This window comes from Aristolochia californica, unplaced genomic scaffold (genome assembly GCF_029961685.1).
Source record: "Aristolochia californica isolate CCGP_79_NKW_82.1479 unplaced genomic scaffold, dmAriCali1.0.hap1 SCAF_7, whole genome shotgun sequence".
Taxonomy (NCBI): domain Eukaryota; kingdom Viridiplantae; phylum Streptophyta; class Magnoliopsida; order Piperales; family Aristolochiaceae; genus Aristolochia; species Aristolochia californica.
Window position 1 is genome coordinate 32,096,462 of NW_027182268.1, and position 72,089 is coordinate 32,168,550.

A 72,089-nucleotide genomic window follows, 5' to 3' on the forward strand; every position below is an offset into this window, starting at 1 on the left:
ATGTATTAAAAAACTTATAGATTAATAGTATATTAGATAGATTTTATTATTAGACTAATATTATATTAAATAGTGCGTATTGAATACTATAGATTCATAATATATATTGAATATCAATTCTGATTATTACATATCAATAAAAATTCAAATTAGTTTAAATTATTTATACCTCAATAATAATGTATGCATCTTACTCCATTACGTCTTATGATATTATTTATATTGATTATTCAAATGTATATATTACATATTATTTAGAAGTAACAATATTTACAAATATTTAATATTAACTAAGTATCAAGTGGTATTATTCTGTGCATGTTCAGGGCATAAGAAGGTTGTTTTGAAAAAAGTTCTAGTGGAGGTACACATTGGTTTATGATAAAATCATATCGAGTTTTTGGTTTTTCCTAAGGGACCCTAATCTAGGTTTTCCGCTAATTCAAATAGCACTAACGTGTTAAATGGGTGCCTCTTCAATATTTTCTTATTCTTATGCACTTTTCAAAAAAAAAAATTATTAGTATATGAAACTAATGAAGTGAATTAACTTTTAATGAGTGGCTCATTCAAACTGTGAACAAAGTGTATCTCCAATATTCTTTCAAAACAGCTTCTTTGTGCATGAAACTAATGAAGTGAATCAAAGTTCAATATTTTTTTTAGATTTTTTAGATTTTTACCCCCATATCTGATTGTAACTTATGTCCAACAAGTATGAGACTCGATAAGCCAATACATCACTCTTACCGATCGACACTTATCAGATTTTGGCTTTTTGATATGTCCACCGCTAACTCTAACAAATGAGATCATCTTTATATCTTAACAATAGTATGCTCGTAATATTCTAGAGGCTTTCAAAATGCCAAGATGGTAATCCATCCATTTGCATACCCATAGTCAATTATCTATTCTATTCGGTAGCTACTTGTTCTAACATTATGTACAATGTTGGGATGGTCAATAAGTTCATGGAGAAGCCACATCAATCACACTTGCAAAATGCTAAATGTATACCAAGATAATGATTGTGTTAGTGATAGTAGAGGGAAGGAGGAGGATAGTAAGAGTACCTTCAGTTATAACTTTAGTTTGTGCTTAGGATTCTTTTCTTGGTCCTCGAGGAAGTAGTAAGTAGTTCGGACTCAGCCAAATGCTTATAGAGTTGCACCACAAGCAGCCAAAAACCCAATGTTTTATGAGAAAAACAAGATCAGTCACATAGATATCAAATATCATTATAGAAGATGACTAATACTCAAGAGTTTTAGAGTATGATGGCATTGGTTTAATGGAGGACAATGGAGATAGTTCATTGGTTATAAATAATTGGAATTGGTTTTGATCGATCAGATAATAGAAAACTAGAGTATGCCTTGTATATCTGAAGATCTGTATGACTCCTCCGCTTGTTCTTTGAGCCTATGTTTGGAACACATAAAGATGAGAGAAAAGAAAAAAAAAAACAGAAAGAGAAAACAACAGAAAGAAAATAGGTTTATTTTTTCTTGTTTTGATGCTTATAGAAAATGAGAGAGAAAGCAGAAAGAGAAATATAATTTTTATTGTTTAGATACACGTGGAAAATAAAAAAGAAAAAAATAGTAATATTTTATAATTTTATTCATTATGATTTTTCCCCAAATTCCATTTGTGAGAGAAAAATTAATAATAAAAAAATATTTTTCTCTCCCAATTTCATTTTTGTGAGTTAACAGGTCTTGAGGGTGGTTAGCCAGATAAAGATTACATCCATTAAAGTAGTATCTGGGATAAAGAAGAGCCATGAGAGTCTGAAACTCATCTCCTTTCTTACCAGCCTTCCTCCTTCCTCTAACCATCCACTCACCATCTCCTTCTGCAGCAGTTCCACAGTAGTTATCTCATCTCAGACTTTTCCTCCAATTTGTCCGCTCAGCAGATTCCACCTCTCTCCCATCTACAACAACTTAAATCTAATTTTTATTAATTTATTCGAAACCATTAATTTCTTCCCCATCGACGCCACTCGAGGTCACACACTTTCTCTCCCACACCGCCTTCTTACTTAACTCTCAACCTAAACTTACACATCGTCACTCTCCCTCCACTTTAAAAACCTGCGCCATGCTCCTCAAATCTCCATAATCACCAATGGCGCAAGAAGACCACATTTTCCGCAGCCATTACCCGGCCGTCCCGGTGCCGAACCTCACTTTGCCGGAATTCGTCCTCCAAGACGCCGACCGGTACGCCGACAAGGTCGCCATAATTGAACCTGTTACTGGCAAGGCTTTCACCTACGGGGAAGTCGTAAGAGACACTGCCAGGTTCGCCAATGCGCTGAGAAGTACCGTGCGCCTGAAGAAAGGCGGAGTCGTGGTTGTTGTCCTGCCGAATGTCGCCGAGTATCCAGTGATCGCGCTCGGAATTATGGCCGCCGGGGGGATATTTTCCGGCGCGAACCCTTTGGCTCATCCGTCGGAGATACGGAAGCAGGTGGAGGATGCCGAAGCAGCCGCGATCGTCACCAGCGGTTGCGTCTACGGCAAGGTCTGCTTCTTCAATTTTCAATTTTTACATTTTACCGACAGTAAAAAGAAAAAAAGTAAAATAAGTAATTTGGCAGGTGAGCGGCCTCGGGCCGGAGCTGCCGATCATCGTAATCGGTGAAGAGCGAGTGGAGGGCGCGATGCACTGGGACGATCTTCTATCGACGGAGGAAGCGAGTGGGGCCGCGGTGGCCAGCCAGGATGACTTGTGCGCGCTACCGTACTCTTCGGGCACGACGGGGGCGTCGAAGGGAGTGATGCTGACGCACAGGAACCTGGTGGCGAACCTCTGTTCGACGCTGTTCGCCGTGGAGGAGGAGATAGTGAGCCAGGTGACGACGCTCGGCCTGATGCCCTTCTTCCACATCTACGGCACCGTCGGAATCTGCTGCGCCACCCTCAGGAACAAAGGGAAGGTGGTGGTGATGGGGAGGTTCGAGCTCCGTACGTTCTTGAGCGCGCTCATCGCCCACGAGGTCAACTTCGCTCCCATCGTCCCTCCTATCATGCTCGCCTTGGTGAAGAACCCCATCGTGCAGGAATTCGACGTGAGTAGGCTCAAGCTCAACGCTGTCATGACTGCCGCCGCGCCTCTCGCGCCGGAGCTCCTCTCCGCTTTTGAGGAAAAGTTCCCCGGCGTTCAAGTCCAAGAGGTGCTCGATCTCTACGCTCTCTGAAATTTGTTTCTTCCTTCCATTTTCTCTCTTTTTTTATAGCGCGACAATGACATGGTGATTTCAGGCGTACGGATTGACGGAACACAGCTGCATCACTCTCACACATGGAGATCCGAAGAGGGAACATGGGATAAGCAAGAGAAACTCGGTTGGGTTCATACTACCCAATCTGGAGGTTAAATTCGTAGATCCGGAGACTGGAAAATCTCTTCCCAAGAACACCCCCGGCGAAGTCTGTGTCAGAAGCCAATCTGTTATGAAAGGTCCTGCAGAATTATGGAGATAACTGTTGTAATTTTAGTTCCTCGATTCTACTCCATCACTGCAAACTGCCTCGAAGAGAGTGACAGTGTTATCTAGTCAATTGAAACTGATTCGGCGCAGCGCGGTTGCAGGTTACTACAGAAAGAACGAAGAAACAGAACGAACAATCGATCCCGAGGGGTGGCTTCATACTGGAGACATTGGCTATATTGATGAGGACGGCGACATCTTTATCGTCGACAGGATCAAGGAATTGATCAAGTACAAAGGCTTCCAGGTAAACCTTACTTGTTTGTTTCTTATTTCGTCAATGTCAGTAGCTCATTCGCCATTACGAAGTCCTAAACTCTCTTACTTACAGGTTGCTCCGGCGGAATTAGAAGCCATTCTTCTCACCCATCCTTCCGTTGACGACGTCGCTGTTGTCCCGTACGTCCTTCTCCTTCCTTAATCCATCGTCGAACACTTAAATGATGGAAAACTTCCATTTCTTTATCATCTAGAATGTTGTCCTGAACCTTGTCCCTGTTATCGACAGATTACCTGATCAAGAAGCTGGAGAGGTCCCTGCAGCCTGCGTAGTTATGAACCCAAATGCAACGGAGACTGAAGAAGACATCATGAACTACGTCGCCTCCAATGTAGCCACATATAAGAGGGTCAGAGTCGTGCAGTTTGTTGACACGATTCCGAAGTCTCATTCTGGTAAAATCATGAGAAGGCTGCTCAGAGACAGCTTGGTTAAAAGACTCGGCCACCACTCACAGAACGGTGGCAGTAGCCTCCCTCACTGATTGGGTAATGAGCTTGGTCCCTACCTGAATCATCGCCTCCCATGGACGTGTTGGGCTGATAGCTACAGTAGCGTAGAGGAAAATAAAGACATGTTTATGCAACACTTTCCAGTTCCAGAAAATTATACATTTCCATATGCTTCAGAATGAACAATCAAAATTCTGTTCACCTAAAGATCGACCAACTTGCAATTAAAAAAGATTAATATATCTGTCAAGCACAGTCGCCGGAAACGGAGACCCATGATATATCTTCCTGACCTTTCGAGGTCGTTTCTGAGAAGTTCAGAGAATTCCTCGTGCTTGATCGAGAAACCCAATACCTTAGTCTTTAGTTTTTCTTGATCTGAAGCTCTGAACAGCTGTTCTGGGTTTAGTTTATTACTGACAAGAAGGCTTAGTTTTTTCTTGATCTGAAGCTCTGAACAGCTGTTCTGGGTTTAGTTTATTACTGACAAGAAGGCTTAGCTCTGGATTGCACACTTTGGTTTACATAAATCGGTTATTCTCGTTTCAGTGAGATCTCTAACGTAAGACATGTCGAGGAGAATCAGGCAATCCTTGTTTGATCTGTAATGATTGTCGTCTTTTGTTTTCTCCCTCGTGCTGCAAGTGGTTGACTCGTTAGCTAATGGCCATATATCTGTTCGAAATTACTGATTTATTATCAAGGCTAACCCGGTTGCCCAATCTGTTGCATCATCTAACGTAAATCGTCTGAGCTTCAGTTGATGCTTTATAGTTTCTATTGTTTACATTGTTGATGACGGAGTCCGGCCGCCATGAACGGTGCTGTGAACGATGAAGCCAGAGAAAATGGCAAAAATGAAATTTGAAAAGAATTTTGGAATTTTAATAGACCCTCAATTCTTTAAGATTTATACATCTATAACAATCAAAATGACTTCGACACTATAAAATAAATACTAAATAAAATATAAAAATTATTTAAAAAATAACTTTAATAAATATATAGTTGTATTTAATACACACTGGTCCCCCTCTCTTAATGAATAGAATAATGTCTTATTTTCCAAAACAAAGGAATAATAACTGATGAGAAAATGAAAAGGCACCCTGAGATTTCATGTCTAGTAGGGGTGGGGATTCTCCACTTCAATTAGGGTGTCCAAAGTGAACACTCCAACCCCACCACTTTTTTAAGGGGGTCTCAAAGGCACACGCAATTTATCTAATTCCTTATTTAAGGGTAATTAACATCTTTTAATATGTCAAAATTACAGTTAGAAAGTATATTATTTGGTTCACATGAAAAATAGAATTAAACAAAACTTTTAAAATATAATATATATATATATATATATAGTCGTGATAAAATTATTAAAGATTTAATAGAATAACTTTAAAACAATATAAATTTTTTAAAATATTAAGTATATTTGAAACTGGTAAAAGGTGTTTAATTATCTATTTATTTACCAAATTATTCATTAAAAACTAGGTAAATAGATAAGTAAAATAAAAAATATAAATATATGTAATTATGATAAATATTATATACAAAGTGTTATAAAATTTTCTTTATTTTTATTCAAACAATTTAGATAATAAAATTAATGGGTACAAAATAAATTTACTTTATTTATTTGATGTTATTTAAAAAAAGAGGAATGGGGTAAAATTGTCATAAAATTAAAGTTATGGGTTATCTTGGTCCTTGAGGAAAGATCGTTTACATAAGTGGGCTGCATTTGTAATTCAGACAAAAGTGGAGACGCATTAGTATAGCCCCACCTTATTTTTGCTCCTCGACAAGATGTTTCTGCGTGCCTGCTCCAATTCACGTGAAGATGTCCCACCTCACTTACTCGGCTTCAGAATCTCGGAAATGGCTTTTTCGCAAATAACCGCCGCACGTGGACCATTTTTCCGCCATATTGCCTTTCGCGGTTCCGCCCGGTCGCGCCCGTAAAGAAGTGCAACGGAAAACAGCACTTCCGCTGGGTGTGGAGAAGCAGGATTCGGCGTCGGAAAATTGATCCACTGCCCTCCCAGTCCCATTTATTACCGCCTGTGCCATCACTGTCAACTGTTTGTTGATTCGAGAAGGTGAATCTGTTCTAAAGATTTACAAAGCGCAAAGATGTGTACAGGTTACAATCAATTAGAGTAGTACGGAAGTTATTTATGCACTAAGATCATGGCGTGAGTTTGAAATTTTTGCGAATTATTGCTCAGACTGGGGATCTTTTGATCCCGCATTACCTTGTATTTGAAAAGGGAATGGGTTTTCTCGGAAAATTTCAAGGGTGGTGAAGCAATTCTCCGGGTACTCTACGAGAAACGGGAGCTCGCTGAGTCGTATTCTTACCAGTTTCGATTATTAAGGTGTTATCCTTGCTTTTTTCTTAATTCTTACCATTTTTATCTTTTTTGTTTCTGCTGATAATTGGGAAGCTCGTGGGATCGGAACATTCCAGATGAATTCCTGTTTCTAAGTGATTGAATGATCGAGAATTGATAAGAAACTGGAGGAAAAACGGACAGTGAATTGATCATTCTGTTTTTTTTTTTTGTTTTTTTTGTCTGTCTGGTTGATTTCTGGATCAAGGTTCCAACTTGCCAGGGTTTGAGGGTAGTATTGCAATTATCGAGGAAAAGAGATGCTCTGATTTGGATAAACCAATCTCTTGTGGAGTGATATAAATTGTCTCCGAGCTTCTTTTATGTCGTTCCGGCCGCCTCGCGTTGAAAAAAGGCTTTCTTTAGTGTCAGTTACTACCTGTCACACTCGAAACACACAGATAAGATAAGGCTCTGCACTGATCGTTCTTTTTCAGGGCCGTAAGTTCGGCTCGGGAGTTGGGAGCTCAAAGCCCTAGGAACCGTTTACCCGGAATTCTCTCAATGCGGAAATTTTCTTTTTCCTACGGCGGAAATTTATAGATGGCAGATGATTTTCTCTAAAACATTTAACCTAGCTGTGTCCGGTTGAATTCCCAAGGAAACTCGTTCGAGGTTTCAGTCTCTGTAAAGCCTGTAATTTATCTGTGAAGAGACCTAAAGAAGAGGCTCGAACATGTTGGTCCATTGCTCTTTCTTGTTTCGCACCTACAGAAAATGCACCGAGCAAGGGTCTTTATATTGCACGTAGACGCAGGTAAATCTGCTGAGAACTTCGAACGCAGAAATTTTTACTTTTCCATTTTTTCTGTGGAAATTCTAGCATTGACTTATTTTGTTTCTTCTTTGGCAAAGACAGCTGTAAGAAATACATCTGTTTCTGTGACAAACTCAAATCGTGGGTCCCCTTTTAAACTCGTTCAGTTCAAGCGTCATTGTCCTCGTGCACAGCTGTATCGTAAATTTCATTCCCTTCTCATTTTCATTCGATGATTAGTTGTTAGAGTTGATCGGCAAACAGTTGATTATGGTTTGATGTTATGCAGGGTAAAGGTCCGTGTCATTTTGCACAAAGAGAGAAGTTTTTGATTTTTTTATAAATTTTCTGGTTTGAAGAGGAAGAGGCTTCCTCTTATTTGGGATGGCGGTTGTCGATGGTGCTGCCTTTTATATAGTAGCAATCCAACTATCGTGGATTAGCCGATTGGTTGATGCTTTAGATCAAGAATGATAGCATTCATTGGTGAAAGTCCCTCGGATGGTCATGCGTTTCTTAGTGGTTGGTAATTTTAGTAGAATCTTCAATTATGTTTCCGTATATGCCTGAGAAAGACAGTAAAAGAAAGAGTTTCAGGTGTTTAGGATCAGGTAAATAAAACATCTTTTGATAACGAGCCTTTGTGAGAGCATTGAACAGGTCGCTGAGGTGATTTAGTTCCTCTCTCAAGAAGCTCGGAAACCCTAAACACCTGTTGAAGCTTCCGGTACTTTGTGAGCGTTAGAAGTGATTCCGCAGCTGCCACTTTCTATAATAAAAGGTGTCTTCAGAGGCTAAAAGGAGATTCTTTGGGCTAAAAAGGGGACTGAATTCAGTTATCTTGCGTTACATTTTCAGGACCAAGTCGACGGGTTGGGATGGAGAATGGTCTGGTATCGTTGAAGGAACTCAACTTCTTTGAAGCGCGGTAGAAGTGGGAACTGTCGTTATAGCCGGAACGGTTTTGGATGCATCAATACAGAAACTTTTTGACTGCTATGACTAGCAAAAGCATCATCATCTGGCGGAGTTCGTATAATTTGGTTGCTGCCTGGAAACTGTGAGTCATTAGGCTTGTCAAGAGCTTTCCGCTTCCTCTGTCTGAGGACACTGTCTCAGCTGAAATGGCAAGGAGGAGAAAAAGCCACTGTTAGCTTTTAGATATTTTGCCTGGTCCTTTCAATTTCTGGATGCCGGATTTCGAACTGGAGGAGAGGGAGGCTGAAATTATGAAGGATACAATGGGTTGAGTGATATGCTTTCCATTCCTGGTTCTTCTACTTGTGGTCATTAGTGTTTATCAGTTTGTTGTTCGAGTTCGACTCGCACTTCCTACGGCTTCTGCCCAGAAGCCTTCTGAGGCAAACATCTTCTAGCAAACTTACTTTTTGAGAGGAGATACAGAAGGGTTTTGCAGGTAATGATATATGTCTATTGGATGTGATGCCCCTATCAACGTTATGGAGGTAAGTCTGACTCGTCATAGTGATATTCTCCCTTTGTAGATATTGACCTGCTTAGTAAATCAACTGAACATTTTGTACCAAAATATATATCTTGATCCTCCTTTTAAATGGTTTTGGGTTTATGCTTTCAGGAGCTTCATCTCGAAATTCCATCTGATTTCTGAATTATCTTGCCAGACTTCTACCATATCTCATCTTTCTTGGTTTTAGGTTTAACAACTTTGTAGCTCCTTCCAGGTCTTGTGAAGACTGCTCTGTTTGTAAGCGATGGTGAAGATTGCTGCTTGAATTTCTATCCCGCCTTTTCTGGAATGGAGTGGAACTCAAAGACCCCATTGTGGGATTGGGACAATGTTGTGGTCCTCAGTGGTAAAGTTGGTGACATCCCCAAGCAGATACAACCGACAGATTGGGCAATCGAAGGAGACGGGGGTATTGATTGCACTTCTGGCTATTCATCTGGTGGTGGTGGTGGTCATTGTGGTTCAGAATTAGGTAATGGTTCTTTGTCCAAGAGCTCCATCTCACTCTCTTCCTATTCATCGTAAAATCCTGTGGGCAAAGTATCTGAATTCAATTTCCCAACTTTTGATGGTTTTCCAGAAGATCTTGGCAACAAGAAACATTCTGCACAGGTTGAAGACACAGGAGCGTCTCCTGATCTGGTAGCATCAGTTTGCCCTGGGGAGCCACTGATTGGTTTAAAGCTTGGCAAGAGGACTTACTTTGAAGATGTATGTGTTGGAAACACCACTAAGCATTCGTCGGTTTCCGTGACTCCCCCACCTGCCACTAATTCTGTCAAGAAAACTAAAGCATCGTGTCAGAGCATGCAGAGCCCCTGCTGCCAGGTGGAGGGCTGTAGTGCTGACCTCTGTGCAGCTAAAGATTACCATCGCCGGCATCGAGTTTGTGAAATCCATTCAAAATGTCCGAAGGTTGTTGTTGCTGGGCTGGAGCGTAGGTTTTGTCAACAGTGTAGTAGGTAAAATTTTGTGGAAGTTGAAATTTTGGCTCTGCATTTTTTTCTGTAATTGCATTTATCTTTTTGGAACAGGTTTTTAATTTTTTTAAACTACAGTTAGATTGTCTTATTGTCCTCCTCATGCACTCCTAGAAAAGAGAAAGGAAGGCATGCATCTTGTTAGGTGCAGTTAAGTGATTACATTTATGTCTTTGGGATTTTAATGACACTTGTAGCAATTGTGAACCATAGAAATGTTTCCTTGCTAAAAACTGCTATCTGCTAATGCAATTACTTTTTATTTTATTTGCTTCAAGTATGTCAATGTAACATTCACTTTTATTTGAAGGTTTCATGATTTATCTGAGTTTGATGAGAAAAAGCGGAGCTGTCGCAGACGTCTTTCTGACCATAATGCACGTCGCCGCAGACCACAACCAGACACAATATCTTTCAATTCAGCAAGGCTATCTTCATCATTATATGGTATTTTTCTTTCTTTTTTTGCCAGTTCTGCTTTACTCCTTTTCTTTTACGGTAATTTTTTGCTTTTCTTCATTATATTTGTTAACCTCTACAATGAGGAACCCTGTTCTGTACTCCTCCATAAGAAAAAAAAAATCTTTTGCCTAGAATAACTGGTATTGATATGAATTGTGCTTTGTGCTCCTACCTCAAAAATTATAAAAAATTTATACATTCTTCGTACAAGAACCCTAGTTTTCTTTGAAGGGTGATAATGTTTGTAACCGCCATATGGAGTCTTGAATTCTTAGGAGCTGCTTAATATTGATAGATATTTGTCTTGTCTACTTGATATTGACACATGCTCTTGTCTCACTCCTGTAGCATTTAATTCCTCCCACATGGATTGATAGTTAGGAGCTTAGGGGGGAAAATCATCTTTATGATTGAAGAGATTATGAGGGAAGGGATGTGTTTGGCTCAAACCCTAATTTAATTTGTTTAATTTGTTAGAAAATGTCCAGGGGTAGTTTGGTTATTTCACTACTTCAGTGGAGTTATTTCTATATGTAATCTTGTTCTATGTATTGAATTATGTCTTTGGTTTAATTTTCATGTACATAGGATACATAGATTGGGAGATATAAGGAGAAAAAGCATTAGTGTGTAAGGGTATTTTTGTAAATTTTCAAACCGTTTTAATTAAATAGAGCTAGGGGTCGCACAACTAGCCGTCTTTGGAGCTTCTCTCAAATCTCTCCTCTCTCTCCTCTTCTTCTTCTCTCTTTTCTCTTCTACCAACCCCTTAAACCCTAGTTTTTACATGGTATCAGAGCAATAGATCACATCTGGGATCATCTTCTTATAGTTTTCCATCAGTTTTGAAGAGGAAGAAGGATTCATCAAGCTCTTCGGTTACTAGTTGGTAAAAGTTCAAATTTTTCCTCTTTTTCTCTGCCATAACCTTAGGGTTACTGGTTTATGTTGATCACTAAGTGATCTCCTATGATTTAATTGCCCTAAGTGGATTTCTCTTGAAGACTTTTTGGGATGTACGTCACCCATCTGTGGTACTATGCCTATGTCATTCTTTAATAGGCTGATGTCAGCCTTAATTGAGGGATAATCTATATTATTCTCTTGGAAATTTTGAAGTTTTATGTAGTGGTTTGAAGTATTGAAATGTGCACATTAGTGAAGGTGGGGCCCACACTAGTGGAATATTTGAAAAAAAAATTCAAAGGGTTATTTGGTTATTTTGTGACTCTTTATATACAATATGGTTGATTCAGGATAAGTATACACTCCATCTAGAGAAAATATAAGATACGATTGAAAGGACACAATTGTGATTACATCTGAGAAACTGATTGAGTCTAATTATCTTAATTGGGCTAAATCTTTCAAGATGTATCTAAAGGCTAGAAAGAAGACAAAATTTGTTAGAGATGATCCTCTAGTCCGTACAAATGATAACTAGGAAGCAGAGGATTGCCAGGTTATGACCTAGATTGTCAATAACATTTATTCCACATTGAGCAATCAAGTGATGAATTGTGAGACAACAAAGGTCATGCTGTCCTTAGAGTCTTTGTATGCTCAAGACAGTAAACTTTCTCGAGTTTATGAGCTATACACTAATTTCTTGGGCTGAAAAGAGGAAATAAAATGTCATAGAATATTACAGTGCATTTCTGGGTATATGGCAGGAGATCGATGTGTATCATCCATTTACTACGGATGAAAGAGAATTGAGGAAACACCAAAATCAGTTGCTGGTGGCCAAATTTCTTGATGCATTGGGTGCTGAATTTGATGGGATAAAACCCCAAAGTATTAGCCTCTGACGAGATTCTTTCTCTCTCTACTACTTTCAATCGAATTATGAGGGTTGAGAAGACAGTTGTTCCCAAAGCAAGTAAAGATGGCAAAATAATGAAAGCTACGACTCTTAATACTTTAGACACTATATCAGCCTCCATAGACTTATCTATAGGTCGCCCAGGTACTAGCAGACGAAGAGGTAGAGAGGGATCTGGTGAAGGTAGAGGTCGTGGTGATTGTAAGTCAAAAAGAAAATGTGTTCACTGAGGACGGAGTAACCACTACTCTGACAAATGTTGGATTAAGTTTGGGAAACCGGCATGGGCTAACTCCACTGTCCATGATGGCGGGAGTGGTACTTCAGACACTACTACTTCTGTTACACTGGGAGCTCAAGATGAGATGCAAAAGTTGATACAGTAGCAGCAACAGATTGCACAATGTATGGCTCAAATCTCTATTGCCTCATCTTCTACATCTGTGGCGCATGTTCCTATTCTTGTTCCTACTTTTACCAGTGCTAGCTTAGGTATATTAGCTTTTCATGTACACTAGTCACCGTCTTGGGTTCTTAATTCAGGTGCCATCGGGCATATGTCAGGTATGTTGTCATTGTTTTCTTATTATAAGAGTCCTTGTATATAAAGCATGTCAATCTAGCTGATGGGTCTACTTCTTCAGTTCAAGGAGTAGGTATTGTCACTCCAACATCATTCTTGTCTCCTTAGTCAACACTACTTGTCCCCAAGTTTCCTTTGAATTTATTATCTCTCTGTCAGTTAGCCAAATCTAATGAATTGTTCTCTCACATTTTATCTTACTCATTGTGTATTTCAAGATCTCGTGACGAGGAAAACGATTGGTTCTGCTCATGAGAGAGACAAACTATAATATCCAGACATTACACTCAGCAGATTCTCCTCTACAATGATACGTGCCATTAGGTCATCCGTTGGCAATAAAACTGATTCAAGTCTTCCTAGAATTTCCTTCCAGTCTTTCTTTTTAATATGAGTCATGTCAACTGGGCAAACATCACTAAAGTTCGTTTTCAGTCTCTCCTCAAGTCTAGTCATCTTTTCGAGATTGTATACTCTGACATCTGGGGTCCTTATCCTATGACTAGTCAACTTTGTCATAGGTACTTTATTTCATTTATTAATGATTTTAGTAGTTGCACTTGGATTTACTTCTTAAAGGAAAAATGTGATGCCTTTGACGTATTCAAACTTTTTTATAACGAAATAAAGAATTGGTTTGTTACCTCACTCCATGTTTTGCGTACTGATAATGGCCTCGAGTTCATGAATCACAACTTTCATCTTTTTGTCAAAGCCAAGGGATAATTCATCAAACATTTTGTGTCTTTACTCAATAAAATGGAGTAGCTGAGTGTAAGAATCATCATTTGCTTGAAGATGCTAGGACAATGATGATCCATATGAATGTGCCTAAATCCTATTGGGATGATGTTGTACTTACTGCTTGTTTTTTTATTAATAGGATGCTTTCATCTGTTCTTGAAGGTAAAATTCCTATTCAGGCTCTTTTACCATCAGTCCTTCCATTTTTTGCTTCTCCTTGTGTATTTGGTTGTGTTTGTTTTGCACAAGTATTGGGATCTTCCAGGGATTAATTCTCCTCGAGTTTTTTTTTTTTTTTTTTGAAAGGGTGATGTTTTTATTGCAACAAACAAAGATGCATTAGGGGAGACCTTCCATTACTATGAGAGATTGAAGGGAGGTCCCAAGTTTAGCACAAGAGTTAGCACTAGGATGAGATGTCTAAAATGTCCAGGAAGGTGTCTCAATGATGCCAAGGTGGGGATGAGGGGGAAGAGCACCAACCAATCACCACCTTGGAGTATCCCTCGATGATGAGGGGGATGTTGAGACAGTCATGATAAATGTGAAGGTTGTGGAGGGCAGAAAGTTCAATAGTGGTAGAGTCAGTAATACCTAGAGGTCCAGAGTAAGAGGTGAGAGGAGTATCGTCAGAGTCCCAAAATACTCCGTTGAAACCCATCAGTCTCGGGTTGCCAAGAGTGTTGTCATCAAAATTAAGTTTACCAACATGTGACCACGGGGGGACAAGTTGGAGTGGACATGTGGGCAGCTGCGTGCCAATTAGTGCACAAGGGGACATTCTTCATGCAATCAAATTCTTTTTTGGTGTGCAACCAGGTGGAGATGAGACCGGTAGCATAGCAAATGGCCTCGTCCAAAGTATTGTATTTACCATTGAATCTTCTATTATTTCTCTCTCTCCATATGCATCAAGGGATGAGAGCAGTACAAGCTAAGAGAAGAAGTCTACCCAATTTCTGGAGGCAGATCCCAAAGGAGAAGTGACATATCTTGTCTAAGTCTTGGGGGACACAAAGGTGGAGGCCCACTTTGTTGAAGAGGGAAGTCCAAATCTGTCAGGCAAAGGTACAATGGAGAAGAAGGTGACTCATGGTTTCATCTTCCATATTACATAATGGGCGAAACGGGCAAGTGGCAGAGTGCCCCGTCTCTAGAGGTTGTCAGTAGTGAGGATTTTATTGAGGCAGACGTTCTAGTGGAAAAACTTGATTTTATAGGGGGCCATGAGACGCCAAGACACCACAGCCGGGTGAGGAACAAAGGGCCAAGTCCAGCCCTGCCTATGCCTATAGGCAGAAGCCACATAGAAGTATCCGTTGGTGTCAGGAAGCTAGATCAGCTTATCCCTTACATGGGACTGGATCTTGAGTGTCAAAGCTAACAACCAAGTCACATGCAGCAAGGGCTTTGTCATCTGAGAGTCCCCTTCTTAGATGGAGACTCCACGACCTATTCTCCCATGCTTCTGTCATAGTTAAGTCCCAACAAGTCGTGAGCGGCAAGATGGTCTAAAAGGAGTTGGCCAAGGGGCCACATTGCCAATCAGTCCAAAAATTCAAACTACAGTTGTCGCCAAGAAAAAAAAAGATAGCGGATCCAAAAGGATATGAACTTTTAGGGTATTCTCGAACACAGAAAGGATATAATTTTTTTTGTCCATCCACCAGGAAAACATTTGTATATGCAGATGTTACATTTTTTGAGAATGTTCCCATCTTGGAGTCTACCTCTACATCCTTGGTTCCTATTGTACCTTCAGGCCCTGTATAATTATTTTTATACTAATTGATGACTACATTTGACCTTCACGAGGTGTCATTGTTGAGAAACCTTTGCAAGTGTATTGGCGTAGAAAAAAAGCTTCATCTCAAGTTCCAGATTCCTCTCTTACACTAGGCCATGACTTTGAATCGTATAAGGATCTTGAGGTTAGTGATTTACACCTTCTTATTCCACTCAGGAAGAGCATTAGAAAAGGTACATGATATCCCTATTATCTGATTTGCCATGTCCATCTCTATTTGCACTATGTCTTCTATAGTGTGACGTGGGACGAAAACGTAACGAGGCATGAATTTAATTATCGTATGTAAAATGAGAGAATGTTGTATCCGGATGTCATATCGGAATGAGAAATAGGAGAATTGAGAAGAATAATTTAGAAGAAGATGAAGATTAGAGAAGAAAGAGGAATAATGGGAAGAAGAAGAAGAAGAAAGGGTAGGGAGAGGGAGAGACCCAAAACAGAGAGGTTTCAAAAATTCATTATCAAAGCCGCCTTCAACATCCTGTTGTAGCCTTTAAATAACTAAAAATAGATAAGATCAATATTGGATCAAATCTAGTAAAATAAAAAAAGATAAACTAAAATTAGAATTGAAATTTAAAATTCAAAATAGATAAGATCACTATCTGATCAAATCCAATAAGATCAGGAAAGATAAAACAAAATAATTTTAACCATAATTGGTGGGTCCACTGGGGCCCAATGGGCATATTGGCGTCCCCACCACAATGCAGGAAGCTCTTTTTTCTCCCCAGTAGAAGTAAACTATGAATGTTGAGATGGAGGCATTGGTAGATCGAGGTACTTGGCAATTGTGTAATTTACCTTCAGGGGCAATAGTTGTTGGTTATAGATGGGTGTATACGGTGAAATACAATGCCGATGGATTTGTTGAGAGGTACAAAGCTTGTTTAGTAGCTAAATAGTACACCTAAACATATATACCCTCAACTTTCATAAAACATGTTCTGAGCCCATAGTAGGCTAACAGGTTAAACTTCACCTTGACTTGAGCCTACAACCTAACAGGTCTTGCTTAAAAAGGAACAGCTGCCTAGTGATGCAGCTTGAATTCTTCAGCCGCTATTTCAATCTGAGATGTCTGCTACTCTCTCTCTCTCTCTCTCTCTCTCTCTCTCATTCTCATGATTCATTAGGACATAATGTACTTGCAACATCATATGATCTTTGGGCAGTTGCATTTCTCTTGTATTGTGGATTGTTTTAATTAAAATATTTGATGCTATTTTATGTTTACGTTGTCTTTTTTTCTTTCTTTGTCTCTGTTGGCTCATTGGTCCAGAAGATAGCAGGCAGGGAATAAATTTTTCATTAAATAGGAGCCTTTTTCATGGGAGGTCTACTGCAGATCATTTATGGGAAGGCACATGTAATTTCAAACTTGCACAAACAAAAGGATTGCAGACTAGAATCACAAAAGTCGGTGTTGAGGGGCAGATGCTTTTGCCTGATGAGCAGTTGCCAAACACCACTTCTTTCCTTTGCAATGACTTTGACAGGCTTTTGCCGTTCAAGTGCAACACCGCTGAAGTGCTCGGTCAAGGTAGTATGTCTGATCTCTATTTATCCTGAGGTCATCTTGAACTTCAGCTTCTTTTGAAGACAATGAGAAGGGGGAATTTAATACAGAAACTGGGAGCAAACAAGTTCTGCATAAAGAACTTCTGTAACTTTTTAAATTGTTAACTATGCTTTTTCATTTACACTGACTCGGGGCTTTTGAAGGACATTAATGTTTGGCTGGATCTATTTTAACTGAAAACCAGTTTCATCTAACTATTCTGAAGAAGAGTCCATTGACTGAAAAGACCATCAAAATTGTTTGTTACGAAGGTTTCCTCCCAGCACAAGGTTCTACTTAGCAGTAAGACCTGGTTCAAGAGAGTACTATCCACTTAGTCCAGTCATAATGTTTCTTATGTGAATCGTCTCGTACCTTCTTGTTAAGAGAAGTGGCAATAATTAATCAAAACAATATAAGAGAGAAAATCTAACAAAGCAGAGTTACAAGTGAAAAAAGCTCCTCGATAGAGTGAAGGAAGAACCATGGAGACAGGAGAACAAAAATCATGATCTTGTTACAAGGTGACTGTCTAAATACTCCAACCTAAGCAAACGTGCATGCAAATATGATTCTGACTCTCATCAAGAGACTTGCTGACAAGTCTTCTAGATTGCTGCAAGCCTCCAATAGGACGTCTGTTGAATCCATGTACTTGTTGCTAAAGAGTTAAACAATTTCTGACAATCCTGATTGGCTGGGATTAACTGCTACTTAGTCTTTCTAATGCTTCTGAGTCCTGCATCTTCTTTTTAAGCTATGTTTATTTTTCTTAAAATATGTTTTTCAAAGCCTTATTTTGATACTGTAGAAATAACAATTTTCTTGCAATATCTGCTTGACAATGCTTATAATTGAGTTATCACATGAATTTTGGTTAGATTTTCTACTGTCCTCCAGCTTCAGCAACATTGAAGAATGAATGCATTAACATGTCATTGACACGGACTCCACGTATTGCAATTTTATGAGTTCCATCATTTAGCATGCATCCTATATTATTAAACTGTTCAATCTCTGACCTTTGTCCCTGTATCTTTGTTATGCACAGTTTCTTGTGTGAACGCTGATGGTTTTTAGGATCTTATCGGTTGGCTTGGCCATCAGTTATGATAATTGCAAGTTCACTTTTCTTATGCGTAACATTGCCCCAATGGTGATTTTGTCTTTTTGCATAGATTGTTTATGCCCTAAAATAAGATTTTTGAATCACATATTGTGACCTCTACCTGATAAAAAGACGGTATTAATATAATTTCTTGTTTTTTCAAATATTGCTTTTGCATGTGCACTCAATGCTATCCTCCTAATTAGATTGAATGCGAAGTGCTCACTGGAAAACCCTTGTGGTCATTGGGCCAAATGCTGAATTCTCCATTCCATTATTAGATCTAAATGCTTATCAAAAAGATCTAACTGCTTCTGTAAATTTTTATCTTTCACGTTCAAAGACCAAATTTTATCTTATGATATACAGTTATGAGATGCCAAATTGATTAGACATAAGGGTGTAACAAGAGATGTTTGAAACTTCCCTTAGGAAAACAGAGAAAAACAATCAAGCAAAGATATGTGTGATTCCGTTGCTGAGCTCCATGAATTTTTTCATTGCAGTCCAACCTACCTCCAGTTACCCATTGACTTTACTGCCCTTTATTGACTTCCATGAGTTGAAGCCACTGTCAACATGATCATTTTCAAAGTCACTTGTGCCATGTATTTATTAGCTGATGTAGTTTCACAATACCTGCTTTGCTTTTACATTACATTGGTCTCTGACATAAAAATAATAGTAGGAACTCTTTAATTAGTGTAGAAAGTGGGTACAGATGTCAGGCAGGCCTTTTTTTGTTCTGTATGACTTTACATCAGTTTGTTTTTCCATGTTATACTTGTAAACTATTTTTTGAGTGCTAAATATTCTGCATCTGTTCAAACAAATTGGAAGCTTTTACTAAGTCAACCTATCAATTGCAGCTGTTACAACTTAAAAACCATCTGCGTTTTCGTTTCTGCCCTGATGCTACTTCAACTGCAGGTCTGGAAGCATCTGTGGTAGCTTCGAACTTGGATGCAACACCAGACGTTCGGCGTGCTCTCTCTCTTCTGTCAACTAATAACTGGGCCTTGGCTGATTCACAACATGTTTCCCTGGACCAGCTTATGCAAACAAGCTCAGCGCAGCCAGCCATGCATGCAGGCCATCAAGGTTTGCTGCTTGCTAGCTCTGATGTTTGGCAGGCTGAACAGCCTACTGCTGAGTCCCATGTCCCTCCTTTGGCCTTGCACGGCAACAGTAATCAGTTTCAACAATTTCAGCTGTTCAAAGCTCCGTATGAGTCTGCCTACTTCAGCAACCCTAATGTGTCCTGATTGCTATAATCAGGTGAAACTTTGGTATTCACAGAAAGCTGCTTTCTCAAGGTTAGTGGGTCTTTATTTTCTGCAGAACATTAGGTACAACAAATGACAAAATTTGTGTTAGGAACATACGTTTTTTATATATTATACTATACAAATAAAATGGTTTCAAAAAGACATCCCGGGAAACTCTAGGCATCCTTTGCATTTTTCAAGTGTACATGCAGTGTGAAACAACTCTTTGTCCTTGTTGCAATCCCTGGCAAATTTTCTTAAAAGGCCTACAGATGTGTCTTTCGAGGCTTTTCAGAAATCCTAAATTTGTTTAATAGGTACTGGAGTTATATGTATTCATTTGCATATGCTGGTATGTGGAGTAGGGTGAGACAATTAAGCTTGTAGAATGTATGTGGGTTTGTGTGCATTCCTTAATTTGGCAATAACTGGTTTTCATTAATCTTCTTCCAGGATTTCTTTGTTCTTGGGTAAAAGCGGGAGACTGGTGAGAGGTTTCATGACTTGGTTGTTCGAAGAGCATGTTATACGGTACCTTAGTTTCTCTTAGAGAATGTTGCTTCCTGACTGTTTGTTAACTGGCACCAAATAGGTAGACGCTACAAGCCTGCTTTTTTGGTAAACGACATGCAGCTTGATTACAGTTAGCTGGATTGTTTTATGGTAACCTGTATTTAATATTTTATCTATCTACCGTATTATATAGAACATTGAAACGAGTAATTGAGTAGATAAAAGTGAAATTACTTTACACCTCTAATTGGGCTGGTTGAGTTATTAGGTAGCCTAACCTCTTTTCGTTCTTTTTAATAAATAATAAATAGATAATATGTTAAAAGTACTTTTTATTCTTGACATCCTTTTGACTCTGGATGACCCAAATGTGTGGATCCGTTGGCAATGCTAGTATGACACATGTTATATAAATCAGCAAGCTCTAATTTGGAGAGGTAATTGGGTCTCACATGGGATTTTGGATTTTGGATTTTCTTCTGACCAGTTAGGTCATCTGATTTGGAACATATTGGGGCTTTGACCCACACGAAGGACAGGTTCGTTGAACGTGAATCAAACGATTGTTTTGGTCGATGTTTCATCGCTAATAATTGTCGAGGTTTAAAAATAGAAAAATAGCTCATCTATGTGAACTAAACATACAGATGCAATATTTAAGAAATTCAGATCTAATCACTATAAATATTATTAAAATTGCAACCTATATCAGAACGAATCATTAATCCAGAACTGTATAGTTTCGACAATATAAAAATCTCCTGACGAGTACACGTGCTTAGGTTTACAATAATACTAAACAAGCGTATTTACTTTCGAGTTTCAGAGGTATAACAAATTTACTGTTTCAGAAAGGAAATATATTGGCTTGCTGGAATTCAAGATGCTTTGAAGAACCAAATCCCATCAGAAGCACTGGTTCAGCCTAAACATTTCTCATATTCAAGTCCACATTGTTGTCCGTTGTCCGTTGTCCGTTACCAATTACTAGGGGGTGTTAGTCCACAATGAAGTGGAATGAATTCCCCCGCATTACTTAGGTCATCACAAATAAGGCGTTAGTGTAAAAAGACTTGAATTGAAGTAAGATTACACCCTTTCATCTGCTTAGGCAAAAACGGAGGAAAGTTGATTCCTACATTTTTTCTTCACCCCCCTGAAAGAAAAAATTTCTCCTCATTCGCTATTCTCCTCTTCCTCTCCCTCGGCCTTCATCTCCAGATGATTTTTTTCGCCCCATCTTCTTCTTCTCGTCTTCGTTCTCTCTGCACTTTTTGCTTTCTCTGCTTTCTCTGCTTTCTCTCGTCCTCTCTCGTCTTCGCTCTCTTTACTCCCTTTGTTTTCTCTACTTTCTCTCGTCATCGCTTGATTTTTTTTCGCCCCATCTTCTTCTTCTCTTCTACGCATCTCCTCTTCGTTTCTCTCTCGGCCTCACTCTTCCTTTTCCCTCTCTCGTCTCCCTCTCTCTTTTCCCTCTCGGCCTCCCTCTCTTCTCACTCGCGGCCTCCCTCTCCCTTCTCGTTCTTGCTCTTCTCTTTCCTCCTCCCCCGATTTCCTTCGATTTAACCTATTCTGGTTTCAATATCCTTCGATTTCCTTCGATTTCCTTCGATCTTCTTCGATTTTCGACAATTAGGCGTGGATTTCTTCGATTGGGCTTAGATTTCCCCATTCGGCGGTGGTTTTCCCCAAATTTCAGAAGGTAAACCGAAACCCTAATTTTTTTTCAACTAATTTAGTGTTGTATTTGATTTAATTTTAATTTCTGTGCGTAATTTATCTTGATTGTGGCCTAATTGTGGGATTTAGGGTTAGGGTTTATGGGATTTATGGTTCAATTTTGTCTTGATAGGGTTTAATTTTGGGATTAGTGTTGGGGTTTGGGACTTTTAGGGTTTTAAGGTCTAGGGTTTAGTTTTTAGGTCTGGAATTAGGGTTTATGTTTTTTTTAAAAAAAAACATAGGGTTCTCGGTTTTTGGGGTGATAGTGTTTTAAGTTCTTAGGGTTTAGTGTTTGGGGCTTTTAGGGGTTTTAAGGTCTAGGGTTTATGGTTTGGGGCTTTTAGGGGTTTTAGGGTTTAGGGTTTGGGACTTTTAGGGGTTTTAAGGACTAGCGTTTAGGCTTTGGGTCTAGGGGTTTTAAGGACTAGGGTTTAGGGTTTAGGGTTTATTTTAATTTGTAGGTTTCTCGGTTAGGGTATAGGATTTAGGGGGTTTAGTCCAGTTCAAACAAGGCTGATGATGTACGGTTCGTAGTGCCTACGAAGTCATATGGGGCTCTACCAAGGGTGTTCGGTGAATTTGGACTTGATGAGTTAGTTTTTGTATTGTTCTAGTAATCTACAATGAAAGTAGTTCAAATAATTTTGAAATGTTTTAGAATGTTGTTGAATATGTTTGAAGTGTTATGAAATATTTTTGCCATGTGGTGAGGAGATTTTGGAGTTATAAATATCCACCACATGGTCCAATTCAAACAAGGCTGAGTCGCCTACACGGGCATCCATTAACTAACGAAACCCGACCCCCATCAATGACGATGTACAGTTCGTAGTGACTGCGAAGTCATATGGGGCTCTACTAGGGGTGTTCGGTGAATTTGGACTTGATGAGTTAGTTTTTTGCATTGTTCTAGTAATCTACAATGAAATTAGTTTGATTAATTTTGAAATATTTTAGAATGTTGTTGAATATGTTTGAAGTGCTATGGAATGTTTTTGCCATGTGGTGAGGAGATTTTGGAGTTATAAATATCCACCACATGGTCCAATTCAAACAAGGTTGAGTCGCCTACATGGGTGTCCATTAGCCAACGAAACCCGACCCCCATCAATGACGATGTACGGTTCATAGTGACTGCGAAGTCATATGGGGCTCTACCAGGGGTGTTTGGTGAATTTGGACTTGATGAGTTAGTTCTTGCATTGTTCTAGTCATCTGCAATGAAATTAGTTAGATTAATTTTGAAATGTTTTAAAATATTGTTGAATATGTTAGAAGTGCTATGGAATGTTTTTGCCATGTGGTGAGTAGATTTTGGTATTATAAATATCCACCACATGGTATTTTGTTATTTGTTTGTTGTGTTTGTGTGTGTCCCTAGTTACTACCACGGGTAATGGTTGTCTGATAAAAAAAAATTCCATGAGGACCATCTCGGATTTAGATTATAAATGGCTGGAAGAAGACAACAAACTCCTCGATCATATGACATTTGGACCTTCGATGATGACAGCAAAATGCTCGATCTCTTGGTTGAGCAAGTCAATATGGGGAACAGGATGCCCAATGGGATTTGGAAGCATGAAGTATATTTGGACTGTGACAATAGGTTCAATGAAGACACGACTAATAAAAAAGTTGTTAAGCAGCTCAAGAATCGAACAAGATCATGGAAGAAAACTTACCAAGCAGTAACAAGCTGTCTCGACACTAGTGGGTTCGGTTGGGATGCAACCACACATCGAGTTACTGCATGTCATTCTGTATGGCAAGACTATATCAAGGTCAGTAAATTATGATTGACTTTAAAATATTTTGTATGTTTTCCGCATTACTAGAACTCTATTCCAAGTCGTCTAAATGATGTTTTATCCTTGTAGGAGCATAAAGAAGTTGAAAAATATAAACAACAAGGCTGCCCTCTTTATGACAAATTGGCTTTGGTAGTGGGAAACTCAATAGCCATGGGGAGACCAAGTCAAAATGACGAAGACATGTGCAATGATGTCTAACATGAGGAAGAAAATTCACGTTTGGACATGCTCGAGGATGTCGATTTAGGTAGAGATACTCCTTCGCCATTCTTTACAGAAAATGAGTCGGCACCTGATCAGTCTCCAAGTACTAACCCGTCAACTTCAAGTCGTCGTAGAAAGAGACTGCAAATGGCCACCGATGATAGTATTATGTTCGTTCATACAATGACAAGAATTGTCACCCTATGGCAATCTTTACAACCTAAAGATGATAAAACCGTCGGAGAGAATTGGTATGAAACCCTTACAGAAATCCCGGACCTGTCGGTAGAGATGAAGTTCCGCGCTCCTCTATTGTTAGATACACCAATGAAGAAGGACATGTTTACGAAGCTGCCAGTGGAAGAGCGACTTAATTGGCTTAAATATTGTGCTGGTGAAATGTAGTCAATAGAGTTAAGTACTATGTATTTTGGGACGATTGTTTTGAAGTTTAATAATGTTTTTTTAATTATGACTTTATAAGACATATCATTGATAGATTATGAATATTATTATGGTTAAGATTTGGGTTTTCATGATTGTTGTGTTCTTATTGTGTGGATGAATATTGTAGGTGTATGATTGGAGATGGTTTTATATAGGTGTGATTGAAAATAGGTTATGATTGAAGATAAGGGTATGTTTTTGTGTTTATGACATTTAGGAAGAAACAAGAATTATTGTTGTAGTCGTCATTGTGGTTGTGGTGATTGTATTTGCAGGTTTCCATGGAAGACAAAAATAGGAATACAAGAATAATTTTATTGATGTCTTATATACATAATGGGAAGATACTATCTCAACTATAGGTATAGACATGCATTACATCCTCGTGGGATTGGTGGTCCGATTTATTTGCAAAAGGCATTAGCGAAATCACCTGTTAAATTTTGAAAAGTTTACAAGATGAATCAAATTGTGTTTAAAAAAATGGCAGAGATACTTGATAGTAAAGGATTTTTATCACCTACAAAGACCATCTCAGTGAAAGAACAACTTGCATATTTTCTCCCAACTGTTGGTCAAGGACAAGCGTATAGTGTCATAGCAGAGATGTTTGATAGATCAAATTGGACTATAAGTAGGTATTTTAATAAGGTGTTGAATGCTATTATCAAACTTCGGCCTGATTACATCAAACGGCCTTCGGATCGGACTCACTCGAAGATTTTAAACAATCCAATGTTTAATCCGTATTTTAAGGTAACAACATTTGGCATCTAATGAATAATTTTAGATTAATATTTAGAGTTACTTGTATTAATTGAAATGATATAATTAGGATTGTATTGGGGCTATTGATGGAACTCATATCAAAGCAAACATCCCACTTGAAGAACAACAAAGGTTCTGGAACAGAAAGGGCTATCTTTCCCAAAATGTGATGGCAGCATGTACATTTGATATGCAATTCACTTATGTACTTGTTGGATAGGAGGGATCAACAGCTGATTCCCGTGTATTGAAGGATGCATTGACTCGCCAAAATAGAATCTGTGTACCTGAAGGTAAATAATATATCTTTATGTAGTAATTTTGTTTTATTTTATCTTCAATTATCTTATGTGGAAAATATTTTGTATTGTAAGTAAATATTATCTAGTCGATGCTGGTTATGCAAATATGATAAAGAGTTATTCAACCGAAGGCACTCATCTTTGAGGAATACTATTGAACAAACTTTTGGTGCTTTAAAAGCTCGATTCTAAACGTTGAAAGTCGCTCCTCCGTTTTCTTATAAGATCCAAATGAAAATTGTAATAGTTTGTTGCATATTATACAATTATATACATAAAGAGGATTACAATGATATGTTTGAATTGGAAGATGATGATTCCGATGATGAGGTAGGTGGAGGAGGTGATGAGGTCCGATTAGCAGGTGAAAATTTGGATGAAGATAGCGATCATCTTGGGGATGAAGGCAACCTATCAACAACAATGCAGATGCGTCGTGCATTAGAATCCACTAGAGTTGTACAATTTCGAGATGCCATAGCAACTAGCATGTGGAGTGATTATTAGTGGTTGTACTTTATTGCATTTGAACATGTATCTTGTCGTTCGTATCTACTAAACTAGTAAATTGATAATGTTAAACGCACAAACTCATTGTTAAAAATAATTTACTCTAATTATATTCGCTGTTGTCATTTTATACCTTTTTGTTACGTGTTTTAATTTTATTTATTAAGTATTTTTCTACTATATATTATGTTATTACAAAATAATTTATTTATTAATTATATTCATTTATGTTATTTTTAACTGTTTTATGTACTTTAAATAATTTATTCTAGTCACACGTAATTAGTATATTAATTTATAATAAACTATAATCATTAATTGGTTTAATTATGCAATTGCTATAATTAATTAAAAAATTAGGTTTATTTATTATATTCCCTTATGTTATTTTTAAATTTTTTTATTAATTTTATATAATTTATTCATGTCACACATAATTATTGTTTTAATTTATAATAAACTATAATCATTAATTGGTTTAATTATCCAATTATTATAATTAATTAAACCATTAGGTTTATTTATTATATTCCCTTATATTATTTAATAATTTTTTTATTAATTTTATATAATTTATTGTAGTCACGTAATTATTGTTTTAATTTATAATCAATTATAATCATAAAAAATTACTCATTCTCTTCTTTATTTAGAAAATGACACTGGAATCTGTTTTCCTACCACTTAAACTGGCCTAGACTAACACCCAAACATGAGTTAAAGTGGAAACAATTCATTTCACTTCAATTCAATTTTTCACTTCATTGTGAACTAACCCTAAATGGAAACGGTATAAGCTTCTGGGTATCCAATTAACATTTCTCAAAAAAACAAAAAAAAAATACTACATGCCCAATATATTCTCACCTCCTGTGCAAAAGTTTTGTGAGGTTTAAAAAGTGATCAAGTTCTTAATTAATACCTTTATGTTAAATAGCTCTCACATAACGTATCATAAATTTCAAAGAGTTATTTTTCACACGTTTCATTCATCCATTTATTCACTCATTTTTATCGGTAATCAGTAGATAAATTAATAAGAAAATATCTTCGCCGAGTTCTGAATGCAATGGATTGACCTTTTAGCCCTTCCGACTCTTGCCCATTTGCTACGTATATGCTATCATCCAACATAAATGAAAACTCGTAATACCACGACTGAAAACTCCATATTGCTTTTTTGGACCCCGAGGCTGAAGCGACAACCTAAAAACATGTAAATGTCTAGGCCCCACAGTGTTTAAAATCCAATCGTCGAATCTTTATGTTTACTACGAGATTTTCACCATGGTATGGACGAATCCAATGTGTCAAAACATCAAAGTTACTTAAAAGGATAATGTTGTTGTCATGCATAAACTTTGAGGCCGCGTCCAAATGCCTTTTCCAACCAATTTTACCTTTGTTATCTTACAACGTCCACTGGATTCTTAATTGGAAGGACTACAAGGAATTCCAAATATTAAGCAAACTGACCTGATCAACCGCCAATGAGATCATAGATTCTTAATTGGAGAGATTCAGAACAATATTGAACTAATGATGTAATCGCCTACCTGGTGATGTTATATCAGATCAGGTTTGCACTATAACTACATCATAATAACATTTTTATTTAAAAATAAAAGAAGAAATTTCCTTCCCGTCTAGGGTTAGAAAGGAGCTCGCAGGAAGAGCTCCCACAACAACAGAAGGGCAAGGGTGTAAAAGCCACCACCCTTAATGGCTTGTTGACCTCTCCTATCATCAACCATTTAGAATGGCAGGCAACTGAACAGTCCCTGCCATGGGTGCTGTCAACAGCCACAACAGAGCGAGGGGGTTCATCTAGGATCAAATAGTCAAACCAACCGGATTTCACAAGGCTTATTTCAAGGGCCTTGGTGAAGATGGCCCTTTAGGCTGTTCCATTTAGTATCGAACCTACCATTTTCAATTAACGCTTAAAAAAGTTTTCCTGCTAATCCTACTATTTCATTCTGAGCCATCTTCGACTTTTCTCCACATTTTACTCAATTTCATGTACAGACAAGAGACTGAACCACCCAAAAATAAATAAATTAACAAACTGCCCTGTTACCATCTAGTGGGCATTTAGATGGACATTGCTGGCGTGGGATCCCCTCGCTTTCAATAAAATCATTTTCAAAAGCCAACTATGTGAATGAATACACAACAGATCTCTATCTAGACTTGTAGTTTCGATAGACGAGAAATTCAGACCAATTAATAAGTACCCTCATAGCTCATAATTCATCTCTGAAATAAAACAACCATATTTTTCTAGAAACCAAATTTCTTGTTAACAGAATTATCAAAAAAACATAAAACTAACAAAACTGAAAAACTACCATGCAGAAACTAGGGCTGCACAATAAGCACAAGGTAAAGCTAATATTTCTCAAGTTCCTACGAGAATTAAATCAGATATACTGAAGTAACAAGATCAACATCTATATAGTTCATCACCAAAAATAAATAAACAAATAATAATAATTCAGATTATGCAAATGATATCCTTAAAGAGCTATTTTTTCTCAAGCTCCTGAAGACAGCGGCAGAAAAAAACAATCATTCTATCCTAAATGTGCTCAAAATGCTTAACCTATACATTCGTTAAAAACTAAAGCAGACCAATTTCACCTAAATAATACCACCACTTATAAACAGCAGTGCAGGTATCAGGGGAAGAAATGAAGTGTAAAAAGGTATTCATATGATAAACTCCAGGAAACAGACATTAACAACTTCAGGATACAAACTGTAGATTATTCCAAAATTATCGGGTGAAACCATGGTGATTGGAAATTAGTGTTAACACCATACACAAAAAAACAAGATACACGTGCCCACAGACACACAACAAGGCAAGCATGCATAATTAAACGCATGTAACAAAATTTTATTCAGAGCTTGGTTTCTTGACATGTGAACCATGACAGTTCCAAAAACCAAGAAATAAATTAAAATATTTCCACTGAACTATAGCTAAACACATCAGAGACGGAATAGGGACACACACAAGAATCAGCTTTACAATCGAGTAAGACACAATTGGAGCAGGGTGCTTTATGATGCTGCTTACGATATCAACATACTAAAATTAAAACATGTGCTGAAACTTCAGGCTAGAAAACCCACTTGGAGTTTCACAGCACTGACCAGTGACACACGTACTCAAAGCACACATTCAACTTTTGTTACTGAAAATAACATACTTTTCTAAATAATTCATACTAAACGTCAATCAGAATTAACAACTCCAATCTTAAAGAGTTTCAAACATTCAGAGAAACTGCAACATATTTTAAAGGTCCCCACCAGCACTTTGCTTAAACAAAAACTATGGGTGCTCAAAGCAGAACTGTGCAAAATACCATCTAAAATAAACAGGATTCATTCCAGAAGTGACAAAAAAAAGTCTACCTGATAACCAAGATAATGAACCTGGCATCGGACTGGCTAAACCTGGACCAGTTCCAACTAACAATGATCCACAAAGATGACCAGATCCGGATACACTGCAGTATTAAACTAGCAAGATGGGATGATTGGCTAATACAACAACTTGACACAGATCAAAGAGAATGCCGAGAAATTTGACCCAGTGGCAGCATTACGATGAAGACACAGGACTGACTCTTCAGACACCCCATACACGTGTGCAATGCCGACGGTGATGACTCTGGACCTTCTCAAACCCTCAAAAGGGTTTTAATACTCACTGGAAACATTACACAATTACCCAAATCAAAGGATGGACCAAAAAATGCATAAAATGTAACATAACTAGGTCAAAGAAAACTTCTCAGTTCACATTTACAATGATGATACCAAGCCCACAAAAGAGGTAAAGAACAAAAATGGCAGTTTTAAGAAGTAAATTGGTAAATAAATACGAAATTTCACTACAAACCTGATCTTCATCATCAGATGTCTGTCCCTCAGATTTGCTGGATTCAGAAGGTTTCTCTGCACCACAGTTTTGTCTGTTGCACTTGGTCCTAAACGGGTAGTTTATATTACTGCATTTCTCACACTTCCAACTTCCTTCTGGCATTTTTGGTTCTACATAATCCATTTCAAATAATGATCAACATAACAACATTAAGCACTCTAGTGAAAATCGTTAGACTGAAATAGACTTACTGGATCCTTTTGAACTGTCAAATTTTGAGCCCTGTGTCCAACAAAAAATAATTTAAGGCTCAGTTGCAGCATTAACTATGCAGGAACATCTAGAATGCACAATATTCAACACAAAATGCCCTAGTTCAGACCTCATATGCAAAACAACCATGGCAGGAAGCCTAATGACAGTAACAAAATGGATCCAAAAAGCCACAGGTTACGATTGGAACCTAATGTAACTTTAGGAATAGATTAACCCAATTCTGACTAAAGAACTATTCCCTTTGCCAATGCCAGAGAAAAAAAAGGGCGTGTAAGACTAAATGAACAACATGCATCTCTAGTCGATAACAATAAACCAAACTTAAGATCCTTTTAGAATCATTCATTTAAAAAAATTATACAAATGAACCATTAGGAGGACATTTCTGACTCATGATAATGAAGAATGCACTTGATGTTAAAACTAGTGAAAAAAAATTCTGTACACCGTATGTGTCCATGTGTGTATGTGTAAGCAGGGGCTTGCAGGGTGTTGGTCAGATTGTAGCTATTGCATGTATGGTGCACATATACATCCATATTTGTTGTCACGTTTCTTCAAACCATACCTGTATTATGCGTGTATATTACCACATCCATCTGTTTTTTGTATCTCAAACCATAAGGATAGATCTATCACTATAGCCAGCAGTTCCTATCAATCATCTGCGCTATTAGGGCTATGCATCCTATTACAATAGGGTATCAAAAAATTGCTCACTGGTTTAGGGATTCAGCCAAGATTACAGACTTACCAATATAAATTGATTAGCACTCGTGGAATCTGCCAATGTCCCTATGACACTTTTCTTTAACATAATTGGTGGAATCTTATTAACCCTTTTCTACTTGGCAAAGTGTTCTGGTTGATTGACTTCCTTTGCCCTCAACCCAGACCTTGATATTCACCCTCTCCATTTTGCAGATGACACAATTAAACTTTGCATCAGAAAACTTAATTAAATCATTAACCTCAAAGCCATACTTGATCCTCTTGGCCCCTTTATCATAGAGGGGGAGCACTCAGCAAATGTTATCCCATGGACAGCAGGGAAAGCTAAACCTCCATGGAGGTTAGACTAAATATCCAATGAAATTACAAACTATCCTCCACTTGGCAGATCAAGTGGAGAAACATACAAAAATCAGCAAAATAGCCTCAATAATTTTCTAGCTAAAAAAAGAGTCTTCCAGTGGCAGCTAATCATTGCAAAGCTCCTTCCCTTTGTAATCTGGGGATATTTTCCCTCTCATATTATTTTTAGTTAATTGCTCTGACTAAAAAGCCATTGCAGTTTTAGAGAGAGAAAAAAAATCCCTACTTGATAAAATTGCGCTTGTTGCAAGCCACAAAGTCACCCTCTTCAGATTCAATATAGAACTTACTATCCATTGACTTGACAGCCTCCACTGTTGGCAGCACTTCCTTTACTCCCTTCGACCAGCCTGGGTCTCTCCCTCTTCCCTTGTCACCCCGATAAAACCCTAGTCACACCAACAAAACGCTTTGGACTCCATGGTCTTACACCATAGAGGACCCAAAGGCACTTCAGTTGCTAGACTAGCATGGTTGTAAGCCTCATCGACAAATTTCTCATCATATTTTTTTATGTGGATAAGCACTCAAAAGGAACTTAGTGAGTTTAATGAATGCATTACCAGAGATTTAGCTTGGTGTTCTCAGTCCCCAAGTGCTTCAGAAGTCAATGTGCTAAATTTAGATGGATGTTCCTTGACTATTCCAAGACCATTCATGTTTGGTGGTGTGTTCCAGAACCACAAAGGTGCTGTTATTGCCACTCATATGGATCCTCTCTAAATTTTCAGACTCACATACTGTGGAACTCCAGACCTTCACCACAGTTTTAAGAATATTCAGCAACTCTTTTGGTGGCATTCTGTGATGGAAGTGACCCCAAAGTAGTCATCGGGTGGTCTACAAAAAAGGTGGAGCATCCTTGGCATCACTAGCAGATTTTTCATATGACTATTGGTACTGCTTTTGGCATTGTTAGATATTGGGTTCGCATTCCTACATCAGCTAATTGTACTAGTATTCCTTTGTAGCTCTCACTAATAAAAGCTTTGCACCATTTGATTAAAAAAAAAAAAAAAAAAAGACGCAAGGGCCTACCAGCCAACCCTTCTTGTTAGGGGCCCTGCCTGTGGTCGGTGCTCTCTTGGCTTCAAATTTTAATGATAGACACCTTTCTTCCAAAAACAAATGAAAAGGCATGGCTAATAGGTCTGTAACCGACAGCATGTTTACTTCGAGTGTAATATGACAATCCCTCGGCTCAATTCTTTCGAATATAACCTTAACCTTAGCTCCCATAATACACCCCTTTCCTCCAATCAGACTCGAACCTAACAGCTCACATTATAAACCCCTCCATGTGGTAATTGAGCCAAAGGCCCAATCCACTGACATACTTATATTTAGCTAAATTTGTTTAAATGAACAATACTTGGGTCAACATTTTTGTTATATTTTAATTAACAATATGAAAGGTTTATATTTATAAAAAAAATTAATATTTATACAATATTTAGTATTAAATTGAAAAAATTTCATTAATTATTCTAAGATTGGTTGCTATATCTTAAAAATTCTATTTTTTCATTTCCTTTTTACCTACAGGTAATCAGGTAAATGAACAATATAATGCAACACCCCTTACCCATTCTAAGTGAAGCATTCAACAAAATAAATATACATTAATCAAAATGGGTAACTGAATACCTCTTACACATTTCAATTATTGCCCATGTACAGCCCCGTTCCATACAAAGAAATAATCCAGGTGTTTACTACAGTTATAATTTAGTTGCAGTTATATAAATAGCAACTTCAGTTATGTTCCCATGCAACACTTCAAAATTGAACAGCCAAACACATTAAAAAGCACCAAGTACACAACCACCAATACATAGCCTATCAGAAACATTTTTATCCAAGAGAGAGAAAGAGAAAGAGAGAATGTTATTTGCGAAAGACAGACTTACAACCTGGTTGCAGAAAAGTACATACACCTCAAGAGGATCAACCAACATATGTTTCTATGAATGAGCCATATAGTTATCAGGTTTGCAGAAATATCAGATTGTATGATTAAGCTTTTGGCTAATCCAATAGCAACATCAATTGTGCCTGGACAAAACATTCCAACCGAAATTTTACCTTTCTGAGTCCAAGAGATTTGGAGTTTGCAGTTCATAGGAAAGATTCATCTAGTTCATCGACTACAGAACTTCAAAGTCTTTGTTGTCACCAAAGATACTCCTAAGATGACATACTTATATATTGTATTTGAGAAACCAATCTAAATTATTACCTACAGAGCTAAACTTTTCAACTATATAAGCATGAAGATCCATGGCAGCCATGAATACTTTAACACAAATAGTAATGCAAAGCAGACTTGGACACCATCATTATTGGAAACATGACCAAAATAAGAGAACAAGATGAATAACCGCAGCACAGCATCCTACGTTAGGAATGAGGCAGGGGATGGGTATGGAATGAAAATTAAGAATCTAGAACTACCTGAGTTCCAGGCTTTGGGGTGTTACACTTCCTCATGTTGCAAACTGTTCTAAAAGAGAAATTAACATTTCCACAGTTTGGGCAGGTCCAGTCACTGTCATGACCTGTATCTGGACAAAACATTTATAGTGAAATTAAAACAATGAGAGTCGGTACATAACGGAAAATGAGATGTAGCTGAAACCTTGAACTATATGCAGTGGTTAGTAAAGAGTACCAGAAGATTTTTTTTGAGGGCTCTCATCCAAGAAAGCAGCGGGTCTTGCTCCCTGCAGACACATATCAAATCCATATCTAGTTCAATCTTAACAAAGAAATATACCTAAGTTTAGGGGAAAGAGTGGAGAGGGAGAGAGAGTTAATTGACATCATTTTGGGAAAAAATACGGTTGGAATGAAGAACAACAGCATGTATTACAAAATTTTGTTTATATGCAAGCAAATAACAAAGATAACAAACTCAGTTGTGTACCATAGCAGTGTGAGCCACAGACAATCCCAAGCCGTATCTGTCCATAAGAGGAGGCAAACCATATACTCCACCTGTAATCCCATAGATTAGGATACATATGAAAATATAAATAAACATGAATCTGGTAATCACATGCATGAAAAGATCCAAACCACAACCAATAATATAAAAAATACCTGCGCCCAACATGGATCCGCTTGAGTAAGGTGATGGAGCAGACAAATGCAAAGGCCCATAAGGGCCGCCCATAGAAAGGCGACTGGCATAATCATAATGGTACCCGGAGCCTCCAGAGAATGGCAGATCATATGGTGGAGGAAGTGATGTTCCATTAAAAAGAGAGGAGCCATACGGTGGTGCACCAAGGTACACTGATGATGGAGCACCGGACCCCAAGTAACCAGCAGATGAAGAGTATGCTGGAGGAACTTGTATCGGCTTTATAGCAGGTTTCTGCAATTAATTGAAAAGTAGAGAGAAAGTTTTGAAGTAATCAAAGCACAGTATGCCATTCATCAATCATAATGTCCTTCTGATATGTTCATAAGAAAAAAGTAATTTCATAGACACTAATTTTTTATTTTTTATTTTTGAAAAGGGATTTCATAGACACTAATTAGTTAAAAGTTAAGGAAATTTAGCAACCTATACAACCAAACTGAACAGTATTTTCTATGAATGTTGTTTACACACACAAACACAAGATTTCTCTAGCCCGGTGAGACTCAAACAGAGATCTTACACAAAGAAAACCCACACGTGCCCATTGAATCAAAGGGAAATCCACACTAACTTAACTAATATTAGCAAGAAATAAAACAAAACTCACCGTATTATGATCCACAGGCCTTGACTGAGTACAATTTCGCATATTACATGTGGTTCTGAATGAGAAATTGACATTGCCACAACTGGGGCACGTCCAATCATCTTCTCGACGACTGCCTACAGTAAATAAAGACAATAGCATTTAATGCAATATTGATTTAGAAACTATACTCACATACTGGACTGCACAACCTTGCAATATATAATAAATATTCTGAATCCCCATACTAGAGATAAGCCACAGAATTACAAGCAGTCAAGTACAATCAAACAGAGGTGCAAATATGAATCATCCACAGTCAAATGCAGGGGACAACTGGTAAACATATAAAATTATCCTCCAACATGTAATTGCTACTATTTGAAGTAGATGAATCATTGTAATGAATATGGTATTTACCATCAGTACGAGCGCGCTTGGCTGTTGATGAGTTGCGATTATCCACCTGTTGGAACACGGAGAAACGCAACGTTAAAGAATAAAAAGCAAAACAAAACCTAGTTACTTGTACAAAGAATCGAAAATGTAACTTTCACAGAGATCCCGAAATAATTAAAGGATAAATAACTCTTTCCCACAAACTCTAAAAGCAGAACGTTAACAAACACAAGAGATCTGTAAAAGATTCGCAATGCCATGCTTTTCTTAACACTGCCTTGGACAACTGCAACTCGCGAATAACTTCAAATGGTGAAGAAGCAGGTAAAACTGATTAACAACCAACAAACAAACAAAATGCGAAGCTTTGAACCCTCGATATGAGAAAATAAAAACAAGAAAGCAAACCGAAACAACGCGCTAATAGGCAACAACTAGAAGACAGTCCGCACGGAAACAATCAATGAATAAACAAAATCAGGACGGAGAGACATGAAGAGACAGAAACATAAAACTAAACCATCCAAAACCGAAAGAAAAAAGAAACTACCTGAGACATGTCGACGGCAACGAAATCTGCAGAAGATATAGGCGTTCGAAGAAGCGTCGCGAATCGTTTTCCGTGAAGCTTGAGCGAGGAAGGAAAGAGTAGGGGAGGGAGAGAGAGCTTGGAGGGTTAGGGCTTTTGAAGTGTAAATCTACATCATCATCCTCGACCCCCATGTCTCACGGTCACAGGTTACTCTAGCCTGTGGGACCACCAACGCCTCTGCAATAGAAAACCGCGATAAGACGATTCCATCCAAAATATGAAAGCGAAAGTTCATTCATACTATATATTCATTCTTTAATTCCTCATGTATGAAAATGACTATGCTATAAAATTATCAAAGGCAGGAGGTGCTCATTTCACATTAGGAAATTAAATAAATATATACTACTCCCCTATCACAATTGAACCATTGTTTTTTTTCTTTTCACCATCTTCTATGAGGTTTTACAACTTCATATGTTTGGTCCAAGCTTAAGCGATATTTAAAAGGCTAGTGATTGACATATACCATAACCAAATTTAGATTTTATCATGTCTTTTAAAACTCTATGCCCTAAGATATGAATAATTTTTTCTTATACTTCTTTATAGTTAATTATTCCAAAAGGACCTTCATAGATCATAATTTACATCTAAAGTATTCCCTTTTATGTCACTAAACAATAATTTAAAATACCAAGTATTGACTCCACTCTACCCTTGGTTTTTCTATGATTATTGTATTTCATTTTGAACATACTACATAGTTGAGAGGAATAAAAATGGCATGACAAGTAAGCCTACATAAACAACTAATGTATGTTATGTAGAATATGGTTTGGGTGTTGTTAAATTTATGGAAAAGAAAAATACTTTATTGACTTATTGTAATCAAAGTACATGAACCCCTTATTTATACTAGAGGAAAGTAGTAGAGTCCAATTACAATTAAACTACTTTTGTCCCAATTACACTTAAACTCTAACTATTTAATATAAGTCCTAGCATAATTAAATAACTCAATATAAATAGAAGACTAACATGACTAAAACACCTTTAAATTGAAACTCTTCCGTGAGATCTGCTTCCATGATAATTCTGGTTATGTAAGACTTCTCATGCTACCTCACGTGATCATAGTGGGTCCCACCAACTCGTGATCTTGGTGGGTTCACATCTTATGGGCTTAGGCCCATCTTCCAACACTCTTGAATATGTGGGTCTTCCGTGCTCGTGTGGGCTTGGGCCCATCTTCTAACACCCCCCTCAAGTTGGGCGTTAGAGAACATCATGAACTCCTAGCTTGCTACAAATGGTGTATTGGATCTTCTCATAAAAAATGGCAATCCTCCATATCTTCCAACACTCTCCCTCACATTGGTGGTCTCTTCCATGAGGCCCAACTGGCATAAGATAAGTGAGAGTAAAATCACTTCAACCAGTCATAACCCATGCTGGATGTAGGGCACACTCCTATCATTCTCAAGTAGTCGGTCTATATGCAATGCTCAGAAGTGTAATAAAACTTATCCATCACCGTGTCCCTCCACAGGACAACGACTCTTAAGTGGTAGGAGTAATAAATGCCAATAAAGAGGGGTAACATATATGTAGTAATAAGCTCCTCCATCACAGTGTTCCAACCCGGGCACTGACTCTCACAGGTAGAAATGGGTGATAAGTGGGTAATGCTTGTCATTCATAAGACGACGATAAAAGACCCCACAGGTATATATATAAAAAAGTCTCAATGGACTTAAAACACCTATATGTATACGTGATGGACTTAAACTCCCAATTGAAGCAACACTCAAAAGGTTAGCCCAAAGATATGTGAGAGTCAAATAAAGGATGGTAGGAGAAAAACTGCCAAATAACCAATGGGTAAAGCCAAGGTTACCACTTCTTTAGTAATAATATCTCATCCAAATAGACACAATAGCAGTAGCTAAAAATGGGTATGTGCCCAATAACACGTACCAAATAATGAAACTCCTTGTAAAAGGACCATGAAATAATCTGATGTGAGTATTTGCACCAAATAATATGTTAACAAAGGAATATGCAGCCAATACTTCAAAATAATAATTCAGCCTGAGAAATAGAATTGATTCAAGCCAAGTCAGGTATCACTAATAATTACCATAATTATTATTGTGAGTGAGAATTCTTGGTCTTCAATTTTCTTTGCTTTTTCTCATAATTCTTCTTCTACTTCTCCCCCTCAAGTTGGGAGGTAATGGCAGTGATCTAACTTAAACCAAATAACATAAATGTAGCAAATTTGCAGTAATATAGCAGTAGATAACCAGTAAATAATGAAAGTCCTTAAGAGTAATAAGGACACATGAAATAATTCTGCTTAAATTCGAATTTTTCAATGTAACAGGATACCAACATGACCTTTGATTCTTTCAATGTGAATATATCCTTAAATATAGATCATATTGACATGAAATTTTCTCCTTACGAAACTAGACTTAAATACCTTTCATTCAAGTATAACTTTTCTTCATAATGTTACAATGTGGGACCCACCATGGTTGCATAAGCTGGTGGGATCCACCATGAGGACGTGAGAAGCCAAGATGAGTCAACACACAAGCTGGTATGGATGACGAGCTAGAATAAGTTGGCAAAATTGAAGATTTAGTGGGACCCACAAAGATACCACGAGCTGGCATCTATTTCCCATGAGCTGGAAGATCTAATGAGACCCACAAGATTATAGCATAAGTTGGCATCCTCAGCCTAGCCAACTCGAGAAGAAGGAATTGGGAAAGTTAGTTTTTGGGTAAGTTAGAATTTGGTAAGTTAGAATTTGGGTAAGTTAGAAATTGACTAAATTCTAAATTGAGTTGAATTATAGTTGGAAAGTGTACATAAATTATATCACTCCTCCACTATACATAGAGGAGCTTGTATTCAAGAAAAATCAATAAAAAAAGCATGGAGTTCTCTCCTCTTTTCTCATTCACATGCAACTCCTCTCTTCTCTTCTCTTCTCTTCTCTTTAGTTTTTTCTTCTTCTCCTCTCTCTACCCGAGAGTTCTTTTTCCCTATTATCTTTTTCTCTTCTTTCTCCCCTTGTTTGATTTATTATTCATGAGGTCCTAAACTCAACATGGTATCAAAGCAACCAATTTAGGATCCCCGTGTCAAAGGAATTCTCTAAGAAGATATGATCATAGAAGGCTCTTCATAAAGCAAAATTGAAGTTCATGAGATAATTTTTTTGATTATAATATTATTGATTTATGCTACTGGTTTTTGGATATTAAGAGGTGGTTTAGAGAGATTTTTATTCATGTCTTCATCTCATAAAGTGGTGAAAATATTTTTCATCTCGGATTAGAAGAAGTCATCAAGACAGTTTTTTGTTGGATTGAAAATTTTGTTGACTGATACCAGTTTAGGTTTAAATTTTTTATAACTCTGTAGGAACGAGATTCCTACATAAAGAAGAATGATATTGAGTCTTTTATGAGTGTTTATTTGGAAAATTTTCAAAAATTTGATTATTTAGCCTTTATGCTAAAGCTCATCCACTAGTTGTTTTGGTTAAAGACCTATACTAGGTTTTTAACTAGTAGTTGATTGAAGATTTTTTTTTTTTTTTTTTGCCTATTATGGCTGAAGAATACATGGGTCACAAGAGTGATATACTCAAGATTACTACTATACCCTTACGAGGGGTATCGAATTTTATGAGTTGGTTCACATCGGTTCACCGATTTCTTATAACAAAAGACATCCATGGTCATCTCACCACCCGTGGACCACCTAGTGATGAAGATGATATTTTTTACCACAAGTGGTTAAAGAATGATACTTTAGTGATTAGTTGGCTTATAAATAGAAGAACATGTCTCCAATAATGTTATTCATCTTGATACGGCTAAACAAATTTGGGAGACATGTACTAAGCTGTATTCTAGCTCTGATAATTTACACAGGCCATATGATATTCTCCAAATAATACTTACCACTAAGCAAGGAGATAATATCCATGGATATTTGGTTCGATTTAGAGGGCTTCTTCAAGAATAGAAAATAGCCCAGCCTACTTCCATGGATATCTCTGTCCAAAACAAATAAAAAGAGGCCTTAGTCACGGCCATATGTCTTGCCAACATCAAACCGTATCTTGAAGTTGCTAAGAGTCAACTTCTTAGCTCTTTCGCAATCCCCACATTTGATGATGTATGTGCCACATTACTTTGTCTTCCAGGCACTTCTTCATCTACTCCTACAATACCATGCGCTATGTACTCCGAGCATAGGGGACCATCATCTGACCGTGGCCGAGGTCGTGGTAGTTATTTTGGAGGAGGACGAGGACAAGGTGGAAGGAATGGGTATGGCAGAACAAATTGGAAAGAATGCACTGTGTGGGAAATCTGGCCACACTGTAGAAACATGCTATTCAAACAAAGAATGCACTAAGTGTGGGAAACTTGGCTACACTATTGATAGATGCGTCTCAAACAAGAAATGCAACTTCTCCGGAAGATATGGCCACATTGCAGGGATATGTAATAAGAAGGCTAATCAAGCCTTATTAAGTGCTACAAAAGAGGAACTGCCTACCACATCAACAGAATAGAAAACCCTGAATAATGATGAGTATGAGCTATTTCATAAAATGAAAACACTACTGGGTTCTGTTCCAAACTCATCCTCCACTGCTGCTACTACCACCGCTTCAGGTATGTTATCTGCCTCCTCTTCATCCTGGATAATTGACTCAGGGGCCTCCGAGCATCTCACAAGTAACAAAAATTTACTACACTCATTGTCTCCTTGTCTGTCACAAAAATTTCTTACCATAGCTGACGGTTCACAAACTAAAGTTCTAGGGAAAAGTTCCACTTCTGTTACACCATCACTTCCACTTACTGATATTCCTTTTGTTCCTACCTTCCTTTAAATCTTTTATCAGTTAGTCAGCTCACTAAACATTTTAATTGTTCTATCACCTTCTCACCCACTTCATGTGTTTTTCAGGACCTCATTACGAAGCAGGTGATTGGTGGAGGCCGTGAACAAGGGGGGCTTTACAGTAACCTAGATGTGCCAAAAATAAATACCATTTTCACAAGTGAAACTGACACTAGGTTATGGGATAACCGGTTAGGACATCCGTGTGCACAATCTCTTCATCATATTTTTTTTACTCTTAAAGCAAGGTCAAAGTTTTAATGCGAAGTTTGTCAAATGAGTAAATATCAAAGGTCTACATACTCACCTCGTCTAGAGGTTAAAAGTGTCACTCCATTTGCCTTAATTCATATTGATGTAAGGGGACCCTTGAGCGTCTCAAACATTTCTCAAGTCAAGTATTTTATAACATTTATTGATGATTTCACTTGTACCACTTGGTTATTTCTATTTAAAGAACGTTCTGAAATACCATTGATTTTTAAATCATTTCATGCTATGGTACTCACTCAGTTTGGTCAAAAACTTCAAATACTTGGGTAGGATAATGCCAAAGAATACATCTCCAAAGACCTTGACACTTTTTGTGAAGAAAATGGCATTATTCATCAAACCTCATGGGCATACACCCCTTAACAAAATGGTGTAACTGAATGAAAGAATTGTCATATTCTTGAGGTAGTTCACGGTACTATATGCCATGAAAGTTCCATACTTTTATTGGCCGCATGCAATTCTTACTGCAAGCTTTCTTATAAACCGGTTACCATCTTCCATTCTTGGTAACAAATCCCCTTACTCTCTATTATTACCTCATGATGATCCTTTTTCACCGCCATTGAAAGTATTTCAGTGTCAATGTTTTGTTCATGTTTCCTCTCCAACACACAGTAAACTTGATCCAAAAGCTATCAAGTATATCTTTCTCGGATACTCTCGCACCCAAAAGGGTTATGATGGCTACAATCCCACTCTTCAACGTTTACTTGTGTCTCGGGATGTCACATTTTTTGAAGACTCTCCATATTATTTTGACAATGCTTCTCCAGGTCTATCTTCAATACTATGTTCGTTTCGATCGGTTGTGCCCCATGTTACAGAAATGACTCAGCCCCCAGAAACATTGGTTGACACCTCACCTGCTGAGTTTACAGATCCCCTTGAGGTAAGTCCATCTTCTCCAGTTATTTTTGGCCCACAATATGATACTCGTCCTATTGCCCTCCGAAGAGAACCCCGATCATGCACCTTTCCCTCTACTTCTCATCCCATTACAAATTTTGTGTCTCATCATCGTCTGTCCCATGTATGCTGTCAATTTCTCTTAGTTATTTCCTCCATGTCTGTACCACAGTCCTATCAGGAGGCTCTCAAACATCCAGGGTGGAAGGCGACAATGGATGAAAAAATGCAGGCACTTTATGAAAAATCAGGCATGGACTCTAGTCCCACTTCCATCAGAGAAGAAATACATCGGTTGCAAATGGGTGTTTACTATTAAACATAATCCAGATGGGTCTGTGGCTCGGTTGAAGGCTCACCTCGTTGCTAAAGGCTATACACAGTGTTATGGCATTGATTATGAGGAAACCTTCCCTCTAGTGGCAAAAATGAACTCGGTACGTGTGTTATTATCTTTGGCAGCTAACCCTTCCTGGTAGGTATATCAACTTGATGTCAAGAATGCCTTTTTGAATGGGGATATAAAAGAGGAAATTTATATGCAGCAACCACATGGGTTTGTGGTTGAGGGGGAGTCCGTATGTCGACTCAAATGGTCTGAAACAGTCTCCTCCTGCATGGTTTGAAAAATTTAGCCAAGCACTCATACGCTCCGAATTTCACAGATGCTCTGGAGATCACTCCATATTTATTAAAGACACATCAAAGGGCAAGGTGATTTTGGTAGTATATGTTGATGATATCATTAAAACCGGTAGTGATCCCGAGGGCATCTAAACAACAAAAGAAAGGATATGTGCTGAATTCAAGACAAAGGATTTCAGACTGCTCAAATATTTTATGGGCATTGAAGTACTACAATCTAGGGATGAAATTATATTATTTCAAAGGAAGTATGTCCTTGACCTACTGAAGGAGACCAAAATGATGAGATGCAGACCAACAGAAACTCCTATGGACTCAAATACAAAATTATGTGCCAATACTGGAGAAGAGGTTGATGTCGAAAAATATCAAAGATTTGGTGGCAAAACTTATTTACCTTTGTGTAACGAGGCCAAATATTTCATATGCAGTCAGCATGGTAAGTAAATATATGCACACCCCACAACTCAGTCATTAACGAACACTAGAAAGGATATTGTGATATCTGAAAGGAGCACTAGGAAGAGGGCTCTTCTATAAAAATCATGGTCATTTCAACATCGAAGGATTCTCAGATGCGGACTTGGCCGGATCCTTGGATGACAGAAAATATACTTCAGGATATTGTACAATGGTTAGAGGGAACTTAGTTACATGGAGAAGCAAAAAACATAATGTACTTGCACGGTCCAGTGCAAAAACATAATACAGAGCCATGACACACACAATCAGTGAACTTCTATGGATCATATCTCTTCTTACGGAACTGGGATTCTACAACGAATCTCCTATGGACCTATATTGCGAAATCAAGCAACCATATATATCACATCCAATCCAGTCTTTCATGAGAGGACAAAGCATATTGAAGTAGATTGCCACTTCATATGAAAAATATCTGGCATATTATCTCTCAAGTATATATCTACAAAGAGCCAAGTTGCAGACATTCTCACCAAACCTGTCACTCAAAAATTTTGTCCACCATCTGCAGCAAGCTAGGCATTTACGATATTTTTTGTTGATTTTCAAGACTCCATAAATTTAGCTCATGGAGAAAAAGGGAAAGAAAATCATTGGGAGAAAACTGGAGGAAGAAGGGTTATGGAATTGATTATTCCTTACCCTCCCCCTGAAGCTCTATTTATAGATTTATGAAAGTACAATATTACAATAATACTCCTGAATTTAGTGTTTAGGGTTTTAACCCTGGAACTTTTACATAAGAGTAATATATGATATTAATGGGGGGGAGGGGGGAGTAGAGTGACAGAAATATAATAATAAGTTCATATGTCATAAACTTCCAACCTAAAAATTTTTTGATATTTTTTATGGGGATGAAGTTCCTTCGTCATGGACTCCCAACTACAAATAAATTTGATATTTTTCATGGAGATGAAGTTCCAACCACAAATAAATTTGATATTTTTGACTGGGATGCAGTTCCTCTGTCATGAACTCTCAACAAAAAAAAAAAATTGATATTTTTGACGGGGTTGACAATAAATAATGGTATGAAACTACCTCTTCTTCAATAATAATGTCTCATCAAAAGAGACACAATAGCAACAACTTAAATGGGCTTGGCTTGGCCCATTTAACATGTCCCAAAATAATCCTTGTAAAATAACCCATGAAATAGTCCAATGCACATACCTAGACCAAATAATATGCTGACTAAGGAATAATCTGTCAATTCTTCAAAAATAATAATCCAGCCAGAAAATTTTATTTTTACCGAGTCGCACCAAAATCTTGGGCATGTTTACCGAGACAAAAAATGTGACCTGAGTGAGGTTGACCCGAACCCAAGTTGATCGGGTCCGGGTTGACCCGAACCTAGTGGATCCGAGTTGACTCGGTCTGGAACAGGAGTGCTTGGCTGGGTTGCTCTCGGCCCGGTCCGGGTTGCGGCAGAACGGGCACGGGCTGCGCAGACTTGACTCGGGCGAGTCCGGGTTGCCGAACCCGGTGCTGATTATTTCATGTTTCCTAACTTAGGAAACATGAAATATTTCAACAACGCGTCGTCTTCTTCCTCTCACGAAAGGAAAGGAAACAAAACTCTTCTTCAGAAGGAAATTTTCCAAATAACAGCAAGCAGTTGGTTTCCCTGATTTGTCGTCTAGAAAATGGCAACAAAGCTGGCGCTCGGAAGACGAGTTGTTGCCTATTGTTGCCAAAGCTAGCAAAACAATTTAAATTGGCAACTGCATCTTCTTCCCCGATGCCGAACAGAGCGGAAAGAACCAGAGAGTCGACGCCAGAGAAAGAAACTTCCCAAAATACGAATCAGTCACAAGAGGCGACGCCAGAGAAAGAAAAACGCGAGCGAAGAACTTCCGAAGGAAAGGCAGCAAAGATCAGGCAGATTTGTTTCCGAAAAAAAAATAGCAGTAATACCGTAATGCCAAGATGGTATCTTACGTGCCCTTCTAGGTGAACCTACAAGCCGGTAGCGGAAGCTGCAGTCCAAATATCAACGCGGTGTGCCGGTCGGAATTGAAGGAGAGAGATGAACATGGTGCCATCATTGCTTGCAAGAGCGCCTGTGAAGCGTTTAACATCGACGAGTACTGTTGCAGACGAACTTTCGGTGGTTTGGGATGGCGTATCGGTCTCGACGGTGCCGCAGTGCCTCTCTACGCCGGTATAATCGCCTACAATCCGCAGGAACGCTGGGTGACTTCCTCACCGGGAGAAGTCATCGTCTTCGGCGTCGAACATAGATACTATGGTTGATGCCAGCCTTCCTTGGTCGACCCGAGGGTGCTGCTTCTGCACTCTGCAACATCAACTCACTTATGATGGTAGAAACCGAGTAGAAGCTCCTCCACGGTCGAGTTGCAATAAAGTTTGACGGAGTCAAGAGACCTAGACTTTGAACTTGAGTTGGTATTATCAAGCAGCTTTCACCAAGATCACCACAGGAAATAACAAAAAATGAGCTCGAAAGGAGAAAAAACTTCAGCTATTGCTTTTCTTACAACAGTTTCTAAACTGATAACTTTTGACGATCTTCACGATCATCTCTCTATCTCACTGCTCTCATCTCCTCATTGGTGACAAAGAGATGGCAATCAAAAAGTTTCAAAGAAAAAAATTGAACCTACTTGAAAAATCAAAGGCTATATTTCGGGGAAGAAATTAACAAGAAAAGGAAAAAAAGATTTGGAATTTAAAAAGAAACCATAACTACGAGTCTTGAAAATCAAAGCTCTGATAGCATGTTGATTTTTAGGACTCCATGAATTTAGCTCATAGATAAAAGGGGAAAAGAAACTCATTGAGAGAAAACTGGAAGCAGAAAGGTTATGGAATTTATTATTCGTTACCCTCCCCCCCCGAAACTCTATTTATAGATTTATGAAACTACAATATCATAATAATACCCCTGAACTTAGGGTTTAGGGTTTTAACCCTTGAACTTTTACATAATTTCATCAATGCCATCTCTATTAGATGACCTTTTATTTACCATCCTGCCATCAATGTATGTGGGTCTATGGGCCTTCTCCTCGACTTGTGGGCCTTGAGCTTGTCTTCTATTTCTCTTGGATCCATGGGTCTTCATTGGTCTTATGGGCTTGGGCCTTGTCTTCTAACATTTTCTCACCCCCAGCTTGAGGGGGAGTGTTACAATGTGGGACCATGGTTGCATGAGCTGGTGGGACCCACCATGAGGACGTGAGAAGCCAAGATGAGTCAACACACAAGCTGGCATGAGTTGGATGATGAGCTGGAATAAGTTGATAGAATTGAAGATTTAGTGTGACCCACAAAGATACCACGAGCTGGCATCACATCTTTGTCCCATGAGCTGGAAGATCTAATGGGACCCACAAAAATATAGTATGAGCTAGCATCCTCAGCCTAGCCAACTCGTGAAGAGGGAATTGGGAAAGTTAGTTTTTGGGTAAGTTAGAATTTGGGTAAGTTAGAAATTGAGTAAGTTCTAAATTGAGTTGAATTATAGTTGGAAAGTGTACATAAATTATATCACTCCTCCACTATAAATAGAGGAGCTTTTATTCAAGAAAAATAAATAAAAAAAGCAAGGAGTTCTCTCCTCTTTTCTCATTCACGTGCAACTCTTCTCCTCTTCTTTTCTCTTCTCTTTAGTTTTTTCTTCTTCTCCTCTCTCTAACCTAGAGCTCTTTTTCCCTCTTCTCTTTTTCTCTTCTCTCTCCCCTTGCTTGATTTATTATTCATGGGGTCCTAAAATGAACACATAAAATATACTTATATTGAGATATATAATCTGGTAGATTTTGGTCTCTATAATTTTGCCGAATTAAGTACTCTTTCTCCTTTTGCCAACATAATCATTGACTCTTCCAAGATCAATATCTCCTTATCAAAAACCCAGATCAAGAATTGGTTAAATATGTAAGAAAATAGGCTTACAAATCTTTCTTTTGATATATAATTCTCCATGTACTTGATAGCATAAAATAGCTCAGAAGTTGAAGTTTTCGGTTGTTGCTCAAACCTCTTTTGTTATCTGACATTTGTTGCTTCAAATATTAATTTCTCGTTGTAGATAACTCTGATTACAAAAAAACCTTTGTTCTTGGAAAATAGACTCGAATATCTTTCCTTCAATATATAAATGCAATATTTAAAGCTCAGTATAGAGTGAAAATGCAAAGAAATCATCAGGTATAGGGACAGAAAGGAGAAAAAAAGATAAATACGAACCTAAACTACTAGAGATAACAGATCAGAAAAGGATCATATTATCTTTGTGGGTTGACCAAGTCAACTCATAGAACCTGCTCTGATACCAAGTTGAATTTATGGAAAAGAGAAATACTTCATTGTCTTGTTGTAATCAGAGTACATGAGCCCCCTATTTGTAATAGAGGAAAGTAGTAGAGTCCAATTACAATTAAACTACTTTTGTACCAATTACACCCAAACTCTAAAACTTAAAGATAAGTCTTAGCATAATTAAATAACCCAATATAAATAGAAGACTAACATGACTAAAATACCTTTAAACTGAAACTCTTATGTGAGATCTGCTTCCATAATATTTTTGGCTCTGTAAGTCTTCTCATGCCACCTCATATGATCATGGTTGATAAATATTTCTAGAAGAGTGATGCCTGAAGAGAACACCCAAAGTCCACCAATGGAGGCTAACAAAACAACCAAGACTAGAGCTCTTAGTTTTGAGTTTTCGTGGACAGAACCACCACGTAATGAGGTTGACGGCACAACCTAGACCAAGAGCATCAAGCTCTGAGTTTAGTGGACAGAACCACCACCACCAGAGGTTGACAGAACAACCAAGAAGAAGAGCTTCAAGCTCTGGTTTCACCGTGAGAAAGAAAACACCAAGGAGGCTAGAAAAACGGGAGTGTTGCTCCCCTTCTCTTCTTTTCTATTTAAACTTAGGGTTAGGTTAATTACATTACAACCCATGGGCTAAATACAATACAAACCAGCCCAACTAATCCCTTTCTAATGAGCCTATGTACATGACATAAATTATACAACAAATATTAACATAAAGACTATCTTATATACATTCCAACATATGGTAACATCTTCCCTCAAATTGATGTTGGGAAGTCAGTCAGCAACAATTTGCCAACCAGAAAATTATGCCGGGGTTGAGACAATGCTTTGGTGAAGACATTAGCCACTTGAAGGTCCGAAGAGATATACGGAAGAGATATTACTCGGCGCTCCAAAGTGTCACGGATAGAGTGACAATCAACCTCAATGTGCTTGGTGTGCTCACGGAAAACTGGGTCGGCAGTAATTTGAATGGCACTCGTATTATCTGCATGGAGAGGTGTAGGGGTAGTCTGAAGAAACTAGAGCTCAACAAGAAGACAAAGTAGCTATATAACTTTAGAACACGCAGTCGACATGACACGATACTCGGCCTCAGTAGAGGAATTGGACACCTGATCTTGTTTGTTACATTTCCAAGAAATCAATGCATTCCCTAAAAACATACACCAACCTGTAGTAGAGCGGCGGGTATCGGGGCACCCAACCCAATCAGCATCACTGTACGCAACTAGTTGAAGCGCGGAGCCTGTAGGAAAGAATAATCCACAAGTAGGAGATCCTTGCAGATAGTGGATGATGCGCTGAACTGCCGCAAGATGAAGGTGTTGAGGAGAAGACATAAACTGACTGACCTGATGAACGACATAGGAGTTGTTAGGATGAGTAGTGGTCAAGTATATGAGACTCCCAACCAGGCATCGATAGATAGTAGGATCATCAAGAAGAGCCCCTTTATCTTTCATGTATTTGACATTGACCTCCATAGGAGTAGCGACCGAAAAAGTGTCTTCCAAACCAACTAGAGTAATAATATCTTGAATATACTTATGCTGGTTTAAGAAAATACCGTTGGGTCGATGATGTACTTCCAGACCTAAGAAGTACGTGAGTTGGCCAAGATCCTTCTTATGTAAAGCTACATGCACTACCTACTGAAGCTTAGTAATCAGGCTAGAGTCAGTGTCAGTAATGATGATGTCATCCACATAAACCAAGAGAATGACCATGCCCACAAAAAAATTGTGATAGAAGAGAGAGGAATCATACTGACTTTGTGTAAAGTTGTGGAGAATAAGTGTACCGCTAAACTTCTCAAACCAAGCTCTGGGAGCTTGCTTAAGCCCATACAGATTACAATGTAGCTTGTAGACATCATTAGGAGAAGTAGTCATACCAGAGGGAAGCTTCATGTAGATATCCTCTTGTAGATCACCATGGAGAAAGACATTCTGCACATCCATCTGATGCAGTGGCCAGGACGACTGTGAGGCAGCAATGGCTAATATGGTGCAAAACGTGGTCATCTTGGCAACTGGAGTAAATGTATCCTCATAATCAATCCCATATTCTTGCTTGTTCCCCAAGGCTATGACACGAGCTTTGTACCGATCCAAAGATTCATCTGACCGCAACTTGACAGAGAAAACCATTTACTTCCAAGAGACCGAATAGTAGAGGCGCAAGTAACAATGTCCCAAGTGTGATTCTCCTCTAGAGCTTGTAGTTCTGTTTGCATTGCCTTTTGCCAACACTCATGTGCCATTGCCTGTTTGTAGTGAGAGGGAATGGAAATAGATGATAAAGTAGCCGCAAGAGATAAAGGGGAGGAGAAACCATATCTATCAGGGGGGCGAGAAGGGCGAGTAGACCGGTGAAGAGTGGTGGAGGCAAGAGCAGAGGGATGATCAGGAGCAGGCCCCAAGTTAGTATCAGGAGGGGGCACAGATGAAGTGGGGCGGGCTCATCAAAGCTAGGCAGAATAGACAAAGATGCAGATGGTAGTGCAACAGGAGATGGAAAGAAATATCGATTTTCAAAGAAAGCCATATTCCAAGAAACACGGATACGACGAGCATGCTAACATAGCAAACATAACATTTTTTAGAAATGGCATAACCAAGAAATGCACACAGAACTGATTGGGTAGTAAGTTTGTGTCTTTCATAATCAGGTAGATGCACAAAAAAAACACAACCAAATGTTTGAAGATCAATATATGACGAAGAATAACCAAATAACTTAAAGAATGGAGAAACATGATGCAAGGTAGGAGAGGGCGTGCGGTTGATTAAATGAACTGAGGTAGAAAACGATTCACACCAAAAATGTGGAGGAACAGATGATTCAAGTAGAAGGGTTCGGACCATATCAAGAAGATGATAATTTTTCGCTCAATAACTCCATTTTGTTGCGGTGTCGAGGAACAAGAACGCTGAGAGATAATGTCTTTGTTTTGAAGAAAATATGGGAACTCAGTAGACATGTACTCACCTCTAGAATCAGAGCGCAAGAAACCACTTAAATACTACAAAAACTTCAAACTTAGCCCGTAACAAGTAGACCCAAGTAAATCGATTGAAGTCATCAATAAAGGTAACAAAGTACTTATATTGCGCATGTGAGACAAAAAGAGCGATTCCCCAAACATCACTATGAATAAGATAAAAACAGTGGGAGGCATGTGAGGCATGATGAGGAAAAGGTAGAACCTTACTTTTGCCAAGTTTGCATGATGAACAATCAAAAGAAAGATCAAGAGAAGATCATGTTGTACTGCCTAATAAACCAGAATTAAACATTGTACGAGAACATCAAAGTTTGGGTGGCCTAGACGTCTATGCCACATCTTAGTGCCAGAGCCAACAACATTACATGCAAAAGAAAGTACAAGAGCACGCAAAAAAATGGTGGAGAGAAAGACTTTAAGTGGAAATAGTCATCCCACTTTAGGCCCCTTTGAGATCACTTTCACTGACGCTTGATCTTTCACAACACAACTAGAGTGAGAAAACTGAATATTACAATTTTTATCAACCAGTTGACCAACAGAAAGAAGATTTGTAGAGAGTTCTAGGGACACAAAGACATCAGCTAAGATGGGAGAGAGATCACCAATAGCACTGATAGGCAGAGAGCTACCATCAGCAATGTTGATTTTCAGGTTTCCATCATACTTTCGGACATTAGAAAGAGACACGGCATTGTTGGTCATATGGTTAGAAGCATCAGAATCAAAATATCATGACTAAGCAGAGACTTTATACTTACTTGAGAGACCAAAAGTAGAAAAAGCAGAGATGATCATCTGTTGTACCATTTCAGGGGTGAGTGTGTTCGGATTTGTGGGTGTTGGAGGAACAAGAATTGTAGTAACCGGGACGGTTGACAGCAATGACGCAGAACTAGAAGTACTAGTAGAGGTGTGATAAGCAATATTCTTCTTCTTTTTAGGGTGAGTAGGACAAGCTGTGATGAGATGACCCAACTTCTTATAGTAGTTACACGACTTCTTGGGGCATTTCTAAGCAAAGTGACCATAATCCTTGCAGTGAAAGCACTGGACATAACTCATGTCCCGACCCTTATTTTTCCCTTGTGCTGCATAGGCGACAATAGTAGAGGTATCAGCCTGGACCCGATGTTCCATGCCAGCCTGTGTAGCAATGCGCTACTCCTTCCTAAGAGGTTCACTCAAATAGGCATCCAGAGACGACACAGGATGACAATTCATCAGATGTGAACGAGCAATCTCAAACTCGGGACAAAGCTTCATCAAGAATTGATCTCTCTTGTTGGTTTCATGTACGACTTGCACAACAGAGAGAGAAGCAACTGGGACGTTCTCATAAACTATATCAGTATAGTCAGCCCAATGGTTTTGAAAACCCGAAAAGTATTCTTCAATGAAATGACTTCCTTGTGTGAAGTTAGCCATCTCATATTCTACTTGAAACCGCTAAGCCGTGCTGTTTTGATGATAAATCTTGTGGAGGTAATTCCACATATCCGCAATAGTTTTATAGGGCCTCAGATTAAAAACTAGGTGAGGCTCAAGAGACCCAAGTATTTAGGTCATGACCCTAGCATCCATGGTGGTCCATTTTGACAACGCTTTAGCCTCGCGAGGTGCTGGATCACACCCATCAATATGTTATGCACGCAATAACATTATTATTTTAGTTGTTTTCTTTAATTTACTTTATTTTATTTTAGTTTTAGGTCATAGGGGTATTTTTGGAATTATGTATTCATAGGGATATTTTTGGAATATTTTATTCATAGGGATATTTTTGTAATATTTTATTAAACCCTAACAGGGTGAACCCTATTTAAAGGGTAAGAGTAATGAGATGGAGAAACATTGAGAATTAGATTAAATCTAGCATAAACAGGCTTGAGATCACCTTCTTGATCTCAAGGTTAGGGTTTTCCTAAAAAACCCACGTATTCTCTCATCCTCCATTGATCTTCGTCTTCCCCATGTCTTTCTACTATCCCTACAGTAATGCATGGCAGACCCGTAACCCGTGGCAGATCCAAGATCCTCCCAAAGAATCCTTGTGTTAGATCCGGGACCGTAACAACTGGTTTCAGAGCAGGAACACAAGGGGTTATTCTATATCTCAAGAAAGATGGATTGCTATGGGTAAGGAATTGGAAGAAATACGAGCACGGTTAGATGCTTTCATTGGACTTTATGCAAGGGAGGAACTCACTGCTACCGCAAAACAAGTCATACGACCTGAATTCTTCGAGCACAACAGCGACACAGAAGATGGAGTCGAAGCTGTCTCGGGCGGGCCGAAAAAATCACAAAGTTCGTCCAGTTTACCTGCTGAAGTCTCTAAGGAAAATTTGGGAGCAACCTCAAATCCGGATGAATAGAGAGGTTTTACGTCACAAAAAATCAAAATTTCCGCACACGAAAATCCAAAGCCGAAGGACGACGACGATTTGGGGAAATCGGAGGGGTATGCTGAGCAGGGAACTATAGTGACGGGGCAGCCAAAATTGATTTCCGAATCAAGGAAATCGGAGTGGGTTTCTGCCAAAATCTCCTCGATACAGGCTGATTTGGGTTCAACCTCCCAAATCCCCTTTTCACGGCTAACAGAATCTTTTTCCGCACATCAGATGGAAGCCTTCCGGTTGATCTCGGTCACGACGAATCAGTTAGGGCATCCCTCCTCCGTCTCCGAACATCTACAAGCACCGGCAGAAACAAGAGTCCACCGAAAAAAGAGGAAGCGCTGTCGGCAACAAATCCGGTGGGCTCTGGCTTCCAGATTCTCATTCTCAGCCTCAACCTCGCCCTCAGAAGCCCAGCGGGGAACCGTCTTCAACGCCATTGGGGGTAACCTTCAGAAACTCCCTTGATTTTTAAATCAAAATAAGTTTTTCAGAGTGTTCATGTGGCTCAGAGGGGCTAAGCAGCAGCAACACTACTCGAAAATTATAGACGAAGGGTCTCTGGGTCGTGCAGTAGAGCATCGATGGCCAATTGAGGGACTTTTGGATTGGGGGTATGCAGTTCGAGATGAAATTTTTTGGAGGATGCCGAGATCCATTAATTTTTTTTTTTGGGACCTCTGAATTTTTTCTGGTGGCTTGGTTTTTCTACTGCTGTGCACAACACCAGTGCGTATGTTCGTTGTCCACTTGAGAATGTGAAACTATTTAATTTTTCAATTGCCGAGACCAGTGTGCATGTCCCGTATCTATTTGTGCTTAATGTGATGCTGAAATTTTTTTGTGGGAGGCTCTATTTCATGTTGATGAGCAAAATGGCTTGGTAGTCCTGAATGAAGTGAAGGCCATATGGCTGCGCAATCCCAAAGAGGTTCTTGGTGAAGAGTCCTACAGATTTTACCATTCTCCTGCAAAGGACCTTGGTGAGGAAATTCCAATGGCTGGGAGTCACTTCACTGCTGAAGATGAAATTGATGAACTTTTGTTGGGTATTCAAGCTTGGGTGTGGACGGCCTCTGGAGGAAAGGGTAGATGTTTGCTACCTGTGAAGTTTAGAGAGCAGGATCCACAGAGGGTGTGTGCCACTTGCTATGATAGTCTTGATCCTCTACAGGATGTATTGATCAACAACATAAGCAATGTTGTGCAGGTTGGAAAGCATGGGGTGACTGATTGGACATGTATGAGAGGATGGATAAATAGGCCCATAGGTTTATTTATGGAACAAGATATATACAAGTCACCCATTACTTTACGGCGTTACTGTCAGGTTGCTAGGTTATATCCAGAGAGATCTATACCTCTGGCAGTGTTCCAAGGCGCTAAAGGGCTGGCAATTTTAACAGTTGCAACAACATGGGAGGTTCTTACCTACAACATGGGTTCAGGGTTGGTGGTTGCTCGAAGGTTGGATGGGTCTTGGTATGCACCATCTGCCGTTCTGTCCCTTGGCTTCGGGTGGGGAGCTGCGAGTGGGGGTGCCCTCACCAATTTCATCATTATGCTCGATGATTCTCACGCTGTAAAAACATTCTGTATGCATATGTTTTTTTCTCTCGGGGCTAGCTTTTTTGCTGCAGGTTGTGACTTCTTTTACAATTCTAGAATGACATCAGAGCAGAATGACATCTTTTACATTGGAAGAGTTCTACCTGATGTTTCTGCCATCTCAGAGTCTATGGATGCGCCTGCACAGGCCCTCAAGTTGATTGAAACGGCTTTAAACATATACAACAATGCCCCAGACCAGCAAAACACACTTGCTGGGATTGTAGAATAGAATGAGATGACTTCTATTGTGGTGAATGAATACAACAACAGTGTGGCTATTTCGGATTGGAAGTTGGTGGGTGTGGAAACATTACATGCGCTGCACTAATGGGAGAAGGGGATGGGAAATCCAAATGTTTTGGATTTGTGACCTTTGAGAATGCAGAGGTATGCAGGAGTGCTGTATATGTTGATAGGAATGCATGCTTGTTCATTGATTATGCTTTTCGAGCTCAACCTACTGTTGGGCATGTGGAGCACAAGGAATCAGGTCTGCATGTTGCAGCTAGTAGTAGTGCCTCAGTTGAGTCTGCAAAAATAAAGTCTAGTTCTGTTGAAGATGTCAAACTTGCAGTAGAACCTGCAATTGCATTTGGCAATCTTTTTGTTGAGTTAGAATGCAACGATGATGTTGCATACGGTGAAGCACCAGAAGGAGAACCATTTGAAGCTACCATACACAAGGTCGAAGGATATGCTGATATAATTGTCATGATGCACTTTGCTAGTGGTGTTGTCAGAAGAGTTGCCTCAACAACAGGTTTTCCTGTTCTTCTTGTGGGGGATGGTCAAGGCCATCACCCTCAAATTTTGTTGGGTGGAGACATAGTTGATATGCATGTTGTTGAGAAAGATGTTCTACACGAGATGGTGAGGATTCTGAAACAGAAGCCTGATTTTCATGTCAAGGAGAAAATAGTGGTCCTAGTAGATACATGGCAAGAGGATTTTCGTGGTGCCAGGGCAAGATATCCACAAGATTATGCTGGAGTAGTATTTCCTCAGAGACCCGATAGGGCAGCACCCACTGTGACTATATACAATGGGCAGGTTGGTGAGCTCTTATCAAATGGAGTAAATGTGAGTATATACAATGGGCAGGTTGATGTCACATGTGCAACTAAGGAAACTGATGCATGGATGTTTTTGCCATCTTTCATGGCTACTAGTGCTTCTAAGGGGCTTGCTTACATGGACTTAAGCGGTGATGGCAGTTTCTCTCAGGCCTTGGAACTCAATGGTTCAGATATAAATGGCTACAAAATAACAGTGGAAGAGGCTAGGCCAAGGGGTGACACACATGATGGTTTCAACCCTCTAAGTGTTTCCGGGTGTAGCAATTGGAGGGGGTTAGTGCTGTTGAGTCTTCTCCATCCCTAGGGGTTGGTCCTGATGTTGTTGCTGCAGGCTGGCAAAGGGTAGGCCATGTAACCTGGCCAATGGGAGGCCGCCGTGAGGGGCTGTTTCACACCAGTCTAGGATTGCGGAAGGGCAAAGCTGCTGCTTGGGGAGATGTAGCGACATTCGGCACGCATCCCTATAGTTGACAGTAAAAAAAAAATCCTTGGGTGGAATGCTCTCGCGTTCGGGCGCCTAGAGAGTAAACATAGTGATCGTAGATGCTACTTGGGCACAGTGGAGACGTCGGCATACAGACCCTACTTCCGAGATTGAGGACAAGCTCATTCTTCCAGGGGTTGTAATGTTATGCACGCAATAATATTATTATTTTAGTTGTTTTCTTTAATTTACTTTATTTTATTTCAGTTTTAGGTCACATGGGTATTTTTGGAATTATGTATTCATAGGGATATTTTTGGAATATTTTATTCATAGGGATATTTTTAAAATATTTTATTAAACCCTAACAGAGTGAACCCTATTTAAGGGTAAGAGTACTGAGAAGGAGAAACATTGAGAATTAGGGTTTTCCTCAAAAACCCACGTATTCTCTCATCCTCCATTGATCTTCGTCTTCCCCATGTCTTCCTACTATCCCTACAGTAATGCATGGCAGACCTAACCCGTGGTAGATCCAAGATCCTCCCAATGAATCCTTGTGTCAGATCTGGGACCATAACACAATATAACCCCATAATTCTTTTCCCATGACAAATAACCGGAACCGAAATGCCTAGGCACTGTAGTTCTTACCCGTGAACCAAATAGGAGGAAAATTTAACTTGTCCATTGACATGATGAAGGCAACAAGCCGAAAGCTAAAGTGGCTGAGATACAAGCCCCACAAAAATATTTTTTGAAGGCTACAAATAGACTAAAACCCTTGCTGAAAATTTTAGAAACCCTTGCTACAAATTCCAGATCTACCACCATTGAAGTGACCAGACCAAAGGTCACCTAGCTGCTGAACAACAGTGTAGCCAAGCACCTTCAGCCAAGAACAACTGAGCCACATCAAACCAAATATTTCGACAGAGACCCTTCAGGCCACCCCTCTGAGCTCGGACAGAAATACCAGCAGCCACAAGAAGAACCTTAAGCCTAGAAACCTTGAGCTCGGATAGAAACTTTTGAACAGAAACCCTTCAACCCACCCCTCTGATCTCGGACAAAAACACTAGAAGCCACACCAAGAACCTTCAACTTAGAAACCCTGAGCTAGGACATAAACTTTTGAACAAAGACCCTTCAGCCCACCCCTCTGAGCTCAGACAGATCCTTGACTCGTCGGACAAAGACCTTGAGCTCCTAGCTCACGATCAGCACAGAGAAGTTGAACCACCACTCCCAGAAAATATATCAAGATCAGCTCCAAGCTCTGATACCATGTCAAATATTTCTAGAAGAGTGATGCCTGAAGAGAACACCCAACGTCCACCAATGGAGGTTAACAGAACAACCAAGACTAGAGCTCTTAGTTTTGAGTTTTCGTGGACAGAATCACCATGAAATGAGGCTGACGGCACAACCTAGACCAAGAGCATCAAGCTCTGAGTTCTGTGGACAGAACCACCACCACCAGAGGTTGACAGAAAAACAAGGAAGAAGAGCTTCAAGCTCTTGTTTCACCGTGAGAAAGAAAACACCAAGGTGCTGGAAAAACGGGAGTGCTGCTCCCCTCCTCTTCTTTTCTATTTAAACTTAGGGTTAGGTTAATTACATTATAGCCCATGGGCTAAATACAATGCAACCCAACCCAACTAATCCCTTTCTAATTAGCCTATGTACATGACATAAATTATACAACAAATATTAACATAAAGCCAATCTTATATACATTCCAACATATGGTAACAATGGTGGGTCCCACCTGCTCGTGATCATGGTGGGTCCATATCTTATGGGTTTGGGCCCATCTTCAAACACTCTTGAATATGTGGGTCTTCCTTTGTCGTATGAGCTTGAGCTCATCTTCCAACAAGTGCTATAAATGAAAAACAACAAATTTATTTAGATGTGGTTAATGTATTGTTAAAGCAAGATTGGAGAGTGAAAAAAATAGATATATTGGTGTGGAGAGCAGAGAAGAAGAGGAGAGAAATGTGTGGGTGGAAGAAGTGATGAAAAAGAACTAATGTTAGCCTTCACCTAATCTTTCTTTTATATAATTAATAAGAAGTACAATTTTACCTTATTGCAGTAGAGAAACACTCGAGAAGGAAAAAGTATAAAAAAAGAGATTAAAAAAATGCATACGTCTTTCCAATACTCCCACTCAAACTGGTGTATAGATATTACAAATGTCCAACTTGGAATATGCATCATGCAATAGACCAAGACCTAAAACCTTAATGAATATATATGTAATTTGACATTTGATAGGAATGTACTCAATGGTGATGATACCTTCTTTCAACTTCTCTGGCAAGCCAAGTTTCTCTAGCAAAGATTTAATTCACAATATTTTACGTACAACATTGGCCATATCTTGATATTTTATCGATACTACATCTGGCCGCAACACTCTATTTTTTTTACTATGTGAAGTAACTCGATTTTCTACAACCGTAGTGCAATATCTTGAAGTGGACTTCCTATCATCTTGAGACCCAACCCAATAAGCATTGACACAACCTTCTACCTTGATATGATTGTGTGCCTTATAAAGGAATCCTTGCTCAAGAATTTTTTTTAAGATATTGCAAATCCTCTCTAAGGCTATCCAAATAGTTTGCATATATTGACCACTCATGCTAACAAATAATCCATTATCTAGTTTAGTAATAGTGAGATAGATTAGATTCCTCAAGTGTTTTGAACCACTCTGGATCAACATCTCCATTTGAACTTGTAGTTATTTTAACATTAAGATCCATCAAAGACTCGATTGGGCATACTGTTGTTTCCCTCAACAAGCCTAGCACATACTTCCTCTATGAGAGGACCACCTCATGATGAAATTGAAAAAAATCAATTCTAAAAAATTATTTCAGCATGCCAATGTCTTTTACTTGGAAGTATCCATGCAAGCATTGTTTCTCCCTTTGTATTTCAATTTTGTGGACTACCTATAAGGATACTAATATCACATAATTGTCATAAGTACAACCCCTTCATAGTGTTTTTTTACAAGAAATAAATGATCCACAACACATCATCTCCTAAAATGAAACTCTAAAGTGACAAAACTGAATTTGTCAAATCATGCTCAAGAAGAGTGCTTTAGCCCATTGATGGATTCATGCAACTTACACCCTTTCTCCCCCTCAACCACAAGTCCAAGTGGTTGATGTTAAGTTGTAGAGACTAATTAACGCCTTACGTTGAGTTGGCACACGGGTTTCATTAAGGGTAGTTTGGGGATTTTACACTTGTAATCCGGTTTCCCAAATTTTCTCTTTATATTTGGGAGTGTTGTTGTTAGGATTTTATCATCAAGGAGAAGGACTTTGAGTTGCAGCTCGAGAGAGGTTAGGGAAAAACACCTGTAAGTGTGTGAGATTTCTCTTGCAAACTATTTCATCTTTATACTAGATTACTGCAGTGGCTGAAGATAAGACGTAGTCTCACCATGAGGCGAACCTTTATAAATCTTGTTGTATTTTTTCATGCTTGTTTTTTTACTTCTTCTGCGTTTATTATTATGGTTCTCGTTAGTTTGGAATTAGGGCATTTAATTCCTTACAAGTGGTATCATGATTGAGAAGGATCAACACTAGAAATCAACAAGTTTGATGGTATAGATTTTGTGTTCTAGAGGATGCATATCGAAGATTATCTGTACAATAATATCAAGTTGATAGACCTACTAGGAAGAGTTAGCTGCCATAAATAATAACAAATGTACCGAGTTTAATTTAGCCAGTGGAGAGTAGGTTTCTTCATAATCAAAGCCATAACATTGTGTATAGCCTTTAGCAACAAGGCGAGATTTCGACCAAGCCACGGACCCATCCGTATTGTGTCTCATCGTAAATACCTATTTGCAACCAACGGGTTTCTTATCTGAAGGAAGGGGGACTAGAGCCCATGTCTGATTTTCATTAAGAGTTTGCATTTCTTCATCCATAGCCGCCTTCCACCCTGGATGTTTGAGAGCCTCCTAATAGGATTGTGGTACATGTACGGAGGAAATATCCGATAGAAATTGACAACAAACAGAGGATAGACGATGATGAGACATAAAGTTTGTTATGGGATGAGAAGTAGAAGACATGGTGCATGATCTGGGCTCTTTCCTAACAGCAATAGGACGAGTATCATATTCTGGGCCAAAAATAATCAGAGAAGATGGACTTACCTCAGTAGGATCCGATAACTCAGTAGGTGTGGTGTCAGCCAGTGTTTCTGGGGGCTGAGTAGTTTCTGCAGCACGGGGCATTACCGGTTGAGAAGAACCTAGTACTGAAGATAAACCTAGAGGAGCATTATCCGAATAATATGGAGAGTCTTCAAAAAATGTGACATCCTGAGACACAAGTAAACGTTGAAGAGAGAGATTATAGCAAACATAATCTTTTTGTGTGTGAGAGTATCCTAAGAAGATATACTTCACAGATTTGGGATCAAGTTTACTATGTTTTGGGAGGAAATATGGGCAAAACATTGACAGCCGAAGACTCTCAAAGGCAGTGAAAAAAGATCATCATCAGGTAATAATAGAGAGTACGGAGATTTTTTACCAAGAACGGAAGAGGGTAATCGATTTATAAGAAAAAACGCAGTAAGAACTGCAAGCGGCCAATAAAAATATGGAACTTTTATGACATATAGTAAACCGCGAGTTACCTCAAGAATATGATGGTTCTTCCATTCGACTACACTATTTTGTTGAGGGGTGTATGCACATAATGTCTGATGAATAATGCCATTTTCTTGACAAAACGAGTCAAGATCTTTGGATGTGTATTCTTTGGCCTTATCTGACCGAAAGACTTTAATTTTCTGCCCAAACTAAGTGAGTACCATTACATGAAAAATTTAAATATCAATGGTATTTTAGAATATTCTTTAAACAAAAATAACCAAGTGGTACGAGTGAAGTCATCAATGAATGTAATAAAATATTTCACGCGAGAAATGTTGGAGACACTCTAGGGTCCCCATACATCAGTATGAATTAAAAAAAAGGAGAGACACTTTTAATTTCTAGATGAGGTGAGTTTGTAGACCTTTGTTGTTTACTCATTTGACATGATTCAGAATGAAGGTCCGATCACACTTTAGGAAAAAAATGATGAAGAGATTGGGTGGACGGATGTCCCAACCGATTGTGCCATAACCTGGTTTTAGTGTCACAGGTGGAAGCAGTTTTATTTGTGGCACATCCAAGTAGTAGAGCCCCCCTTATTCACGGCCTCCACCAATCATTCTCTTCGTTGTAAGATTCTGAATGAACTGGGTGAGAAAGTGATAGAGCAATTAAAATATTTTGTGAGCTGACTAAACGATAAAAGATTCAAAGGGAGAGTAGGAACGAAAAGGATATTAATGAGCAGAAGTGATGGTGTAACAAAAGTGGATCCTTTCCCTTGAACTTTAGTTTGTGAACCATCAGCAATGGTAACAAATTTTTGTGAAAGACATAGAGAAACTGAGTATAGAAGATGTTTGTTACCTGTAAGATGCTCGGAGGCTCCTGAGTCAATTATCTAGGATGAAGAGGAGGCAGAAACAATACCTGAAGTGGTGGTGGCAACAATTGGTAATGAAGTACTTGGGGAGGACCCCATCATGGTCTTCATTTTCTGGAATAGTTCATAGTCTTCATCAGTAAATGTAGGCTTTGGAGTTGTTGTGGTAGATTGCTCTACCTTTGTATCACTCACTAAGGCTTGGTTAGCCCTATTCCCATTAGCTTTATAACATCTTTCGCAAGAGTGGCCCCATCTACCACATATAGAGCATTCTTTTAGGTGAAAGCATGTGTCTCTAGCGTGGTCATATCCCTTACAATGGGTGCATTCCTTCCCATCCGTTCGGTCAAAACCAGTCCTTCCACCTCTTGCGCTTCTTCCTCTATAAAATCTGCTTTGGCCTCGACCTTGGTCATGGTGTTCCCCAATGTCCAAAGTACATAGCGGATGACATTTCAATAGTAGAGGGGGAAGCATCTAGAATATGGAGAAGTGTAGCACATACATCATTAAAAATGGGAACTGCGGAAAAGCTAAGAAGGTGAGTCTTAGCAACGTCAAGATGAGGTTTAATGTTAGCAAGACATATGACAGTTATCAAGGCCTCTTTCTGTTTATGTTGGACAGAGATATCTGTAGAGGTTGGTTGGGCAAGTTTCCATTCTTGAAGAAAGCCTCGAAAGCGGGCCAAATATTTATGTATATTGTCTCCTTGTTTGGTGGTAAGCATCCGTTGTAAAATATCATATGGCCTTTGTAAGTTGTTGGAGCTTGAATAAAACTTGGCGCATGTCTCCCAAATTTGTTTAGCCATCTCTAAATGAATGACATTATTGGAGACATGTTCTTCCATACTGTTGATAAGCCAACTAATAACCAATGTATCCTCCTTTAACCATTTTGTATAAAATATATCATCTTCATCAATATGTGGTCCACTGTTGGTGAGAGGACCTACTTGGTCCTTTGTGATAAGAAACCGATGATCCAATGTGGACTAGTTCATAAAATTTGATACCCCCCATAAGGGTACAGTGGTGATTCTGAGAATGTCACTCTTTTGACTCATATTATCTTCAACAATAGTAGGCAAATCAAGTAAAATAGTTCTCCAATCAAGTAATCAAAATATGACCAAGTGGAAGGCTTTAACCAACTCGGTTAATGGAGATGCTTAGCATAAATTTTAAGTAATTAATTTTAATGGATAATAACTCATAAAAGGATTAACATCATCCTTCTTTATCCGAGAATCTTGTTCCCATAAATTTATAAAAAAAAATCCAATATGCACTGGTCTCGGTCAAAGTATTGTACAAATCGACAAAAAATGCCTTGATAATCTCTTCTAATCAAAGATAATCAAAGATGCATATATTCTCATAATTTCATAGGATGAAAACATGTATAAGGACATCTATAAACCACCTCTTAATACTGAAAACTAGTAGCATAAAATTAATAATATCAGAAATAAATACTTATCTCTTGAGCTTTAATCTTGCTTCATTAGGAGCCTTCTATGAGCAACTTTTAATCATATCTTCATAGAGAATAATGAGGATCCTAAATTGGTAGCTCTGATACCATATTGAATTTAGGATCCCATGAATAATACCTTGATCAAGGGGAGAGAGAAAAAAAAAATGAAAAAGAGAAGAGCTCTCGGGTAGAGAGATAATAGAAGGAAAATAAAAGAGAGTAGAGAGAGAACATTACACATGAGAGAGAAGAAAAAAATAAGAAACTTGCTTGATGAATTCCGAGTTAAAATCACCTCTAGTTATAGTTGAGGAGGTGATAGAGTCCATGTACAAGTAATTTCAGGACTCCTAATTACATTCCAATTAGAACTCTCCAATATAAGCCTACCATGATAAGATTACATTATCTATTTAAGAGACTAATTTAACTCAAATACAAACACCTTATTTAAGGATGTGAATCAAGCTAGAGAGCCAGCTCTTGGTCTTACCTTGTAGGTCCCACATGATCTTCCAGCTCATATAGATAGAGATACCAGCTCATGGTATCTTTGTAGGTCTCACTTGATCTTCAAATCTTATATTTAATTTCAGCACATGTTCCTTAGCTCTTAGCTTCAGCCGCTTTGTATGAGGACTCTTGTTGACACCTCTCGAGCTCATGGTGGGTCCCACAAGCTTGTGGGGCCATGGTGGGTCCCACATTATAACAAAGGAAAAAGCAAGCATGAAAAAGACAACAAGCTTTATATAGGTTCGCCTCAAGGTGAGACTACGTCATGTCTTCTACCGCTACAGTAATCCACTATGAAGATGAAATAGTTTACAAGAGAGATCGTACACACTTACAAGTGATGTTTTTCTCTAACCTCTCTCAGCCACAATTGATGCTCCTCGGATGAATGATCTTTCTCTGGGTGATAAAACCCTCACAACGACATCCCTAAATATAAAGAGAAATGTAGGAATATATGAAGTAATTAGGGTGGCACTAATGTAATTAGTTTAAATTTATTGTCTCTTCTTCACTCTTATTAGAGTGAAGGGTATACTTGTTGTAGAATTTAGGATCTCGTGAAAGGAACTTTAGATCAACAAGAAAGAAGAAGAAGAAGAGAGAAGGAGAAGAGAAGAAGAAGAACGTGGAAGGAGAGAGTTTGGATTAAGGGAGAAGAGGGTTGCGTCAAAAAGAAAAATGAGGGCTGGACGAATTTGTGGAAAGAGAGGAGAGTGCTTCAATGCCCTACCTCTTAGCCAATGCCTTTATTTATAGTTTTACAATGCCTTTAGGGCTACAACTTAATAAAACAAAAGACATAAAAGGAACACATATTTACACTTCTATGTCACCTTTATGGAAAGTACCATATTTTATACATATGCCACTCCTTTAACATGTGGGCTTCTTATCTTGAGCTCGTGGGCTTGAGCCCATATTCCAACACTCCCCCTCAAGCTGGAGGAGGAAAGACATCATAAATACCCAACTTGCCACATATAAACGATAGGATTTTAGATGTAACGGGTTTAGTAAGAATATCAGCTACATGCTCTTTAGACGCCACATGTTTGAGAGAGATTATTCCTGCTTGAAAATTCTCCTGTATAAAATGACAATCCACCTCAATATGTTTAGTTCTTTCATGAAAAACTGGACTTGAAGTGATATGAATGGCTGCTTGATTATCACAATGCATATTCATGGACCTCTTTTTATAAAAACCTAGTTCGGTAAGAAGGGTCCTGATCCATAAAAGTTCACTGACGGTATGGCCATAGCTCTGTATTCTGCTTTGGCACTAGATCTTGCAACCACATTTTGCTTCTTACTTTTTCATGTAACCAAGTTTCCCCCAACCAGAGTACAATATCCTGATGTAAATTTTCTATCATCAGGAGATCCAGCCCAATCTGCATCTGAGAAGCCTTCTATGTTGAAGTGCCCATATTTTTTATACAACAATCCTCTTCCTAGAGCTCCTTTTAGATAACGTAACATTCTCTCTAAAGCCTGCCAGTGGGTAATTTGTGGTTTGTGCATGAATTGACCCACCATACTTACAACATATGATATGTCTGGCCTAGTTACCGTGAGATAAATCAGTTTTCCCACGAGTCTTTGATATTTACCAATATCAATATCTTCTTCATTTGTGGCATATAATTTTACATTTGTATCCATAGGTGTGTCAACTGGTCTACAACCCTTCATTCTTGTTTCTTCAAGGAGATCCAAGACATATTTCCTTTGAGACAATATTATCCCATGTGAAGAACTTTTATACCCAAAAAATATTTAAGCATACCAAGGTCTTTAGTCTTGAATTCTTGACATATCATCTGCTTCACCTATTGTATGCTCAAAGCATCATCACTGGTTAAGATAATATCATCCACGTATACGGCCAATAATATTTTTCCTTTGACCGTATCTTTATAATATACGGAATGATTAACTGAGCACTGATGAAAACCAAACCATAGGAGTGTTTGACTGAATTTATCAAACCAAGCCCGACTGTTTAAGCCCATATAAAGATTTTTTTAACCGGCATACTGACTCCCCCTCAACCACATAACCAAGTGGTTGAACCATATAAATTTTCTCATTGATATCACCATTTAAAAAAGCATTTTTAACATCCAACTAATTGACGGGCCATGAGGAGTTAGCAACAATAGAAATGATTATGCGAACCGAATTAAATTTTGCAACAAGAGATAAGGTCTCCTCATAATCTATCTCATAGCACTGCGTATAGCCCTTAGCAACCAATCAAGCTTTAAGATGAGCAACCGATCCATCCGGATTATGTTTCACCGAAAAAATCCATCGACAACAACTGGTCTTTTACCTTTCGGGAGTGATGTTAAGTACCAGGTATGGTTTTCGTATAAGGAGTGCATTTCTTCATCCATAGCCACCTTCCATCCTGGATATCTCAGGGCCTCTTGATACGACTGCGGAACGGAAGTAGAAGAAAGGGACGCAAGAAACTGAAAACACTCGGAAGACAAGAGATGGTGAGACATAAAATTTGAGATAGGATATGAAGTAGTACAGGAGCGACGTTCTTTTCTTAAAGCAATAGGCCGAGTATTAAATTCAGGCCCATACATAGGAGGAGAAGGACTTACCTCGAGTGGATCTGACAACTCCATAGGTGAAGGTACGGCTGGTGCATCAGGGGATGGATCCACTTCAAGATTGAAAGGCACAAGTGGACAAGGAGTAGTAGAAGGACAAGTCCATCCTGGAGGAGCATCATGGGAGGAAAAGAAGAGAGTGTCCTCAAATAAAGTCACATCCCTAGAGATAAAAATCCTCCGAAGGGTAGGATTGAAACAGACATAACCTTTCTGGGTGCGAGAGTATCCCAAAAAAATGCACTTACATCCAAACACTTTCAAAGGAAGAGAAAAAGGATATTGACCATTAAATAACACAGAGTAAGGAGTTTTATGATGAAGGACTGGTGAAGGTAACCTATTAATGAGAAAATATGTTGTAAGTATAGCATGAGGCCAATAGAAATAGGGTACCTTCATGGAGTTGAGAAGGCCCCGAGCAACTTCAAGAAGATGACGATTATTCCTTTCGGCAACACCATTTTGTTGAGGAGTATAGGCACATGATGTTTGATGAATAAGCCCATTACTCTCACAAAATGATTTGAAGTAATGAGACATGTATTCCTTAGCATTATCAGATCTAAAGGTTTGAATTTTCTTCCCAAATTGTGTCAAGACCATAGCATGAAAATTTTTAAACAGAGGAAGAATTTTGGAACGCTCTTTAAATAGACATAACCAAGTCACTCGAGTAAAATCAGCAACAAAAAAGATAATTTATTTAACTTGGAAAATATTTGAGACAAAAGGGCCCCATACATCAGAATGTATTAGCTCAAACGGAGTACTTGTAGTTGTAAGACGAGGAGAATATGTACTCCTGACATGTTTACTTAATTGACAAACCTCACATGTTTAAATTAGAAAGTCCTTTTAAAGATGGAACCAAAGAACGAAGTGAAGGGGTAGACGGATGACCAAGTCGGTTGTGCCAAAGTTGGGCCTCAGATGTAGTGGACGATAATGCAACTAATGGTGGAAGAGTGAAGTAGTACAAACCCCCCTTTTCATGGTCGCCACCAATCACCCGCTTAGTAGTGAGATCCTGAAAGACACAAGAAGACTCTGAGAAGGTGATAGAGCAATTTAATTGTTTTGTCAATTGGCTAACCGAGAGCAAATTTAAAGGAAATTAAGGAACAAACAAAACATCTTGAAGGGGAATAGATGAAGTAAGAGAGGAGGAACCTTTGCCAACAACCTTGGTTTGGGTACCATCAACAATAGTAACGAATTTATGAGGATAACAAGGAGATAAGGACTGCAACAAGTGTTTGTTACCTGATAGATGTTCGGAGGCCCCGGAGTCGATGATCCTAGAGGAAGAGGAAGAAGAGGAAGAAAGCATACATGAGGCAATAGTAGTGGCAGCAGTAGATGATGAGGGAATAGAGGATTCCATGAAGGACTTCATTTTTTGAAATGCAGCATAGTCCTCAGCCATAAGAGTCATATTTTCGGATGATGATTCAGCCTTATCTTCATTTTTCTCAACGTTAACCGAGATTGGGTTAGCTGTGGCCCAATCAGGCTTGCCATGAAGTTTCTAGCATGATGCCACAAGATGGTTCTGACGGCCACAATAAGTGCAAAGTTGAGGCTTAGTACGGAAAGAATTCTGACCCATTCTACCACCTCTATTTTAAGCCCCTCTCATAGTTCGACCCCCTCTCATATTTTTGCCCCGTCCTCGGGATGAGGAAAATGTTCCCCGATTGCCAGAGAACATCGCCGATGGAGCATCAATAGGAGAAGGAGGGGATGGATCTGGTATCCGAAGTAATGTAGCACTAATATCATCAAAGGATGGAAGCGCAAAAGAACTTAGAAGCTGAGTTTTGGCCACATCAAGGTATGGCTTTATATTCGATAAGCAAATGGCTGCTGCCAAAGCTTCTCTTTGTCGTTCTTGAATGACAATATTAGTAGAATATGGCTAAGTTAGTTTCCATTCTTGAAGAAGACCTCGAAACCGTACCAAAAATTCGTGAATATTATCTCCATACTTCGTATACAGCATGCTTTGTAATACATCATATATTTTTTGTAATGAAGCAGTGTTTGAGTAAAGCTTGGCACAAGTGTCCCATATGATTTTGGTTGTTTCCAAGTGGACCACATTGTTGGCCACCTGCTCTTCCATGCTATTAATGAGCCAACTTATCACGATGTTATCATTCGTAACCCACTAGTGGTAGGACACATCTTCTTCATCAATCGGAGGAGGAAAGTTAACAACGTGGCTCAAGAGGTCACGAGTAATAAGAACCCTCCGAACCGATTGTGACCAGCTCATGTAATTGGAGAGACCTCTAAGTGGAATTATAATAATACAGGGTATATCACTCTTATTACTATTGTATCCAATTTCCATGATGAGGTAAGTAAAATATGGAGGTCAAGGGAAAAGGTCTTCTTCAAAGAACAATTACTCAATGTAATTTGAAGAACTCGTAGACCAAATCAATCACCAACAAAAGAGAACAAGAACCAATTTCTTTCACAATGGCAAACACCAAATTATCAACAAATTTGTGCCTTTAGAAAGTGATAATAACATCCAGCCATCACTCAACTTCTCTTGTATTCATAAGAACAAAGAGAAGAAAGTAGATGCAACCGATTAGGCCTTAATCCAAACTCCAACACAAATGAGCAATAGACAAAAATTTAGAGAAGATTTATCGACAAACCAAGACACTTGGAAGAGATTTATCTTTAGCTCATGGGAGACTTCAACATAAAAAAGAAATTCAATTGTTGAAGTTAAAAAAAAACGGAACTACAAAGGGTAAATGACAACTGGAATTTCATCAAACATATAATGGGCATCCAACAACATAACACAAACCCATGAGCAACCTTAAGTAGGAGAAGATACAACAACATGTGCTGGAATTCTACCTCAAATGAGATGGATCCAAATTACATAAAGGTAATTGAATTTCACCCATCAATCTTAATAAGATCCAAACAGAAAATGATCTTGATAACTCTTGTAATTGATTTACAATGAGTCAAAATTATAACATCAATTTAGTCATAGAAATAAATCTTTACAACATATAAAAATTTATCTTGACTTGATGTGACTCAAAATTCAAGATGTAAAGAAAAACAGTAAAAAGGAGTATGTAAATAAGAAAGGGAAACAAAAAAAACGTAAATAAGAAGAGTATGAACTTATCTCTTCATGACTGAACTCCTTTTACAACTTCTTGAACATATTTCTTAATAACTCCAAGAAGAGATCCTAAACTCCTTGCTCTGATACCATGTAGAATTTAGGATCTCATGAAAGGAACTTTAGATCAACAAGAAAGAAGAAGAAGAAGAAGAGAGAAGGAGAAGAGAAGAAGAAGAACGTGGAAAGAGAGAGTTTGGATTAAGGGAGAAGAGGGTTGCGTCAAAAATAAAAATGAGGGCTGGACGAATTTGTGGAAAGAGAGGAGAGTGCTTCAATGCCCTACCTCTTAGCCAATGCCTTTATTTATAGTTTTACAATACCCTTAGGGCTACAACTTGATAAAACAAAAGACATAAAAGGAACACAGATTTACACTTCTATGCCATCTTTATGGAAAGTGTCATATTTTACACATATGTCACTCCTTTGACGTGTGGGCTTCTTGTCTTGAGCTCGTGGGCTTGAGCCGATCTTCCAACACTTGTAATATTGGTAGTTTTTATACCTATAAATATATCTTATGGGGGAGAGTTTGGATAAGTTCAAAACCCTAATTTTCTATCCTCTTTGGACGTGAACCATATTCCTATCCAAAACCATATTCCTAAAGTTATCATCTATGGAATCCTAAAAATCAACATGTATTAGAGCTATGATTTTCAGGATTCATTGCTCGTTCTTTTCTTTGTTTTAAGAAGTATTTGCTGCCACCAATGGGTAGTAGCAGATGAGTAGTAGTAGAGTAAGGATTTCGATTTGAATTTCTTTGATTCAACAGAAGATGAGTTAGATTATTCTAATAGCAGCTTCGATCATAAAATGCTGCTCCATTAAGCTTATTACAAATTTTTGGTTTTTTTCTATATCTCTGTTATTTGCTGTTGAGATATGAAATTACAGAAACTTTCCATACATGCTTATTAGAAACTTGCCATTTTAATCACTACTACTGCTCACTATAAGTCAAACGTTACTGGCTGGAATCACTTCTCTGCTGGCAAGCCAAAACTATCTCAGCTAGTTTCTCAATTGACAGGATTTTGTTTCGTCACTGTGTTGTTGATTTTAAGCCTGATTCGTCGTTTTACTAGCGTCGTGAGATTTTTCTCCTCTGCTATTGTCGATTGATTTTTGGAAACTCCTATGGTCTCCTCTGCTGATTTTCTTGCTAATTACTCTGCTAGACCTATTGGATAAGATTTTATTTCTATACTTGCTGTTATTTTTTGGAAATCACAGAGTTGTCTCTACCGCTCATCCTGCTCTGCTCGAAAATCACCAAGAGCCGCTTCGGGAGAACGAAGACATTGGTCCAGCTTGCCGGGTTCTATTTTTGACTTGTCTGCCATCAGTGGTTTTGTCGGCAATCCTCTCTATTCGCTGATTGATTCCCGTTGTCGTTGTCATTGTCGGAGAAGACGACTTTGTTGAGTCCGTTTTTTGTTTCGGCCCACTGGATTATTTCCTCCGTCGAGAACTCTATTTTTATTGAGTTATTTTCTCTCACCAGCTATCGACATCTTCTGAAAATACTTGCCTAAGCGGACGACCACGACGATGTCTCTCTACAATCATCGGCACCGTGAGGAAGAAGACGAACTACTGTCGATTTAATTTTTCCTAAGTTAAGAAAAATTAAACTAGCATTGGTTTTGCTTGAGTCTCAAATCGAACCCACTTGAGTTCATTCATGTTGAATTTAGGACCCTATGATTGAAACCTTGAGCAAGATAAGAGAGGGAGAAGAAAAAGAGCAAAGAGAGAGAGAGAGAGCTCGGGTAGAGAGGAGAGAAGAGAAAAAAAAGAAAAAGAGTTTAGGCTAGAGAGAGATTCTTCACGAGTTGAAAAGTGGAGAGCGTGATTGAACCCTTCATCCAAGACCCCTATTTATACAATTTTCATTACATATTTAGAGATAAGATAGGATCCCTAATATCCCTAATTACATCAATCATGATTATCCAAATCTACATAAATCAAGGAAAGATAAATCGATTACATTAATCAAGGAAGATTATCAAATCTTTCAACTCATATGATAAAGATGCTAGATCGCGTGATGACTCATCATACAATCTCACGTGATCATGGTGGGTCCCACCTTGTAACACTCCCCCTCAAGCTGGGGGTGAGAAAACATCATAAAGGCCTAACTTGCTACAAATGGTGGACAAGATCTTATGAGTGACTGGTTTGGTGAGAATGTTTGCAACTTGCCCTTGTGAGGAGATATGTTTGAGAGATAATATGCTTGCTTGGAATTTCTCTCGTATGAAATGGCATTCTACTTCAATGTGCTTTGTTCTCTCATGGAAGATCTGATATGAGGTGATATATTGCTACTTGATTATTGCAATGTAGATTCATAGTGTTACAATGTGGAACCCACCATGGTTGAATGAGCTAGTAGGACCCACCATGGTTGCACAAACTGGTGAGACCCACCATGAGGATGTGAGATGCCAATAGGAGTCATCACACGAGTTGGAAGATAAGAAGCATGAGCTGGAATGAGTTGGAAGATTTGAATATCAAGTGAGACCCACAAAAATAACCACGAGCTGACATCTTTATCCTATGGTCATGTCCTCATAGAAGAGGTTTAGTTTGAGTTATGTTAGTCTCCTAATTATGTTGAGTTATTTTATTATGATTGACGTATCTTTAAGAGTTATAGTTTGAATGTAATTTGGAGAAGGTAGTTTAATTGTACTTGGACTCTATTACTTTCCTCTACTATACCTAGAAGTGCTCGTACTTGAATTATGAATAAGAAGTACTTCTCCACTTCTCATCATGAAGCTTCCCTCTCTAGTCTAAACTCTTCTCCCTTTTTTCTCTCTTCTAATTATGTTGAGTTATTTTATTATGATTGACGTATCTTTAAGAGTTATAGTTTGAATGTGATTTGGAGAAGGGAGTTTAATTGTACTTGGACTCTATTACTTTCCTCTACTATACATAGAGGTGCTCGTACTCGAATTATGAATAAGAAGTACTTCTCCACTTCTCATCATGAAGCTTTCCTCTCTAGTCTAAACTCTTCTCCCTTTTTTCTCTCTTCTCTACCAAAGAGCTCTCTCTCTCTCCTTCTTTTTCTTTCTCCCTCTCTCACCTTGCTTGAGATATCAGTTAAGGGTCATAAACTCAACACGTAGGGGGTTCTTTATAGAATCCCAGTTCAGTGAGAAGGGATTTGATCCATAGAAATGACA

General features: G+C 38.6%; 3 protein-coding genes across 3 annotated transcripts; 2 read left to right on the forward strand and 1 right to left on the reverse strand.

Moving 5' to 3' along the window:
• The first annotated feature begins 2,136 nt into the window (after nt 1–2,136).
• On the forward strand, nt 2,137–4,375 carry LOC137937319 (4-coumarate--CoA ligase-like 1). The gene is made up of 6 exons (XM_068782389.1): nt 2,137–2,535; nt 2,612–3,187; nt 3,276–3,474; nt 3,607–3,752; nt 3,837–3,904; nt 4,014–4,375. The coding sequence occupies exons 1-6, from the start codon at nt 2,137–2,139 to the stop codon at nt 4,267–4,269; spliced, it is 1,644 nt and encodes a 547-aa protein (XP_068638490.1). The 3' UTR covers nt 4,270–4,375.
• Nucleotides 4,376–7,954: 3,579 nt separating this feature from the next.
• LOC137937124 (squamosa promoter-binding-like protein 3) lies at nt 7,955–19,867 on the forward strand. The gene is made up of 7 exons (XM_068782186.1): nt 7,955–8,856; nt 9,094–9,351; nt 9,460–9,841; nt 10,170–10,306; nt 16,566–16,826; nt 18,883–19,268; nt 19,674–19,867. The coding sequence occupies exons 2-6, from the start codon at nt 9,168–9,170 to the stop codon at nt 19,215–19,217; spliced, it is 1,299 nt and encodes a 432-aa protein (XP_068638287.1). The 5' UTR covers nt 7,955–8,856; nt 9,094–9,167; the 3' UTR covers nt 19,218–19,268; nt 19,674–19,867.
• An 8,860-nt stretch (nt 19,868–28,727) lies between these two features.
• On the reverse strand, nt 28,728–35,597 carry LOC137936299 (ranBP2-type zinc finger protein At1g67325-like). The gene is made up of 10 exons (XM_068780884.1): nt 35,453–35,597; nt 34,924–34,969; nt 34,525–34,640; nt 33,872–34,148; nt 33,696–33,766; nt 33,441–33,492; nt 33,224–33,333; nt 29,650–29,680; nt 29,417–29,568; nt 28,728–29,224 (listed from the first exon to the last, which is right to left on the reverse strand). The coding sequence occupies exons 1-10, from the start codon at nt 35,459–35,461 to the stop codon at nt 29,222–29,224; spliced, it is 867 nt and encodes a 288-aa protein (XP_068636985.1). The 5' UTR covers nt 35,462–35,597; the 3' UTR covers nt 28,728–29,221.
• Between the last annotated feature and the right edge of the window lie 36,492 nt (nt 35,598–72,089).

Bases quoted from the DNA above. Each gene is read 5' to 3' on its own strand.
- LOC137937319 (XM_068782389.1), top strand. From the start codon at position 2,137: ATGGCGCAAGAAGACCACATTTTCCGCAGCCATTACCCGGCCGTCCCG. The intron at 2,536-2,611 runs GTCTGCTTCTTC...GTAATTTGGCAG, and splicing joins GCGGTTGCGTCTACGGCAAG to GTGAGCGGCCTCGGGCCGGA. The intron at 3,753-3,836 runs GTAAACCTTACT...TCTTACTTACAG, and splicing joins TCAAGTACAAAGGCTTCCAG to GTTGCTCCGGCGGAATTAGA.
- LOC137937124 (XM_068782186.1), top strand. From the start codon at position 9,168: ATGGAGTGGAACTCAAAGACCCCATTGTGGGATTGGGACAATGTTGTG. The intron at 9,842-10,169 runs GTAAAATTTTGT...TTTTATTTGAAG, and splicing joins TTTTGTCAACAGTGTAGTAG to GTTTCATGATTTATCTGAGT. The intron at 16,827-18,882 runs GTAGTATGTCTG...CTTCAACTGCAG, and splicing joins CGCTGAAGTGCTCGGTCAAG to GTCTGGAAGCATCTGTGGTA.
- LOC137936299 (XM_068780884.1), bottom strand. The intron at 33,767-33,871 runs GTATTTTTTATA...ATGGGATTACAG, and splicing joins CGGATCCATGTTGGGCGCAG to GTGGAGTATATGGTTTGCCT. The intron at 33,334-33,440 runs GTACTCTTTACT...TGTTTTGTCCAG, and splicing joins CCCTCAAAAAAAATCTTCTG to ATACAGGTCATGACAGTGAC.